This window comes from Scedosporium apiospermum (assembly GCF_000732125.1).
Source record: "Scedosporium apiospermum strain IHEM 14462 chromosome Unknown SEQ_SAPIO_0090, whole genome shotgun sequence".
In the NCBI taxonomy this organism is placed as follows: domain Eukaryota; kingdom Fungi; phylum Ascomycota; class Sordariomycetes; order Microascales; family Microascaceae; genus Scedosporium; species Scedosporium apiospermum.
Genome location: NW_015971791.1, coordinates 972,255 through 1,030,053, shown reverse-complemented (window position 1 = coordinate 1,030,053; position 57,799 = coordinate 972,255). Strand labels below are relative to the sequence as shown.

The window sequence follows — 57,799 nt, the reverse complement described above, 5'->3', positions numbered from 1 at the left end:
TACTTTTTTCTCTATCTCCCACCTGAAGAAATTCATACTCAGCCTATCCGCAGAGCCTCGGGCTATGTCGAAATAAGGAGAGAAATTAGTGGGAATAGGAAACGGCTGAGGACTCCCGCGACGAAAAGACACCCACAATCCTGAGGTCCATCCTCAAATGTGTGTCTGAGTGCCTGTCTAACACCAGAACTGACCGTAGCACCCCTATATACGTACCTATCGACGAAGTGTATGAAAATTGAAGAAAAAACAATAATGAGACAAAAGGAAGAGGAAAAAAAAATCGATGTGCCTTCTTAGAAGACGCATTGGGATTTGAGCCCAATGCGGGGGTCGAACCCGCAGCCTTGAGATTAAGAGTCTCACGCTCTACCGATTGAGCTAACCGGGCAGGCTAGTGTTTGTTAGTGCACATCCCTCGCATCTCGGTCATTCAATTGTGGGTTGGACACGCCCTCCTCTCTCATCGGTCCACTTTCCCAGTAGATCATCGCCGTGGGACACTAAGACCGCTGGGGACATATATCTGAAGAGCCACAGCTCAGGCTGAAATATGCGGGCCCTTGCCCACAATTTGATCAACCACGGAAATGGAGGCGCAAGTGACGCATCATCGATAGCTGACGTGTGTCTTAGTGACCCCCAAATATCAGTGGATCACTAATAATTAATATATATTGGACGGCCAGCACCAAGGGAAGAGCTGTCAGGACGCATCGGTTGTCGGAAGAGGGTCAGGCTTGGTGTTGGCTGTTGTTTTCATTCGGTCGACTTTCACTCGCCATTTCTAAACCTAGCGAATTGAGCCTCATCCCGGGCAGTAAACGTAGGCTGCATTCTGATTAGTTGATCCTTTGGACCCTATGTGCATACGAGGTCGACCGGATTGTTTGAGTCTAAGCGGGTATGGGAATGGTGATTATGTTCCACCTCCCAGACAGGAATCAAGGAATCACTGACATCGACCGTCCCATTGCCATAAATATGGTTTCCCGATATAGCGGCATAAATCCCGCCCCAGTTTTGCTGGGCAGAGAAAATAAAACGTCTCGTGCGTTGGCCAATTTCTCCCATTCTTTGTCGTTTATGCTTCAACTAGATATAGGTAGATCGGGTGGGGGAAGAAAGATGACAAGAATGACATACTTAGAGGAGAGATACAAAGACAAGAGGAGGGGCCGAAGTCAGAATACGGTCCTGTATAATTCTTCTTGCTGCAGTCTAACCGAATGTTGTCTATCCTTTAAGATGTCTATCAAAGTATCAACACCCAATTACCAGTGTAGAATAATCACCTGTAACAGTCCCTCCACCATTGTTTCTCCCACCATCGGCACCCATCTACCACCTCTATCCTTCACAATCACCGTTTTTTGTATCCATCTATCCCCGTCTAATGGATAGCCGCTCTATGTTATGTTAATGCGCCCCGAGAACCCCTCCCGCAGGCTCTGCGCCCTTGGCACTATTCTTCTCCATGTCGGATGGACCAGAATCAACCACGTCGTCTTCGTCATCGCCGGCATATGCATACTTACTCCACTCTCGAATCCTAGCTCCATACTTGAAAAACGCGAACGGGATGGCACAGCAGGCAAGACTGATGAACGCCACGAGAGACGACGCCCACTGATATCCCAACCTGGCATACATTTGCACCGTAAAATGAATGACACCCGCTCCAAAGGACGCCCGTAGACATACCTTGGCCGCGAGGGCGCTGGCAGCTTGGTGTTGATAGCAGTCGACAAGGTAATTGTTGGTAGCGTTATACATGAAGATGAATCCGAATCCTACGGGGAACCCTCCCAACGCTGGGCCAGCCCAAGATAGGTGCGGATAAGAAGTCCAGGCAAAGATGAACAAGCCGACTGGCATGAGCCAGCAGCTGGCCATCATTGGGTAAAGGCGGAACTCTGCCGGGGGACGGCCGGGGTGTTTTCGCGCGACTGAAACGTAATGCTTGTTGACGAGAGGCGCACTAAGACCGGAGGCAAGGACCTAACGAAATGTTAATGGAGACTTGGTAAGGGAGTAGCTGGAAAAGAATGTTGCGACTACGCACCCCAATAGCCAGCGGTATAAACATAAGACCGGTCTTCGATGACGAGTATCCCTTGCCCTTCTGGTAAACAATCGGAAAGGCCACAAAGAACATGTACAACACTCCATAAAGAATTGACATATACAGCGAGAATAAGAAGACGATAACTTCTGTAAAGAGCAACTGGAACGGACGGACTAGGAAGAGACCGAGCCGTTCACTAAGTGGACGCATATCAAGATCATGCTCGGTAACGTATGATTCACCCGTCTCCTTTCGGAGTTTGCGGGCGCGGCGAGCGAGGATTGTAGGCGTGTATGTCTCCGGGACGGTAAACGTGATGAGAATCCACATTACTCCAGCCACTATCAACTGGATCCAGTAGAGCCATCGCCAGCCTTTTGCGTCGGAGAGAAAACCGCCGATGAGGGGGCCAACTAGAAGATGTCACCGTTAAATTAATTCTCCTCCGCCAGAACTAGAGGGGAAGAGTGAAGAAGAAGACGAAGAAATGTGGGATGACTTACATGCTGGGCCCATGAATGGGGCAGCTGAGAAAGCAGACATTGGGACACCGCGCTCTTCCAATCGCCACATATCGGCTAGAGTTCCGCCAACCAATGTCATGGGAGCCGAGAACATGATCCCTGCGATGAAACGACACACCAGGAGTGTTTGGATGTTCTGGGCGACGGCGCAAGGGATAATAAAAATTACGGCGAGAAGGAGTGTTGAAGCACTGTCGGTAAAGTGTTAGGAGAAGTCAAGAAAGGCGTTAACACGAATTTGGACCTACTAAATTAGTCGTCTTCCGTAAATCTCAGAGAGCGGAGCGAATGCCATTGGACCTTTTTATCTTCGTCAACGAGGACATTTAAGTCTCTAAAAAGAATGACAACCTACCCAGTCCGAGCCCAATAACAAAGAATGACATCGTCGCCAAAGCAAGCTGCTCATTGACGTTGAACTCCTCCATCACACCAATCATATCGGCAGACACGTTGCTCGAGGCAAAGGTCACCACAAAGCAGGTCACCGCAACCACCATGGTGCAATACCACTTGAATGCTTTGGACCAATTCTTCGGATTCTCGGGATCGTTGGGTTTGAACGTTGTCAATTGGTAGTGTGTCTCGCCATCACCCATTGGAATCGGTGGACCTGGGATTTCGCCAGCCGTTGTCTCCGTACGATACTCGTTCATGTCGGCATTGTTGCTGAGGGTTCGGTAGGGCAGGTTGATGTCTAGGTCAGGGTCAAGGCTCTCCTTTCTCGACTCCGACGTCTTCTGTCGGCTGAGGTGTGAGCTACAGGAATGGGAGCGGCCCCGGGAATGTCCCAGAGAGCCAAGGACGGGAGCAAAGTGTGTCTTCTCGGGGGCCGCTATGTCGGAGTCTCGCTCGCTGCTTTGATCCATCTCTTGGGTAGACCCTAGCGTACGCTCGCTAGGCTGCTCAGTGCTTGAACGGCCGGAGGGTTGGGGAGCCATGGTGGAGGAATTGGGACTCGCTATCCTTGTACCGCATTTGCACAATAGCACAGCGCAATGCCGGGGGTGTTTACCAGACCAGAAAGGCGAAAGCTGGGAATTCTCTTAGATATATTGCCCTGCTTGACAGTTCGCACCAAGGAGTCAATCCCCTCGCAGGCTCGGAAGCCACCGATAGGCGGCTTACCGGGGTCGGAAGGAAAACTGCAGCACGACATCCTAGCCGCACGCGGCACGAAAATGTTCTTCTCGGTGTTTACGATGTTATTTCGGCGCCACCACGTACAAGATGCCGAATAGCGACGGAGAAGTAATCCGCGGTCCTCGGAGATGCCCCATCCGGATGCGGTGAACCAATAATGTCTAAGATTAGGCCGAAGAACCTTAACTCCTTGGAATCGGCGACAGGAAGACGCACGGGCTCCGCGGAGGAGGGAAATGCAAGGAAATAGCAATTGAAGGAAGAGTTCGGTTTGCGAGATTTCCTAGGTCTGGCACTACCATCAGACTCAAAGCTCCTTCATTCTCGTAAAGCTAAAAGAACCGAAAACAAATGAAACGATGGGCTGATTTGGAAACCATTAGATGGTGTTAGGGCTGCATCGGTGTTATAGGTGCAGATTTGATAGTGATTCGGCTCTGATATTCGTAGGGCAGCAATCCAGAGGAATGGGTGTGCTGGCCACTCCAACCAATTTTTCCGGGTTTCTGATCTGTTGTGTGACCTGCTTTCTGTATACTTGGTAAGAGATCTTGCAAACCCTCCCGGTTGATCTCTGCACAAGCGAGAGATCCGGGTGGTGTGCACCCCCACGACCAGCTTCCACCCGACCGGAGGCGGCTCAGAGGTTAGAGTCTAGACCTACATTCGTTAAACGACGAATAATAACTCACAGTTCCTATTAAGACCTATCTGCGATGTAGATTTTTTGCTTCACTTCGTGGCTTCGACAAGATGAGTCCGAACAGGAATAACAGCCCCGACCCCGGTCCTGTGCTCACCTCCGACCGGCGATAGTTCGGCGTTCATCCTAGATCGAATCATGCAGCAATCCCGGTTCCGCTCCCTTTCCTTGCTTCGGCTTGGAGGCTCTTGGCCAGCCACACCGTGGGAGAAGGCATTAGTTAGAACTGTCTTGGAGGAGATGTAGGAACGGCCAGGGATTAGCAAAAAAAAAAAAAAAAAAAAAAAAAAAAAAAAGGAAAAAAAAGGACACGTCTGCTCCAGCTTTCAGATTTTGACCTTGGTTGTCAGTGTGCGAATTGCGACGATGCGTATAATCGGCGTTTTGGCTATTTTCTAGAGGAGGCATCCTACCATCCCTTTGTGGGATATAAAATAAAAACCGCTCAGCCCTTCACCATAAGTCGTACATCATTCGCGATAGTTCGTAAACGAAAAAGCCTGCCACTTTAAGCCCGGACATAGTCTCTGCATCGTTCGAGCACGCCTGATAACGATACACATTTTCTTCTTTCCTGAAGAGCGAGCATCCTTCCAACAGGTCGGGAAGAGGAAACGCGCAGACTTTGGGGGTGGCGGCCGTTGGTAGTGATGCGATGATCAACCTGCATCACGAACAGTCGCCACCCCACCATATCGCACCGTCCAGGTCGTCTTCTTGTCCTTTGATTGATGGCTTTTCTTCCTTGTAATCTGGGCCCGCGTACGGGTTACCACAGCAGTGAGTATCGACTTCGTCGTTGTCCTAGCGAGGCCATGCCGCCAAGCATATCCCCCATGCGCCAACTCACGAGAACTCCAGTCAAGACTCGTGAAACCAAGGCAAAATGAAATTAACTCGCGGCAACGTAATTAGATGGAAACTCTCGACGATAGAATCTCCGGAGCTTCTCGCAGACATGCCAAATACGCCTCCTATTTGCGAGAATCGCATGCGGTCTCTCCCATAATGACCGTGGTGCCTCACCCGGCTCCGACTGTCTCAGCGCGCCCCAGGATACCTCGAATGCCCAGAGAATGACAGCATATAAATCGACGCCATGAATGCAAGAGTCTCCACACTTTATAATTTCCCGAATCTCGAAGAACCACGGCAGGTGCCTTGCCATCGCGGCAAACCAGAACTCGATGCTATGACGCATGTTTCGGTACAACCATGGCGATGCATGGAGGAGGAGCAAGGCCTCGCGGAGGGCTAGGTGTTGGCAGACGCCCAAGAGCACCTCGAACGGTAAGACAGAGAATGGGTCTTTCTCTGGACGGTTCCTTAGGCCATAGGGTGCGGCACGACTCTTGTAGAGACGTCGGATGCCATACCCGATCTGACGTAGCCGGGGAACGCCGGCCACGGGATCGCCAGGAAGGATACGACGAAATCTCGGATCTTGCAGCACCTCTTTCAGATACTCCATTACCTCGTCGCAAGACATCGGGTCGCAGACAAGCTGTTCAGTTCCAAGTAACGTCCGGAACCGTGAAACGTCAACATCATGATAGAACTCCAGCCCATTGTTTGCGTATGGTAGATTCAAATCCATGGGATGCCACTGGGAGACGGAGTCCGAAATGGATTTGTATAGTCGATCCGGATCTAGTTCCGCATCAAACGAACCCGATGCGCACTTGGAAAATAGGCGATAACACGAGCAGTGGAACGGGTAGCAGACTCTCTTCGTCTCTTGGCGTTCGTTGCTCCGGTAGCATGGAGGGTTGCGATCTGCCTCTGGGATGTTTATGTCGCCATCAGTCCAGTTCCCAAATGTGTTGCCAACGTAGAATCCTTCGCCAGACAGATATGCTCTTCTCTTACGTTAGCTATGCCCGTTATCGTCCGAGACACAATTGCTACTATCGAGTGAACCTACTGCCCAAGCACCGAACTATAACCCACGATCCGTGTCGTCCGGATCCATTCTATTGACTCCCTAGTAACTACTCGCGGGTCGTACGTCCCATTGAGAATCTCTGTCGACGAAGAATATTTGAAGCTGTCCTTGCCCCCTTCCTCGGCCGCCTCTTGAGGGTCAATAGGCCTCACCAGGACGAGAGGGGCCAGGCGGATAGGACTGCGGCAGAAAGCGCACCGCACCTCAGATTCCTGGGACATGAAGTCCAGCGTATCACGGTCCATCATGAAGAAAGTGGATGGGTCTACGGGGTGGTACCGCGGCTGGGTGGAAGGAACCATTGCAGCGATTGTTTTTTCGCTCTTCTCCCTGGCCTGTCACTAAGTCGCAAACGGATGCACGTGACCACTCTACAGAAGTACTTAGGTACCTCGGTTCATAAACCAACTCAAAATATCCAAAAGAAAATTGAAGATTTTCCCTCTCTCACGAAAACTCCTTTCGTGGTCCTTTTTTTCTCCACAATTAGCAGTTGCAGACTTGGGGGCATCTTGATAGAGATGAAAAGAGACCCTCTTCACCCTCCGAATTTTTAGAGCGCAAATAACCCCCCGTGCATTATGATGACCGACGAAAGAGATCGTGATGTTTTATCGAAGGATCTTATGGAGCTTCAGATTGGCCAAATCGACCTTCTGATAGCGATGTACGAGTCAGACAGTGCCATATCACTAGACGCCACCTCGTCCGACTTACTTGACACCCTCCGAGATTGGTGTGAGAGTAATCGAGAAACGGCACCGCAGTTGACCAGCACGTGTATAAACCTGGTGTTGAATCTGGAAGTCGCACACGACTCAGGAGGGTTGGCAAAATCCCTACAACTTACCTTGTCCTTCCCATTGACAGCAGAAGCCAACGCTTCAGAACCTCCCGCCGCCAGGATAAGATTGCAGCAGCCAGACTGGATGAGCAAGAGCGAGGCTTCCCGACTCACCGCGGAATTACCCAATGAAGATGTCTTAACTGTCATCGAACATGCAAAGGAGGCAGCACGCGAATACCTAGCACAATCGACACAGGCGGAGGCATTAGCTTCTCCGTCTAAGGAGGAGACCTCAATGGTCCGTGTTTGGTTTTACTTCCCATCCATCAGTACGCGCGAGAAGCGAGACGACCTGGTCAATTACGCCCCTGCCTATGGCCTGACAGGGTTCCTTCTCTCTGGGAAACCAGGGATCTTGTGTCTAGAGGGAGGTCCTGTCGCAATTGATGAATTTATGAATTTCATTAAGACGGATAGCTGGCGTGACATTCCCCCGCAGCATAAGAAAGTTAGCGAACGGTATCGGGAGGATGCAGATGGTTTGAGACGGGCATTTAATGGCATGCAAGAGATTACGGATATGCTTGGCGAAAGGCGTGGTGAAAGGGCGAATCGTAACGATATGAAAGCTTTGAAAGCATGGCTGGAGAAGAGCGGGCTCGGTGAGGCCTTTGAAAGAGTTTTGATGTAGCGCTAGATGACCACTGGTATATACGATATTAGAGGATGCCAACATTGTAGCCTACTACGAGGACGATCCCGAGACGGTCGTCCGTTTGGCAAGCCTCGTTCCCCTAACTTCCCGTAGGCCATCACAAGCGCGAGAGCGAACCGTTTACACCACCAACATGTCTTGCGTTTGAGAAGGATGGACCATATTACCCTCGATATTTGTGAAAGCCTCATGGAACAGACTCGTTATCATCATGAGGACCTGTACACTTCAAATAGTCCCACCTCAGATTGATTAATTGTGCTACTTGGAAACAACAATGAATAATATATGGCACAACAGGAGACACCTACTCTCCCACAGCTCCATGCCCCCCTTCCCCCGGTCGGCTTCGTCAACTTCGCTGCTGCCCCCACCCTCGCCATGGGTCTCCTCACCTGCCCCGTCCTCTTCCTCCTCATCTTGATCTTCATACTCCCAGTCCAACTCCTCCGAGTCCTTCAGGTCATCTGAGACCCCATCCCGTTCATCAGGTACTTTGCGCGGCATAGGTCGGCCAGGATCGAACACGGTGTCCAAATGCGACGACGATTAGCAAGCCCAAGGTACGGACCGCGCATATAATGGGCCGGGTGGGACACTTCCTCTGCCCAAGACTAGACTTTCGGGAGATCGATTTTGTAGCTGCCGGCTTCTTCTACTTCCTGCACGATCTGCGGCAGCTCGTAGAACCATGCCATGTCCCTCTTCACCCGTGCCCACCATGTTGCGCAGTTGGCTAGAAGAACCCCCTTTACATACGGAGAGGCTTCCCTCAGGTTTATGGCATCACCAATCGGGGGGATATCCAATATTTGGTGGAGGATGTCGTATGGTAGGTAACTGAGTGGTTTGAACGCGTCTCGTAAAGTCGAAAGCCCTAATTCCGATACCTTCTGTTTGAAAGTTTCCCCAGATTTCACCTTTCCCATGTGCTCTATAGACTTGAATGTTGTGGTGAGCTGTGCCACGAAGATTTCTTCACCTGGACTACACACTCAATACTGAATCAATCGGCGGCTCGGGTTGGCCGTAATCGGTGTTAAGGGCGTAAGGCGCCTCTCGATCGCCTTTAAGCTCGCGCATTACATTGAAAACGGTTTGCTTGTGGGGGGGTGGAGATGCGGGCGAGTTACCAGTAGTGCATCTCTCCAGGAGTTGGAGGCACTCCAGGTGGAAGGGAAAGTACACGGGGGGCTTTCAGCAGACAGAGATAGAGTGCGCCTCTAGAACCGAAGTTGGTTTCACGGGGTGAAATTCTGAGTCAATCAAACCTCGACTCGGAGAAGATGCCCCTTCTTTGTATCTAGTCACGAAAATAGGAGAATGCTGGGAATATACCTGAATTATACTATCTGCCGTAATGCTATGAAGCCAGCCATATAGAATGAAATACAATAATTTAGAGATTTAGCGAATAATGGAACTAGTACACGCCGAGCGAGTATCGTTACCGTCTCCTTAAAGCTGGCCTCCGCCGTCTATTATTAGAGGATCATTAGTATATAACTATGCACTGTCGATACATGTCCGCTCCACTTACCGATAACAATCAAAGTGCCAGTGGCGTAATCGGCCTTTGCTGTATACAAATACGCCTCGGCGATATCTTCGGGAGTAGCGGTAAAGCCTACAGGGAGCTGTTTTCCCCTCTCGAAAAGAGCGTCTTGCTGCTCCTTGCTCTGGCCCAGTTTGTCCCACAGCTCCGTCTTGACAAGCCCAGGAACGACCGTATTCACACGGATTCGCTTGTCGCTTAGCTCGCCAGCTAACCCCTTTGTAAGGGTCAAGACACCACCGTTAAGGGCGCCACCGATCGAGGCGCCTTTTCCGGGGCGGAGGGCTGCAGTTCCTGATGTGAGGGTTAGGGAGCCACCGGGTTTCAAGATGTCATACTTTGCGAGCGCTGCGAGGAAAAAGAGTCAGTATAGTGAAAGTGCAGGACTGTGCCTTATATTTTTTTCCCCCTCTTTGGCGAGACGCTTATTACCTTTGCCAACGACCACACTCCCCCAAAACTTGACCCCGAATAGATGTTTTGCCTGGCCAAGGTCGGCCTCGGCTAATGGGCCGCGAATAATCTTGTCAACTCCCGAAAAGACGATGTGATCGAGAGGAGCAAGCTCTTTGAGGAGCGTAGTGAACGCGGCCTCATCGCGCACATCGCCAGCCCTCCCTTCCACGTTGGCGTGATTGAGCCGACTGACAGCATCCGCTACTCGCTCCTCCGACGATGAAATGACGACCACTGATGCCCCAGCGTCAAGGAAAGCCTGGGCGGCACCGAAGCCAATTCTACTCCCGAGTCCGTTAGCTTGGACAGCCTTCAGAGACCGACCCTGTCAATGATAGCAAGATTGCTTCATTCTATTACAACCTACCCAGATGTGCCACCTATCACGGCAATCTTCTTGCCTACGAGCTTCTCGGATGACTTGACCATGGTTGTTAGGATGAGTGAAATTTGAGATGGAGATGATGGGAATTAAGTTGGATGTTAATGTGAAGTTTGATGTCGAAGAGCCGGAGAGATACAGACTGCAATTTACGCCAGATCTATCTAGATGCGGCCGCGCCAAACTTGATATATTCGTGAAATCAATAGAGCGGCATATTAGATGCTCCTCTTGTTCATTACGCGTTTCGATCTATGGATGATGTGCTCTGCCCCGATGACAAATCCACAAGTTAATATCTCAGTCTCCCGCAAGTTTCAAGTTCCAACGCATCATCGCCACTATTCCCTTCTTGAAAGAAGCGCAATGCACACCGCGATCGGAGTGATCATTTGCGGTGTCTACTTTTCCATGCAAGCAATCGTGGTTATCTTCCCAGCCCCGCCCAACGCGACGTGATGGAATCTAAGTAGGAATTCCGCACGAAATATCTCCGAAAAAAAAAAATGGAAACTTTTGCTAGTTATCACTCTTCATTTTAATGGATCGAAGAATTTTCGCAATATTCCCCCCATTCTAGTAAATCGAATTCTATCATCGGTTGATAGGCTAGCGGGTCATGAAGCTCGCCTTATGTTGAGGATGCTCGTTTTGCTACTTTGGCTGTGATTCACTGCGAACATGTCCAATAATCGCACAAGCGACGCAACAAAAGCTCAAGTCGTATAGTGGTTAGTACGCCACGTTGTGGCCGTGGAAACGGAGGTTCGATTCCTCCCTTGGGCAACAATTTTTTCTTTTTTGACTCTTTTCTCTAATTCTGACTTCTTTCTTCTCTGTTTCTTTCTTTTTATTTATTGACGCGGCAGACCAGGTCCCCTCCCTAAACCAGCAAGAAAAATAAGTGAAAACAAGAAGCAGAAACAAGTGATCCTTTCATTGATCTTATGGGCGAATATCTTAGATCCCGTTCTTTGCAACCTCCATCTCGAAATATTCACCAAGCACTCTTCAAACCAAGCTCCTCAAGGAAAATGTCCGCTGCTTTCTCGCCAAGGGCAAAGGCGGTGGCAGCAGTATTTGCGCCAACATTCTTCGGCACAACGCTCAAGTCTGCAATCTTCAGCCCCTTCACCCCATAGACACTCAGGTCATGGTCCACAACACCCAGATTCTCCTTAGCCGCCATCTTGCAAGTACCCATAGAGTGCCAGGTACTCCCCACATTCTTCCGCAGCCATTGCTCGAGAATAGCGTCGTCCTCCGAAGTGTAGACGATATCTTTGACGTCCTTTAATGGCTCGCTCGTGTCAATGGATGCAGCTTCAGACCCAGCGGGGAAGGGCGGATGGCTTGGAGCATATTCGCCTCTGTAGATCTCCATGCGACGGAATAGTTCTCGCTGTTTCTTGTATGCCCATACTGACATTTTGATGTCGACATCCTCGGGATCGGAGAAGAAACCTGTCTTGAAGTCTGGTGGGTCGGAGACCCTGGGTCCTGTGATGTGGATATGGCCACGAGAATAGGGATATAGAGTGAATGTCGAGACTGACATGTACTGACCCGGTTCAACACCAGTTGGATCGCCAGGGAAGCTATTGAAGAAAGGTAAGGGTCTGCACATTGTCCATTGTTTCGATACAGCTTTGGATTGGGCCGGCAAAACTCACCCACTAAGAGAGGTGATAATTGTGAGGGGTTTGTTGGGCTTCTCCTTATAGTCCTTGTTCCAAGCAGCCTGGAATGCCGGTCCGAGGACGGCCACATCCTCGTCGCTGGGTCGGATCTTGCCAGTCACATCTGCAATATTCCACCCAAGAATGGCATCATTCGTACGAATCAATTCGGGAATGTCCCGGCGACCTCCATACACCGCATCGGCTGTCTCGCTGGGAAGAAGGCTTGACTTGTACGGGTAAGTAAGCAGATGGTGATCCAAATAGTTGCGACCCACGCCAGGTACATCCGCGATGGGCTGAACACCGACCGGGGCAAGGATCTCGGGGTCTCCAACACCTGACCTCTCCAGAATAAGGGGCGTGCCCAACGCGCCGCTCGAAACTATGACTAACTTTCTGGCCTTGACAACCTGAGGCGTCGTGGAACTATCACCGTTCTGGGAGAGACTGGGATTGCGCTGGAACTCGACGCCGTTAGCTCTCTTGTTTTCATCGAACAGAACACGAATCACTTGGTTTTCGACGAGGACGTGGAGATTCGGGTGCTCTCCATCTCGTAGACGAGGATGTAGATAGCGATGCGCGGCGTCCTGCCGCAGGCCATCTTTGTTGGCGAAACGTAGGTTGCGGTAGACGGCGTTGTTCGTGTCAAGGTCCATTAAGTCGTTCACTCCCGGCCACCCAAGTTTCCCTGCTGCTTGGATAAAATCGCTCTCAGACCATTCAACGTTGAAAGTACTTTCGGAGACATGGATGGGTCCGAGGTCTCCGTGGGTAGCAGGCGATCCGGGGCCGTGATAGGTTTCGAACTGGATGAAGATGTTAGGTCAATATCAGATTAAGCGCCCGGGAACAGCGAGTTGCCGAACCCTCTTCAAGTATGGAATCATATCATTCGCAGTCCAACCCGGCGTATCCCAAGAGTCAAAATCATCCCTCTGCGGCCGACTATACGTCAGGAGGTTTATCGAGGAACCGCCTCCAAGGGTGCCACCAGAGGGCACGACCACTTCCCTGTCTGCAAGCTGGCTCTCCTTGGATCCTTTGTAGAAGAGGGTATTTTTGCTAGTCGGCATCAAGTGGGTCAGCATAAGAAGCGGATGGATCACAGAGGGATCCTGGTAGCTGTCCGGACCAGCCTCGATGACGAGGATTGAGAGATTCGGGTCAGCATCGGAGAGTCTGCTCGCTACAACACAGGCAGTGGTGCCACCTAGATAAACCGACCGGATGCACCTGCCGTTAGAATATATCTCATTATTTTCTCCGCGGCGTCTTCTGTCACCCAATTTTCTCAAGCAAATTCCATAGGCATCTTCGACTCACCTCCAGCAACAATCACATCCACCTCTTTGAGGTCGCTCGGGAGCTCCGTTTTAGTAGCACCCATGGTCGGTTGTCTTTTTGTCTATTTGTTTTGGCTTTTCTTTTTGTACTCCACTCCAGTGGTGATGAGTGTGGACTGTTGGTGGACCTGCAAAGATGAGATTGAAATTCTCAGCCGGGATATAATCATAATGTATGGTCGTGAAACTACCCCTCTTCGTTGTCGGATCGCAGAATCTGAGACGTCAGATGGAGTGGTTTCAATGGCGTGTGTGATTGGCGCCTCTGCCAGTCAGCAATGATCAAGAGATGTGATCGGCACCTATTAGCCATGATGGCTAAAGAGAGAGTGAGAAGCGTCAATGATCTGATGATTCCTACGCCACTGCGCAGCTTCTGGTCTAAACTAGATTATTTCGCTTGGTTGCCAGCTTGCCACAGAAATAAAATAACCCGACCTCAAGTGCCCACCGTGAACCTTAAATGAAGGGTTCAGCGTAGTTTATTTATTACATCGTTCTGGCTTCCTTGAGCGATCTATCACCAAGGTATCCAAGCTCGCAGCAATATGCGACTTGGGGAACCACGTCACCAACGCCCACCAAACATAGTAAGACGTGCCGGCTTGCCGGAATTATACGTCCGTACGCAACAGGTTCTAGACAAGATATGGCACCGGACAATTCTGACGGTTCACTCAGGACCACGTGCCCCTATTTGATCGTACACCCGCTAACAGGTTCTTTCTGGGCGTCTCGGACACTTAAAATTCTAGCTGTGGGAGAAATAGCGATTTAGTCTTATAAACCATAACGATCTGCTTATTTCGAGAAGGAAAGAGAGATCCCGATCCTGTCGGGACGGTATCGTCCTCGCTAGACGCCGTTACTAGGATGGCGGATATTCCAGTCATTTTTAACGAGACAAGGGGCATGCCATAGGGCTGAGCTACTGTCCTCGAGTTTAGTTTGATACAGCCTTAATTTCCCAAATAGTCTTATGTTAGTGGATCCGCACCACCGAAAACAAATCGTACGCTGCTGATGCCGCACTTGGGACGATCGTCCTGACCGGTAGTGACAGCATGGAATGCAATGGTATGTCATTACTTTGCTCTGAGTAGGGGTTGGATGAGACCCGCTGCATTGTGGTGTAGGACGAGGCGGCAAGGTGTGATGAAATGGGTGCCTTGGTGGGTCACTGGAGATGTCCCGGGTTTGGGAGATGTACAAGATGTTGTGGGCGTCGAGTTGGTCTAGATGAACTGCCCTGTGAATTCGAAAACACCAGAGGGGTTGGAGGATTGCTAGTGGGCCGAGACGTGTTAACGAGAGTAAAATCATTGGTCGCGCCTTTGGTACAACCTCCGTTTTGATGTAATATATACCAAGTTGGAAGTTCCTTGAGCCCAATAAAAGCACCGGGTAACTGCGATTCGTTTGGTGGTCTAGAACAAGATGTGCGTCTGTGGCTACCAGTACGCGTTGGCTGTATATGGTCTAATCCATGGAAACCCGATTCCCTTAGTTCCTTATCTTCTTTTGCTGGTTCTAGAGCACAGCTCTTGAAACTAAGGATGCGTGATATGCCATAAACTATTATATCATAGTAGTTCCCCAGGAACCTAGGATCCCTCCCCCCCAATTCTTTTCTTCCCCAAACGAAAGTCTCTGGGGCGCGGAAACCCAAGTCCATCATCGGTATTTCCGAATTTCGTCCTATATTGATCTTGGGTCAGAAGTTGTTGGAATGGAAGGTATCTATGGAGTTACTGACAAGAGTAATGTAGCTGGGAACCGTAATTAGGTATATGTCTCGTTGTAGCTATCGATCCGTTAGTCGACGAAGTATGTACATGGGATAATCCTAGCTCGGGCTACTTACGCGGACAGAGTAGTCACCTGGACATTTGGATTCCAGTATCTGCGCAAGGTGTGTGCGGTTTACGTTCCGAGCGTGGCACTTGATAGACTTTTGCCCATTCTCATCCGTCTCGATATTGGCTTGTCCTTGACGGCAACTGGCCATACTTGTCGCCATCTTGAGGACTAGCTGGTAGCCTATGGTGGCCTAAGGTTTCAGTACCAGTGCGATTTAAGTAAGACGGCGAGTGGGCGGCTGGAACGATAGTCGTCGGATGTCTAGGGCTGCCAACGCGTGAGGTTCCGTTATTTCGTTATTTCATGAAGGACAGGATAGTCATTGCTTATATAGAACCTCGCGTGACTGACATCGCCCGTAGTGATAAGGTGCAGCATTCACGATGGGAGTAAATAGGAGGCCCACATTTAGGAATATTCTCCGTGCACCGCTTGTGTGCGTGCCCTAGCAAGTGGAATAATCATTTGGCTCGGTTTCATTGGATGCTTTGTTTTCCATCTCCTGACGCCCGTCGGATATTGTCAGCTGTAAAGCTTTGATGAGACGATAGGTTCCACAGGGGCAGTGAGCTTGAGCCTGGCGTCTTCCTCACCGTGTGCAAGGGTGGGCAGGCTCCGAAGTGAGACAAAAGGTTTCGGTCATGGGGCTAGTCCTTGGCCGTAAATTAGAGCGGTCCAGGATGGCAACCTGGGCCTAGTGGGCCTCACCGCCTTCTTTTTGGTCCCATAGAGAAGAAGCCTTCAGGTCTGCCTATGCACTTTTGCGCGTCCAAGCCCCCCGTTTGACATTTCCCTTTCTACACTTCAATAGCCAACAGCCCTATGCCGTCAATATAACAAATGGAAGGGTGCCCATTTTATGGACCTTTCCGCTCTCCATCTTAGTATATTCAACAATTAAAGTTTATCGTTGATGAAGGCCGCTCTATCGATATAAACCCCCCGAACTCCCCCATATCTAGGTCCTCTAGGAAATGGTTCAAGCCGCTTTAAGCTGTCACGGGAAGAAATGAATGTGATCGGTGTATATGTGTATATAGAGTTTATGAGACATCTAGGCATGAAATGTAAAAAGAAAAGGAGACTCAGAGGAAAGCGGCGAGAGGCGGAGCCGTCGAATGAGAGACGATTGAGAGACGATTGACTGGGATATAGATCAAATCAGTGGCGCTTTTCATCCCACACCCGATATGATTGAAGGAATCTGGAATTTTCGGTCGTGCCCCCAAAATTTCCAAGACCGTTCGTTGACTTAGAAAGCACACGCGCGCGCACATATATTTCGAATAACAACTTCCACTGGCTAAGTCCAAAAGGCAGCAGAGTTTGGCTATGATTGAACCCAGCAGTGAACAGGGTCACCTCATCTCTGCGGAACTCTTCCACTTTTTTCTTTCCCGCTTTTCTTTTTTCTCCTTCTTTTTCTTTTTCTTTTTTTTTCTTCTTATTTCTTTGTATCAGAGAACATCCCCCACTAACTGTCCGGCGTCGATCGTGAGGATGCCGCCTGGTAACGACATCGACTACGGCGAGAAGGGCAAGCTTGGCTTGTCAGACAAGAGAGTAGCTATCCTTGAGGATAGAGGAAATGGCGACTATCTTGACGACAAAAGCCATCTCTATACTGGGGAACCTGAGTCGAGCGATATCCAGAGTTGGATCCAACAGAAAGGCACGCCATGCGACAAAATACGTGACGAGCTGGGAGGAGCAGAAGTTCATCTTAATGGGGTGAACTCTGTTAATTTTTTCATTCCGCGATGTACGGCATACCGAATAATGACGCTGCCTAAGGTTCGAGCCGTCATCAAAGAGATTCTACCGGAGAAGACGGAGCCGGACTGTAACACACTCGCGAGGAGCGTGGTCTTTGGCGCTGCCGGGGACGGTCGTGGCAGAGCCGTCATTGTATTGGCAGCTCTCATTCTCAAAGGCAGGGAGTCCTACCTTCAGTCGGTTCTCGATGACGGAATATCGGACGACTGTTTACCGATGAAGCTTCACCCAGACCCAGACCAGAGGAAGACGGCCATCTGCGAAGAACATACCCACATGTTTGATAACGTCCACCTCTGCCGAGACCTCTGTCAAGCATCGCGATTCCTTCTAGCACCTTATTTTAAAGGGATCGGAGGCAAACATAGGCATCTGAAACTGACCGACAAGGATGTCCTTCCCTTTCACTCTCGACGGCCGGTCAACTCTCGACAGCCGGTCAACTCAACGTCGAGCAACGGTCTCCACGATGGGAACGGTGGATTTGGTGTGGTCGAGGTGGTCGAGATTGACAAAGACCACGTAAACTTCAAGGAACTCGGTGTAAGCCCCCTTTCCCCCTGCAGTAGCCTTCATTGGATGAGTCTTGTCCAGACATTGAAACACTTGGAAAATTGCTGACTTTGGCCTCTGCCATGTGGTTAGATCCCAGCGGACATGACGAAATTCGCTCTCAAAAGGTTGAATGAGCCTGACGGGATCGAAGCATTCAACTTAGAACTAGCATCATTGTTACCATTCCGGTCTAACGCCGGATGGAGCTTGATTCAAGTGCTAGCGACTTTCGAGATATTGGAGAACGGAGCAAGATATTATTATTTCCTATTCCCCTACGCGGATGGGACCCTATGGGACTTTTTCAAACGCTTCGATGAACCGAGCAAACCGCCCAGCCATACCGAACGGATGATGTATGACTGCCATGCTCTCGCCGAGGCCCTGACGTTAATTCACAACTCGCGCTTAAAGCAGGTTGGCGGGATACCCGGTATCGCGGACGGAGAAGAAAACGAGCTCTATGGCCGACATGGCGACATCAAAGCAGACAACATCCTCTATTTCTACGCAGAGAATAGCTCCCGGCTTGTCATAACCGATTTTGGCCTAGGGCGACTTCATACAGGCATTTCTAGATCACGTCAGAACCCGAGGAATCTCGACTTTAGTTCCACGTATCGAGCTCCGGAGTTCGATGTCACAGACGGAAAGATTGGTCGGAAGGCGGATGTCTATAGCCTCGGTTGCGTTTTCCTTGAGATGGTGACATGGGATCTCAAAGGCTTCACGGCGGCGAGGGACCTCTTTGCAAAGGCGAGGGCGACGCCCAACGAAATACTGAAAGGCTTTGTGGAGGATACCTTCTTTACTTGTACGAAGACCAGTGGCGAACGGGTGGTAGCCAAGAGGAAGCCAGAAGTCGACAACTGGATCAAAGATCTTCGCACTCATCCGAAAGCGAGTCGGTGTTCTAACGAGTTTCTGGATTTGATCGAGAAGATGCTGGAGCCCGAAGTAAGTGAGAGGTTGACGAGTCAGCAGGTGCTTATAGAGTTGAAGACCAGGTTGAAAGTATGTATAGATCATCCCAAGTATAGTAGGCCGCAAAAGTACTAGCTGATATCTAACGATGCGTGTGAATAGCCTCGTGGAGAATAAAGCGAGACTATGTGCATGACCTCTGTTTTGGCTCAACTGGGCGGGATAAATGCAAATGATATGTATAGGAATGCGCGAATAAATGCACATCCATCGTTCGTACAGATGTGGGCCCGCCCTGACACTCCGGTATTATGCTTTTATCTACAGAAAAGTAAGCCCCATCAACTCTTCTTCTCCCGTAGCGTCCAGTCCGACATATTGCAGAGGCGAGACTGGACGTTAATAGTGCCTAAACACTTTATTTTCAATACAACGTAGTTCACTCTGTGTATTTACACTTGTGAGTCGGATGCGACACTTTTCCAGGCTAAGACCAGCTAGGGTTGTGTAGGTCTTACGTACCTCGGAGATGGTTCCAGGGACGGACAGAACCCAACGATCTCGAGCCACCTACGGTTGAGCTCAAGTTAGCCTCGAGTGCTCTGCCCCGATCGGGAGAAATGGAAGCATACCGTTACTCTGTAGTTTCCCTCGCCATACTTGTCGTCGAGGACGGTTTTCAGCGTCATGGGATCCTTGTATCGCTTCTGGAGCACAAAACTGCCCCAGGCAGGCTGCGTCTCAGGTGGCTGGTGGACTTTATCTGCCGTCATATTATCTCCTATTAATTCAGTTTTGTCCTTCAGCGATGCTGTGTTTTCGCTGCCAGCTCTCAGAAGAGCAAAAAGTCGATGAGATATGAGGGATACGTCTTGGTGACACTTCAAAATTTGCCTTACGGAAAGCCCAAGCTGCAGGATGCGTGGCAGGATATGATACGCCCGCATGTGTGGCGAAGACCTGCCGCGGCTCGCTTTAGACTGCAGGTGGGGTTCCGTCGGGCGAGCCAACTATTGAAGTGTTGATCTATATTAACGGTCTGCTGCAGCTGCAGCCTCAATTTCACCCACCCGCGGAAAGGAGGAATGAAATCAATATAACCCATGCCCCCTGCAGTTTCTTCTCAACGAACGGACTTTCCCCAGTAACCAGCCACACAAGGAAAAGACAGCGTACGGGCCGGTCTTTTAAAGTAGTTATTGATAGATAAGGATGGATTGGGAGCGCCGAGACTATCGGTGGTCCGACGCGGACTACGCGAATTTCGTATATGGTACCGGAGAAAGCACTGTCGTATTGAAACTTGAATCGCATGAAGTCGGTAACCCTACCCCCCCCCCCCCCCCCCCCCCCTCTTCTTCTTTTTTCCCCCCTCCCAGGAAAAAAAAAAGCAAAGGCAGGAGACTGGCCAGAAGAATATCCTTACTGACGGCTTGTCTAGCGACCCATTGTCACCCGGATTCGGTCGACTCCGCAATGGAATGAGTGGTTTGATATAGTGCGCATCCCTCGAATACCATGAGCTGTTGCCTCGATGCTTGCCTCACAAAGTTCCTTGGCTAAACTACGCCTAGACTGAACCCCTCCTTTATGAACAAAGCCAGCCCGGCGCCCTCCTCATGTAAAGATTTCCGATTTTTCAACAGTGGAAAATGTATCAAGCTCATCAGCCGTCTTAATGCCCCCAGTCTATGCAGTCGTGCTAGTCCAATTTTCGAAGAGCCAGCCCCTGTTTCATATCTGCCAATGGAGTTGGCCGTGTTCAAGAAACTGGTTGCAATTTTCGGAATTCACCCCACAATTGGTCGTACTATTCAAAGACAAGTTGCGCATTTCGAGGCTCAAGACATCTACGATGAAGAGCTCACGGACATGAAGATTGGTACGTCGTCTCTGAAACGGCAGAGTCCACGCCCAGAAGCGACAGGAACTAAATCTCAGTCAAAGCATATACTCTACGCATGGCCGCAACTGTGGAGGGTGACCTAGCTCTATCAGCAACGCATTTCACGCGCGGCCCGTTTAACGCCGGTGTGGTCTTTGGGTGCGACGAGGAGCAAAAACTGCACTACATCAAGCGGATGGGCAAGAGCGCGGGATCCTCCGTACATCCAATGTTTCTTCCTGGAATTTTCATTGAGGAGGACCGGGCCCGGCTCTGCAAGGCCATTGACAAAATCCTAGACGTCTTTACTCTCCAGGCCGTACACACAACCTCCAAAGATGGCCTTCTTACGAACATGGACAATTCGAAAATGCTGTCGTTCCTCCAGGTCTCGTTTCAAAGCCAGGACTTGAGCAATACGCTGAAGTCCTCACGGCGACAGATAGTGAAGATGATTGCTGAAACGGGTAGAACGGCGGATCGAGCTCCCCGTCGAAGCCGTTGTGATACCTGCAGGCTGGATATCACTGCTGTCGACAAAGACCAGAAGTTGACGGGGGAGTTAATTAAGTATCGTCTGCGCGAAATATTAGGTGAGTACAGCGACCGGATCAACGAATGTGGCATGGTGGTTAGCAACATGTCCCTTACGATGCAAACTGTGAGGCTTTCAGATTTCCAGTCTTTGTCCCCATGTTGGCCAATACGTTAACCCAGGATTTCTGTTTCCCTCACCCCATTAGATGTGGAATCATTTTGCGCAGGAGGACAACCGTATAAATATTGAAATATCCAACGTCAATACGAACTTGGCCAGGGCCAGCACAAACATGACGTTGGATATGAGAAAAGACAGCTCGCAGATGAGATCCGTCGCCCTCTTGACAATGATATTCCTGCCAATGACTACGGTGGCGGTTCGTTTTCACCTTACCACACCGCTGATTGTGTTTTGTCACTAACCGTGGCCTTTAAGTCCATCTTTTCTGCCGATTTGTTTACTTGGGACCCAGATAAAAGGAAAACTATTGTTTCAGGAACTCTATGGATATTCATCGTCATAGTCGCCTTACTTACGGGAACCACAGTGTTTACCTGGTACTGGTGGACTCATAGGCCATTGATCCGCCGGCGGATGCGTGCTGAGCAGGACCTTGAATTTTCCATGAACTCCAAGGTATGATAAGAATACCGTGACCAATCCCAGAGCCCTAAAATTGTCGAGAGTTGAAGTTTTTCGGGGACTTGTTTCTAGTCTGTTTATTTTGTTGACTCGGAGTTACCCATTAAAACGATATCCAGACAAAAGAAAAAAAAAAGAAAAAATTAAGTGAGGCTGTTCTAAACTTAAAAACCGTAGTTTTAGAGGCAAAGTCCTTGAAGGTCAGTGACGCTTACTCGAATATGTTTGAGGACAAGCCTCCGGCTGCCAGTGTCGTGGGATGTTTGATATATATAGCCCTGAAGTTGGATTCGGGTTCGCCAGCAGTGCACTACGCTCTCAAGTGGACTTTTTCCATCTATTAAAGTCCCTCGTTGGTTTTACTTTATGCTCATTTGCCGAGACGTTCAACAAGAGGGGGGCGGAGCTCCCCCTTGGCCTAACACCGTCTCCTCATACTCCCTCGCTTTCTCTCGTCAGAGCCATCGTTGACTAGCATCCGCGGTTTTCAGCCCCCGTAAACCCGCCACGTTTCCACACATTTCATTGCGTTAATAATTTCCTCTCTGTTGTCTCACGTCTTCACCCGATCTCCCTTCGAATGTAGCCCATATCAGCTTGGAACGATACAGAGGACGCGTTTGAGTGGGTTCACCGGAATATAGAGGAGCTAGGAACAGATCATCAAAGAATTGTAATTGGCGGGGTTTCAGCAGGGGCGCAGCTTGCTGCTTCCCTTGTTCTTCAGAAGAAACTGGGAAAATCCGCCATAACCGTCAAGTACCCGGAGCTCCGTGGCCAAATTCTGATGATACCCTGCGTCGTTAACATGTACTGCTACGAGCCGCAGCTGAAAAAGCTGAAGCACCCATCTACCTCCTCCTACGAGGAATGTAAGAATGCGCCGGTCTTGTCATTGGAGACATGCAAGATTTTCACAGACCTTTTGAAGATTGAGGACCCCCAAGTCGACGACTTGAAACTCAACCCCGGGAATGCCAGCCTGGGGGATGTCAAGGGCCTCCCACCAACTGTGTTTGGTGTGACTGGTCTGGATCCATTGAGAGATGAAGGGCTTCTTTATGCCAAGTTGCTGACGGACGCTGGGTAAGGACTAATACTTCCTCCCACATTACAGCGAGTTCCGGATCAACTAAACTATGATCATGTGTTGTACATAGAGTTCCTACGGACATTAACGTCTTCAAAGGACTGCCTCACGCATTTCGTCGATATGGCTCAAAGCTATCTGCCTCGACTAGATGGGATAAGGTCATTGAGGAAGGCATCAAGTGGGCTCTTTCTAACCCCTCGCCGTCGTACGAATTTGAAGTCAAGGAAGAGTAAGCATCTGGTTTCATGAGTTATTTCATCAATTCCCAGCTGCTGGTTGAATGTTGAGACTTCGTGCGCACTCATTTTATCTCCGTGCCCTTCGCCTGCTACTATTTGTTACCTGTTGCCATGAGGAGTTAAGTAATGGCTCGTATCTGCTGCAAGTCAACAGCGCGGTGAGTCTAGGTCTGCATGGCTGTGAATTGTTCGCGGTGTAGTTGACCAGGGCGACGTCGAGTGACCGAGATAGAATTCTGTAACTATGCGAGCACTTATTATGAAACAAGGCCGGATCGGCAACCTTTTTCACAGACGGTCCCACAGAATGCTACTCTCTGGGTCTTGAGTTTGACCAAATTCCCCAGAATGCTGGGATCACAAATGGACAAAGTGACGTGCGTCACCCGCGCCAATTGGAGCTGATCACTACCATCCGAACCTGGCCGTGGGGGCCGCATTCCAGATATCTAAGTAGTTTATTCGATGGTGGCGGTCTCTGGAACGAAAAAGAAACGTGATTCAAATGTGAAAACAGCCGGAGTGGGTGGGATGCTGTCTTCAAAGACCCGCGGTCCACGATCATCACTTCCTTACCCCATAAGAAGCTTGCCATTGAAACCATGGCCCCGAAATTGCTTTAATATTTCATTAAAGGTTTACATTAATCTTGCCGTTGTCGATACGTTTGGGCAGCTGGGAAAATAGATGAAGCACCAGGAATCAGGCTGAAATATACGGGTGCTTTCCCGGAATTTGGTCAATCACAAGCAGTGGCGCTCCAATCGAAAGTATGGATTAATGATTATCGTACCAGCATCTCAATGTAATTAGTGCCTCAGCTCTAGAAGGACTCCCCGCAATTCACTATTACATGGACCATCGTAAGAGGTAGGTGTATTAGGTGCTTCCGAGAATGGCGCCCCCTCTTTGAACCCGGAAGCCGGGGACCGAGAATTATAAAATAGAGGCTTTTTCTTCGCCATTATTAGCGTAGATCGTTGTTAATTACTTGCCCCCTACATTGTAAATTGAAAGTGTCGTTCCAGCCATGGAAACTTGAGAATCTCTAGCCATCCTCCCGCAACTGCTCGTCACTGGTTCACCACAATGTTTTCCGCCCACTTCGTCGCCAACCTAGCAGGCCTTTCGATCTGCTTCACATCGGCTCAGGCAGCATTTGGCCTGACGACGGCAGGAAATTCATACCAGGTTGATACTAATGCTGGTCTAGTATTTGGCGTCAGCAAGTACTAAATACCCATCCTCATTTCTAGACTGTTCATCAATCCAAGAGCTCATGCTCATTAAAACTGTTCGCAGGTCGACGGGGGACATCACAAGTCTAAAGTACAATGGAGTCGAGTATCAAGGAACAAGCAAAATGACGCATATAAACTCTGGACTGGGCAACTCCCAAGTGGCAGCAGAGACCAAAAATGGCTACGTCAAGATCACGATCAAGGCCGGGTCGGCGCCGCTCACCCAGTATCTCGTGGCCAAGCCAGATGATGCCACGATATACATGGCCACCTATATTACGGGCGAAGTCGATCCGGGAGAGCTCCGGTGGCTAGCTCGTCTCCGTCGCTCAGCTGTCCCAGATGGTTGGCATGGCACGGCGGGTACGCTCGATGGTTGCACGGCTTTTGAGGGGAAAGATACTTTCAAGTGTCCAAATGGCGAGACGCGGTGCAAGATGTACACTGCTGATCGCTTTATCGACGACATCGTTCATGGCGTAACAGGCCCGGTTAGTATTGACCTTGAGATTGCTGCTGATCAGCCTCTAATAGAGTCCTTGCCTTCAGAAAGTAGGAATCTGGATGATTATGCCCGGTGTGGCCTACGAAACTTCGTCTGGCGGGCCTTTTATGAGAGACATTAACACTCAGAGTGGCGACGATCAAGAGCTCTACTGGTACATGAACAGCGGACACGTGCGAACTGAACCCTGGAGATTCGGTCTGATGGGACCATACGCCATGCGTTTCACGTATGCTCAGCTTCTATAAATCAATACTTGCACAGCATCGTTTAGCTAACATTTCATTTTTCAGGACCGGGGAGCAGCCCTCTGGGGATGTCGACACTAGCTTTTTCGAATCTCTCGACATCCAAGGGTACGTCCCAACGAGCGGAAGAGGGCAAGTGAGCGGAGTGGCCGGCGGGGTACCTCAGGGTTTCGAGGCCGTGGTGCACTGGTATAACGAGGCCGCGCAGTACTGGACCAAGGCCACCGTCGAGGGCAATTACACCTCCCCACCGATGAAGCCCGGCACATACAATATGAAGCTCTACCGGGGCGAGTTTCCGATCGCCGAGGACAAAGTCACCATTGTCGCCGGACAGACGGGAACCAAGGACATTATCTCGATCGAAAAGTCACCGCCTGTTATTTTCCGCATCGGTGACTTTGACGGCCAGCCATTCGAGTTGAAGAACGGCGACCGGATTGAGCGGATGCACCCCTCGGACGTTCGTATGACCAGCTGGGGAGGGAACTACGTCGTCGGAAAGTCAAAGCCGGAAGAGTTCCCTATGGCGCTATTCTCTAAGGAGGGTGGAGTGGCTACTGTTACTTTCAACTTGCAGGCCGACCAAGTAACTAATACAGTTTTGCGAGTGAGCACGACGCTCTCGTTTAAAGGCGGACGACCGAATGTGAAAATCAATAGCTGGCAGGGGAAAGACCCCGGTGCCCCCGTATGTCCCATCCACGTATCCTCCGATTCTGGCACTTCAGAGTATATGATGAATCGCTAACTCTTTGATCAGAAACTCATCGATTCCCGGGGAGTTACTCGCGGGGCCTATCGAGGCTACGGAGAGCAGTATACATGGGATGTTCCCGCGTCAGCTTTGAAGACTGGAGAGAATACTCTGACGCTCGGGGTGTTCGGATCGGGGGACCAGGGATTCCTGAGCGCCAACTACATCGTTGATGCGATTGAGCTTCAGGGGCCAATCGGGCCTGATAGTCCGGCCGCCTACGTGTATTGACATGGACATACAGGCTATCGCTTGGCTGAATATGAACAACAGCCATCGCCGTGAGAACCCGACAACGCGACGGGATGTTAATCGTAAACCAACTCTAATCCTAAAACAACTCAGTGAACGCGGAAATGAGAAATGAAATAATGGATAAGTCGGCTTGCGGCTCAGCGGAAAATGCTAGAACATGTTGTGAGCACAAGGCCCTCCGTCAACTCGGGGGGGTCAAGCACGGGTTTCGGTCCCTTCGTATGCCAGACGGCAAGAATTGAGACACTGCAAACTCTGCGGTAGCCAGAGATTGAAGCGGAGCACTCCCGGACGCCATAAAATTGTTGGAGAAGCTAAAGTGGTTAATTAACATTCCGGATCCAGGCTGTTTAGGGCTAGATAGGAAGACCCGTCGCCAACAACCCACAACAGAACCCAGAATGGGAACAAGGGCCGATGGTCTAGTGGTATGATTCTCGCTTAGGGTAACACCCTCTGCTTAGTTGCGAGAGGTCCCGGGTTCAATCCCCGGTTGGCCCCCAATTCATTCCCGTTTCTGAGTTTCTGTATTTTTTTTTTCTCTCTTTTCCATTGATTTTCTTTTTCTTATAATTGTCTTTTCCTATCTCTTCTTGTCTTTAATACCCCTTCTTCCTTCCCTCTCGTTCTCCTCTCGTTCTCTGCTCTTATGAATTTGTCGATTATCCATTATCCCAATACTCTTGGCCATCCCTGGGGATATCCTCGCATTACTCTCCACTCCTCACACTCCTTCCTGGCGGTCGTCACAATCTTGTTCCTCCAACCACCCTCGGTATCCGTAGCACTGACCATTCGCCCGTAATCCCATGACAGCAGCCCTTCGGCCCTCGCTCCGCTTGGATGATCCAGCAAACCCACCGCAAAATCGGCCACGTGCGGACGGCGACCAACCGCATAGAACACAGTGGCGGCGCATCGAGAGCAGAAATACCTTTGCACGTCCGGAGAGGTCTGGTAAAACGTCAACGTCCCAAGGCGTGAGTCTTTATTCGAGGAGGACACGGCTTCTTTGAGCTCGGAGACACTGGCGGGGAATGGCTGGGATGCACCAGTCGAGTCTGAAGATGTGTCGCTAGGTGGAAATTCGATGTGCGCTAAGTCGGCGAATGCCCAGTTCGGCACGTCAACTCCGCTTGAGCTGCGACACCAATCACAGACACAGGTGAGCGCTAGGTATCTGTACGTCTTGGGGTCGACGAACGGAGGGAGATCCTCCTTGGGACGATGATCCATGTCTCTGGCACTCCTGACCAGGAAGTTGACGCCCCGACAGTGGCAATAAAATGGTGTCGTACCCGGCTCGACCAACTTTGAGTGGGACAAGGGGTCAGGTAGTCCGGGCCAATCCATCGGAAGCTCCTTGCTACCCGCAACACGAGCATCATGCCAAGTGTCCCATCGTGGGAGAGGTTTCCCGTCTTTCCAACTGGTTCGAAGCCACATCGAGGCCCCTCCGTCTCGGGTATCACCGACGAAGATGTGGTTTGCGTACTCGACCAGGTTAGGAACATCGTTGTTCAGAGTGCCTGTGGAGACGTCGGGTTTGGCTCCAGGAGTATTTCGTTTGAAAAACATGAAGGTGAAGCAGGTACCGCAGAAATATTTAAAGAGAGTTTCCGAAAACTGGTATTTTTTGAGACTGGACAAGTCCTCGTCGGCATTCGGCCACTCCACTCCCGGATAGTATAGTTGGCCCGTTGAGTGCCTGCATGAGTTGCAGTGGCATGGCGTGCATTGCAAGGGAAGAGCAGACTCGGCGACTTGCGTAGTGAATACTTGAGCCCTGCAGTGGCACCGGGAAGTTATCGTGATCACTCCGTCGCTCATCTTGGGAATCTGTATGTGCTTGGATGGAGAGAATGAGGCTGATATTCTGGCACACTACCGGGCAATGTTCGATTGATGCTAAAAAGGACGAGGTATTAATGAATCTACCAAGGCGGGGTTAGAGAGGGCGCAAGTGACATTACCGTCGCATTTAATCCGCCCTGTGGCCTCTGTCTCCCACTTTAAAGCCGTGGGGACCCGAATGCGCCTGGACGAAGAACATTTCAGCCAGTAATACGGGCAAACCTTAGTCCTGTGCTGACATCTGAGTTCTTCCCATCTTCTTCTTCAACACCGAGAAGCCCAAGCTCAACAACCTAGCCTTGCCGTGTAACGCTTCACTAGATAGGGAGATGGACGCTTTTCGGCCCAAATTTGACCCATCGATCGCCAGACTTCAACTTTTTAGACCGGGGTGCTCCTCATCGAGGACCTTTGCAAGGCCGGTTGTGCCCACCTAATCATCATTGTGGCATTGCCCAGGATCTAAGAGCGCGGCGAACATTGTCAGGGCCGACTTGGGGGGCTTTCTTTCACAAGGTACCTCTGCGATCCATAAACGAGACTCCTTGTAGATCATGCGGGTTTCTCCCTGGGCCACGGTCAGACCGGCTCTTGAACGCCACTGGTCGCTGGACGTTCCCATATTTATACCCACTAGAACGCGTGGCACTTTCGCGAGGAGAAAGCTGTAAAACACTGTCCGCATGCCCACAAGTACTCCAGATCATCGGGGAGACGGTCGTACAGGGACTCTGCGTACTGTCCCTCTCCTCGAATTTGTCTCGATTTCCGTAATCACGGAGGATAGTAAAGTCGTAGATATCCACCCATCTCGGGTGGGAGTGCATTTGTCGCACCACGGGCATAAATCCATATCTCATTCCGCAGAGTCAAACTTACGTATATCACCTTACACTTCGCCTGGTACTCGGTATTCCATGGTGGGGTAATTCCGGTAATTCGCAGGTCGTGGGAACATCAGTCGAGTAGGCATCAGAGCTAGGTCGCACCGACCTCATATTAGCTGTGGTGAGAGTGGTGGAGCAGAGACCGTCTCTGCTAGCCAAGGCGAAGAAACTTCGCACCTGATGGGAGAGAACACTCCTACGACGGGAAAGGCAAATTTCGTACCTTTTATTCTTTTTGATTGTGTGGGAAGGTGTCAAAGGTGAAATGAGCGGCACACATTACAGAGGATGCTGTACTTCAACATTTCATCACTGTGTCTGTATAGACGTCAGAGAAACTTGAAGCGCATGTCATCCTCAAATTTCAGTAGATCCCTTTTGCGAAACCACCCAGATATCTGCTGGAAACTGACAATGAGACGCGATCGAACGCCGTCAGGTTTTGGCCGATGAGAAGAAGTACCTCGACTCGGAGGGCTTCCAGGGAGCCTTGCTGCGTCTTTTCAGGTTCATTCTGAGCCGGTGTTACGAAACACTCTGGAGTGCGGTACGAATATACTGCTTGGATAACGGAAACGGAATTAATGAAAGAAGCCGCATGGGGAGTTCGAACATGGCGAGTCAGCTCCAGAATCTGAGGTGTTCTGAGAGGGCAGCGGCGGGTTATTGTCAAAGTTACTGGAGACTTTATCCTTTAGGGACACTTTACTCCACACTTGTATCTTGGTTCGATCTTCGTCTGAGATCCCATTGAACAACCCAGCCATAAAACTGTCCGCCCTTTCCTCGTCAGCAACTCTGACGTTGCGAATGCTCCCAACTCACGCCAGTGGTAGTCCCGATAATGAAGGCACGTGATGACTCACAGCAAGACATGAAAGCGCCAAGTCACTTGGCCAATTCAATGACAATTGGATCTATGCTCGAAGGTGAAAAATTGCAGTTGGCTCACTGACCACTGTCATGTCCAAGGGTGATGGCATTGATCTCAGTTGAGCTCGGCCCTTGCATAGACCACAGACAGTACATCTAGGTGTTACATAAATTGATGGTAGCATTCGAGAAACGCAGCGACCGACATTGGGATCCACGTACGAAGTGCATGCACACCGACCACAAAGGGCTCACTTAGCCCCGAGACTGGGAAGTCGCCAAAGAGCACTGCGAACTGTACAAGGACGACGAACACTTAGACCTTCCAGGAGGTGGGCCGACAGCAGATACCAAGAAGTAGAAGAGATCAACTTCTGCATCCCAAATTCCCTTTGATCCTCGTCCATTGTGTCATAGAAGACGAGTGTACATTTGAGCAGAACTGTACTTCCCACGACCTATACCTACCCACTTCATTGTAAGAGGTTCAATCATCAGGGAAGGCATGGTCTATTGTCCTCCTGCCACCGAATCAACATTTCCTTCGATGTGTCCAGGCTATCGTCAGGTCGAGATCATTTTGCCCAATTGGGATGCGGGCCGTCAAATGCTGTGTGGCTGATTGGCTGGCGGAAAGATGACGGATGGACATTGTCTCACACTCCATGGAATGCGGAAAGAACGCCGGATTTGGGTGGTGTCTATCCATCATGAAATGTCTATTATGAGTTCTTCCATTCCCAAGGTTTTCCATTTCATTCAATATTACCACAAGCATTCGTTTCTAGTTACTTCTCCAATTCCAATATATTATTAAAAAGATTAATACACATGGAGGTCTAGGATGGTTTCGTGTTGGGGCTAAGGCACAACTCTCTGTCTTTAGGGATGATGGGATGGCTTGGTTGGAAGGTGTACGAGGCAGCTTGGCTACTAGAGAAGCGAGACGAGGAAAAGGCACTCTATATATTGAGAGCCCTGATATTCGGCACATGTATTTACTTGCCTCCGATTCTTACTCACTAAGCATGCCAAGGTTATCGAGAATCATGTGCTTTCATGGATAACGGCAAGACACTTGAAACAGTCTGTCTAACAGCCGAAGCTCGCGTAATAGCGTGCAGATTCTTAGTTATGACCTCCTGTTGTCTCAAACTGCTTGCCATTGCCTCTGGTTTTTGGTCGCTGAGGTGGTCTTGTTGGATCTATCGGCTAGTGGCCTTGAAGGCAGCAGCCTTGCAATGGTGGAAGAGTATTTTCCAAACTTACCAAGATGAGAACCTTGGCGTCCAGTGGCTGAACTTCATTTCTTAGGCGGAACAACGCATCAGATCATGAGCTGGAGAACCTATTTTAACTTACCTCACTACTTCCCGTTTCCTTTCGACACACCCTCTCGTTTCTGGAAAGCATACTTGTCTGCTATTACAAATAATTAACTGTATTCTGCGCGTGATGCGACCCTGGGTATACGTGAGACAGCCTCCCACTTCCTTTACCGCCTTGATTCGTAGCGGAGAGAGAAATGGCCCCAAGCCAGCTACCCCAGTTCGGGATAATGTAAGCTATGTGCAGTGCCTTCACCATGGTTACAACTACGGGTTACGATCCAGTGTTCGCCAAGCGTTAAGGCCACCGAAGAAGAGATCATGAGTGTCGGCGGGGAGGACTGGCCACTGGAGCGATCAGAGAGGAAGATAAATTTATGCTGAGCAGGCCATCTTTATTGAGTAAAACCTGCAACTAGGAGAAGAAAGACAGCAGCGGCTTGCAACAGGACATAGAAAGTGGAGGCTCCAAACCGTCCTTTCCCACAAACTCGAGTGTCTGAAATTACACATGTTCCTGCCAGCATATCACGGTCCGAGACAAGATCAACGAGTCTAAACGCTGATCTCGGTAACCGTACCATTCTCAACAACACGGCCGCCATTCACAGTCTTTCCCGACTCCCGAACTGCAGATACCACCTGGTCGAAGGAGACCTCCGCCGCCGCACGAACTGTCAGTTTTTGCTCCTCAAGAGATGTCTCGATAGACTGAACGTTTTTTATGTTCGCAACCGCCTTTTGAACCGTCGAAGCGCATCCTTTACGAGACACCCGTTAACCTGAATTGTCTATATTACTAGTTCTGGCATCATAAAGATACCTTACCACTGCAACTCATCTTGACGTCAAACTCGTAGGTCACCATATCTGAGAGATTGGTAGGGAATCGTAGTAAAGTTATTGGAATGATTCCTTTTTTAAGTAAGGCGATGATAGGAGGTGTAAAGTGCTCTGCTAGGATAGTTGATATGAGGAGAGTAAGTTGTAAATAGATATCTGAGGCAGGTTGCGAGCATCCTATTTATATACAACACTAGGGGAGATACCTGCGCCTTGAAGAGCAGGTCTCCGCCCACTTGGATCGTCTACCACTACGGTAATGCCGGCTGTTCTTGGTGCCGGAAGAGGTCGTGGCCAGGCAAGGACCGAACAGGCACAATTCGCTTTCAGGGTGACTTTGTAATGTAAAGTGCCTTTCTCCGGCGGCCGGCGGTCTCTTACTAGTAGGTATGAAGCATGTTCCTCGACGCACAAAGGCCTCAAGCTGCCCTTTGACACATCAGCCCTTCCGCATTTCCTTCGATAGCGAAGTTACGGCGGAAATTTGCCCAATCGCAATTTCCCCTCAGAGGCATGGATTAGTGAATAGTGATCTATCGGACGCAAAAAGTTCGCATGAACGAAAGCTGGTGATTTAGAATACGACGTACTGAGGCAGAATCAGCCAGCAGGCATGACAAATGCGCATTTGTTTCATCAAGCTTCTACAGCAGAGCATTGCCTATTGAATACACAGGTACTAAAAGTTGTCGATTGTTAATTGGCTGGTCCTATTGAATTCATCGCACCTTCGTATTCGAATGCAAAGCGAAATATTATGGCCTTGGCTAATTTCATCGGCCAGTTCGCACTAAAAATCACGATGCGTAGACATGGGTTGACCGTCGTCCCTGTGGGCATACACTTCAATCACGAGGAGGCAGCTCGCTGCTTTTTGAGCACAGATGCCCATCGAATAAGCCCACAGAGGGTTGACAACCTTTAGCTTGCGCTTACACTAATTCCATGAGGGGAATTTCTGAGGACTCCTGACCCTAACGTACGGGACGTTCACTACTGTTGCAGAAGCCCTGCTAGACGGCGAGCTTGAGTATTGACAGGGGAGCTATACCGTAGTCCTCGAGAGCTTGAAACTTGCAGTAATGCGTGATGGTGCTCTCGTATACGCAGAGCGGTAGGCTAGAATGGTGCTAATATGACACGCCTACGCGGCGCTTCTTCTGGACGGCTGTTGCCTGAATGAAATTTGCAACAAAGGGGCCTACGAGAGGTTGCACATATCATAACCGTTTCACTATTTCACTATTGATGTGTATGTATGTAGTATGCTGATGTTAGATTTTGGCTCGTTCTATAAACAGTCTCATCTCTTGACGCCGTTCAGGCTTAATATCTCCCATTACTGTACTCTATGCTGCTCAGTCTCTCGGGAATAGACGGCGGGATTCCATTTCAATTTACTGACTGGCTTGGCTACGGGCCGCTAAAACAAAAAGCGTAGAAAACGAGCCACGCTATTCGGGCCCTATGCTGCAAGTTCCATTTAATGAGGCCTTTGTGCTTCCAGTTAGGAGGAGTGAATGTCAGTCACATTTGTGGGACCTACACTGTGACTCGGCCCTTCGGACTTGGCGATAGAGTATGGACTGGTTATTTACCTGTTTGTTTTAATTTTCGGGGTATAATAACGGAATCCGGAACCTATCTCCTTACTAAAATTTCCTTCTCTAACTCGCGAGCCACTCCAAGAAGCTGTCGCCGCCTTCGCTAGTTTCGCGTGAGACAGTGATTGCCTAACCACCAGCCTTCATATCGAACTACTTTTTCAATATACTACTTTTCACAAAGTACACGAAAACATGGCCACCAAGGTCAAGACGTTAGGAATTCTCGGACTCGGTCGCAGTACCCTTCCGAGTGCCATTCAGGGGACTTCGCGGTCTATAGCGACTACGGCTCGGCTCTTACCATGGCATTAAACCGCCTGTTCCAGTCAATTCAAACCCTGCACTCCTCACGACAAAACAGCCCGATGTTAGCAGCTTGCCCAGCAGCTCGAAAGGAGATTCCTTTAAGGCGAGCCAGAACGCCGACTTCCGCCGGAGAGAGACACACTGCTCAAGCGAAAGTAAACTCGATGCCCCCATCACCTCATCTGCATCAGCCTGGTCACTTCAATTCTGGACGTCGGGCGCGATATGACGACGCGCTGCGATCAATACTTTTCGGTGTCTGGTTGGGTGCACGACGGGTGAGTCCTCAGCAATGTGGTATTTACAGGTATTTCACCTGGATATCGGTATGGGAACCATTATGGGTCTAACAAGTAAGTCGGAATGGGCACGGATAGGAATCTCTCTAAATTGCCTCTGGAGCATACTTACTGACTATTTTTCTCTTCCCAATGGCTAGCGACCTAATTACATCGATGATCCTCGAAACGACCCTCCTTCGCCCGGCCGCGACCGTCTGCCTTGGCCCGCAGCCGCCAAAACCGCCGCGGGAATGAGCCTCATCTCGATGCTTACCATGAAGGCGGCGCAGAACATGGTGGATTATCACTTGACGGGCGGAATGGTGGCTCTCGACTCTCCTGTGTTTTGGGCTGCCGCTGCGGCTTCCGTCCCTGTCTGGTTTCTCTCGCCACTTCCTCTCGCCACTTCCTTACAACTACATGCGGCTAAAGACATATGGAAAGGCGTGTCATTAGAGGTGATGGAGGTGATGGCTTTTACGAGTCGGGCCTTTCATTGTAGGGCATTAAGGGTGTACGATAGTATTACTTTAAAAGCTGGGCTGGGCGTTCTGATGAAAGGCGCAGATAGAATCAATAGACCGAGTATTGACAGACTCGGATCTCCATAGATAGTAGATAGTACGATGTCGAGTTCAGACCAAGTCTTTGAAATTGAAGTCGTATTATTCTTCGGATCGTTCGACGCTCCATCAACACTCCGTAAATTTCACATCAACAGTGCTTTGCCTATTTCCCCCACAACCTCATTTACCATTGCGAAGCCGCCCCGAAGGATATTACGAATTGTGACCTCGCAAAAACAGCGCAAAAAGTCGACAGGCTCTGGATTTGACTAATTAGCGTTTTTGCGTATGTTGTACAGTGTACGAAGTACCAGAAGCATTACAAATCCAGCCTGATGTTTTTCTTGGGCTGGTCTGATCCAATGTCAATCATTCATTGTCCTCGATGGTGGGCAATGATGGGGTAGGATTAAACTCCACTCGTCAGCAACGCACAACTCCCGCACGCTAGAGCTGAATTGGGGCATGGTAGGCACAAATGCCGCGCTAGTCAGGGGTTGGAGGCTGCCGGATCTGGCCGGGGTAGTCGTGGACCCGGACATTCAGGTCCGGGTCCGAGCAGTTTGTGCGTCCGCAGACACGGCGACGTTCCCGGTTCTCAATCTTGCTTGCTCGTTCTAGATACTTCTTTTATTTGAAGACCAGTATCCCGGCACCCTCAAAATTCTTTATAAACTCTACAGTTGCGTCTCTAGATCTCAAAACTTGTCACAACCTCAACCCGCAACATTCACAATACTGGGCAGCTGATTCTTACAACACAAATCACCAACATGGCCGATAAAAACAAAACAACCACGGTCTTGAAGACCACATTTTTAATCCCAAGCATTCACTGTCCCACATGCGCCTCATTCCTAGATGATTTTCTCTTCTCCCTTCGTCCCCAACCCATCGCTGTCGAAACCTCAATCGTTTCGCACACCCTTACATTCCAACACCCATCTGCGCTTAGCGCTCGTTCCATCGCCAAAATTCTCGCGGAAGCCGGCTACGAAGTCGACACAATCCTCAAGGAGCCCGCCGCCGGAGAAGTGCCCAGAGATATTCCGCGCGGCACAGCCGACGACGACCTTCCCTTCAAATGGTTATCATCAGCGAAAGCCTGGTTCCTCGGAAATCCGCAAACGTTGTCGGATCGCGATGCGCTGAGACGACGCCACGCGGAGCACTGCGAGCAATGTCGTCGGCAGAACCGTGAGGCCAAGCCGTCTGTTGGAACGGACGCACCTTCCTCGGATGACAAAACACAGGAAGTCAACTCTCTCGTCGTCATCGACTCGGCACCGATCAAGACATACAGAGCCTCACTCACTATTGGCGGCATGACCTGCAGCTCTTGCGTCGGCAAAATCTCTTCCGCTCTTCGCGATATAATTTGGGTGAGGTCCGCTGACGTATCCCTGCTCACTCAGAGTGCTGTTGTGGAGTATGATGGTGAGCACGACGCGTCCGACTTGATCCAGGCAATCAAAGATTGCGGCTACGAAGCAGACATCGAAAAGGTTGAACAAGTATCGACCTCGCCGGCGCTACAATCAGGAACTCCACTCTGGAAACTCTCTCTGGCTCTCGGGGGGATGACTTGCAGCTCTTGCGTAGGCTCCATCACCTCTGCCCTCGAGGCTCTGCCTTTCACGAGAGATGTCGACGTCAACCTTGTTACTAGCAGCGCCACAGTTGTGATCGAAAAAAAAGATGGCTCTAACCAAGTCATTGAAACGATCCAAAGCCTCGGCTATGAGGCGGCACTCGACACAATTGGGGAACTAGGAGGGGCCCCCGTTCAAGGTACCCGAAGGACAGTGATGATTCGACTGGACGAAGTGTACTGCGAGCATTGCCCCGCCCGGATCCGCGAAGCTCTCAACGCCTTTGGCGACCGAGTGACCATAGAAAAGCTGTCGTCAACAAAAGACCCCATCACAACCGTCTCTTACGTCCCCGACGCTCCCAACTTTACGATCCGTCAGATCCTTGCCACAATCTCGTCCGCCGACCCTGCTTTCCATCCAGTTATCCATCATCCACCTACAGTAGAGGAGCGTGCGAGAGAGATGCATCGCCGCATCCAGCAGCGAATCTTGTTCCGAGTGATCCTGTCCGTCATTGTCGCCATCCCTTCCTTCATCATCGGTATTGTCTACATGTCACTCGTCCCCAGGAGCAACGCTGGTCGACGGTACCTCATGCAACGACTTCACGGTGTCACCCGGGCAGAGTGGTCCCTCCTTGTCATGGCGACCCCCGTCTACTTTTTCGCCGCCGATATATTCCACCGCCGCATGGCTAAGGAGATTTACTCTCTATGGAGACCTGGCAGCCCCGTGCCCTTCTTCCGTCGCTTCTACAAATTCGGTAGCATGGACATGCTCATGTCGTTCGGAACCTCAATCGCCTATTTTGGTTCAATTGCCGAACTCAGCATCGCCGCTACCCAACTGGACAATGACCACAAGATGCAGAAAAACATGACATACTTCGACTCTGTCGTCTTTCTTACCATGTTTCTCCTAATCGGACGGCTCCTGGAGGCGTGGAGTAAAGCTAAGACTGGCGAAGCTGTTTCCGAACTAGGAAACCTTAGACCGAAGGAGACGTTGCTGTTGACCTCAGCGGCCGGCCCTAATTCTGAAGAGCAATATGAAATTGTTGGTATCGATATGGTGGAAACCGGAGACGTGGTCAAGGTTGTTCATGGTGGATCGCCTCCCTGGGACGGGGTCATTCTTAGCAAAGAAGGAGAGTTCTCGGAAGCCAGCTTGACGGGCGAGTCAAGACCAATCCTCAAAGCCACTGGAGATCCCATCTACGCCGGCACCGTAAACAAAGGTGGGCCGATATCGATGACCATCACCGGCGCCTCGGGAAACTCAATGCTAGATCAAATCATCAAGGTCGTCCGCGAGGGTCAAGCCCGCCGGGCTCCCATCGAAAGGGTAGCCGATATCCTCACGGGGTTCTTTGTGCCCTTTGTCACTGCCATCGCCATCGCCACTTGGCTTATTTGGCTCGGGCTCGGACTTTCGGGGAGACTGCCCCAGGACTATCTTGACGCCCCAGTCGGCGGATGGCCATTCTGGTCCCTGCAATTTGCGATTGCTGTTTTCATCATTGCATGCCCCTGTGGAATTGGCCTTGCAGCACCTACTGCTCTGTTCGTAGGTGGTGGACTGGCTGCAAAGCACGGTATCCTTGCCAAGGGCGGCGGCGAAGCGTTCCAGGAGGCTAGCAAGATCGATATCATCGTCTTTGACAAAACCGGTACGCTCACCGAAGGAGGGGAGCCGAAGCTCACTGACCACGAATTCCTTGCTGGCTCAGAGCAAGATGGGTGGGAAGAAAAGACGATTCTGGCTTGCCTCAGAGAAATCGAGTCCAACAGTAGCCACCCAATTGCCAAAGCCGTCGTAGCTTTTTGCGATGAGCAAGGAGTGCAGGGCGTTAAATCATCCCGCATCGAAGAGGTCCCCGGAAAGGGTATGAAGGCAACCTTTTCGTTAGAATCCGCATCGTCATCGGTCGAGCTTCTTGTTGGCAATGAAAAATTGATGGAAGATTCCGCCGTTTCCATCGCGCCCGCAGCCCTGGCAACTCTAGACACCTGGAAAGACCAAGCCAAATCGGTCGTTTTAGTAGCAGGGAGATCCGTTTCTGCCAACTCTGACGCGCATTGGGGGATGCTTGCCATTTTTGCCACCTCGGATCCTCTTAGACCAGAGACCCAGTCCGTCATCGCCGGGCTCCGCCGACAGGGTAAAGAGGTCTGGATGCTATCCGGTGACAACCAAAAGACTGCAAGCGCTGTCGGCGCCCTCGCGGGGATCGACGCAGACCACATCATAGCAGGCGTCCTTCCGGAGCAAAAGGCCGACAAGATTAGCTACCTCCAGAAGAGCCAGGCAAAGCGCCCCTCCCGACACTCGCTATTCGGCAAGCAAATAGAACGTTCTCGGGCCATTGTGGCGATGGTTGGCGATGGAGTTAACGATTCTCCTGCTTTGACAGTTGCGGATGTGGGAATCGCCATTGGGTCTGGATCTGATGTTGCCATTTCGGCGGCAGAGTTTGTGCTTGTCAATGCCAACCTCAATACACTCCTAGTTCTTACGAGTCTTAGTCGAGCTGTTTTTCGACGAGTCAAGTTCAACTTTGCTTGGGCTCTCGTGTACAACGTGGTGGCTTTGCCAATCGCGGCCGGGGTGCTCTACCCCGTGGTCGTGAATGGAAAGCATACAAGGCTGGATCCTGTATGGGCTAGTCTGGCCATGGCACTCAGCAGCGTCAGCGTGATCTGCAGTAGTTTGCTCTTGAAGAGTAAGTTACCGCAGGTTGGGTTTCGGGTTAAGCAAAAGGCGTCGGACGCCACTATCTGAAGGACACATTTCTTAAAAACTATGATCTTTTACTACTTACATACCGCTCATTTCTTACTGTGCCCCTGACAATCTCTCAGAGCCGAGGAGGCATCATTTGGTCCTCTAAGGTCATCGGCTCTTCACGGCGGACAGATTCTTATGTACTTTTCAAGCATCTGTTGTCTGTTGCGTGGGCTTGGAGGAACGTGTTTCCTAACAGGTTTCATTTCATATTAGCAGGTTCCACCATGGTTGAAAAGGTCCTTAATAGGAAAGAAAAAAAAATCCGCATTCTAAATAACATATGTCTTAATCGCCGGTGCTACCACGGAATATAAATAAGACCTTGCCTTATTTAAAAAGCTATCTATATATCTTTAAGCAGAAGTAGAAAACTACTTACTAGTTAATTTTAATTTTGTAGAGGAGCTTATCTTAAGTTAAAGCCCCCCTGTTACAATCCTAACACTCTGCCAACGATAGATCAGGCGGATACAGCTGGTGCAAGGGTCGAGGGTGCCTGTTATGAAATAAGTGAGGCAGTCAAGCAGTATTCACGATAACTATATAAGAAGTGCGTATTCAAGTGTAGGGGTGTAGTGATACTTGAATTGACTACTGGAGAGTCTTGAAAGGCAAACTAGATACATGGTAGAACCCATAGTTGATATAGACGTTTTCCTCCAGGGTGATCAGGGTTCCTTCTTAAGCAATCAGAACCGATCACTTGACAATCGGTGTAATCACGGGAGTGATCGCCACCGATCATTTCCTGTGCCTCCGATCACCCATCGGGCGGCCGCGAGCAGCCGTCCCGCCAATGTAATTCTACCGTGTCTTACTGCTCTAGGCCTGCATAAAGGTCAGCCCGTGACAATAACTATAGATATAGCTATTGTAGGAGTATATTGCTATAGATAGTATAAACTTATAGGTTTACCTGATTTCTAGGTATTTCTACTTGAAAACCCTTTTCTTTTCTAATTAGGGAGGAACTAATATAGACGCACCTTTTTTTTACCCCTTTTTAGCCCTCAGTTTCTACTGAAAGCTGTGCTCTGCTTCTCATTGTTGGTGTCAGCTTAGCCAGTGACATAAGCAGAGATTTGATGATCACCGCCAGCAATCAATGCCGCGTGATGCGGCCTGCCGTGGTCAACTCGTCAATCACCCAACATCATCGCCAACATTTCTACAAGCTGGACCAAGTGTCTTCCCGGTTCTGCACTCTGCTTTCCTATTCTCCCCAACAATCATCCCGCTAATTAAATGTAACAACCTGCATCATGACTAACACGGCCGGGAACCGGGACTTTCTTGCAGAGCTCGTTTCGGCGGCGGAGGCAAACGACGTCGATCGAATCCGTGAGACTTTCCAGGCCTGGGAAGATGCGGGAGCAACATCGCCACTCAAGGGAAAGCACAATTATCCCCTGATTCATTTCACACCGGCATTGAATGCGGCTCTCAAATTGGGAAACATCGAGGCTGCAGGCGAATTTTTTGATCGAGGGCTTCCTCCGGCCATGGACCAGTTTGGATCAGGTCAGTGCCTTGTGTTCAACCGTATTCTCCATCTACCACACATCTGACGAACTCTTTCTAACCGCTCCCAGCTAGACTCTTGGGTGGCTCTGAACCAAGGTAGCACGGAGGCGAATAACTGGAATATCAGAACTTTTGATTTCTTGATATCGCGTGGATGGGATGTCAACTACTGCTGGAGTCACCTCGGAGACATACTCGCGTCAGTGAATTGTCGGGTCTAGCTCCAAAACTCAGTCGTACTGACACAGAAACAGCCAGGCGGCCTGCATGAGCAAGATACCTCTGGTGAAGTACCTTTTGTCAAAAGGCGCAGACCCTAATCTCAACGCCAAAGCCGACTCTTACAGTCCACTCGAGTGCGCTGCTCTTTGGGGAGATTCTGAAACTTTATCTCTGTTGCTCGGACGCAGCCCCGTAGAGGAGATTAGGTGTAGCAGTGCGCTCTTGAACGCAGCCCAGGTGGGGGACATCAAAAAGATCGACATTCTTCTGGCCGCCCGGGCAGACGTCAACGGGATTCCCGACAACTGGAGACTGTCCCAGTCCGCTCTAAAGGACGAAAAATGGGGGACCGCCTTGCACGTTTCTGTGGCGCACAATCAGGTTGCATGCGTTGCTCATCTCCTGGGGATGGGCGCACGCAAGGATGTGAAGAATCCTGCGGGTTTGACGCCGAAGGAAGTGGCAGAGAAACTGGGACACAAGGAGGTCATGGAATTACTGAAGTGAGGGAAATCATTAGATGGAACGAGTGTTAACTACAACTGCTCTAGCCCGGGGGAGTCGAGGTGTCGTATGACTTGAATAATGATATCGCAAGAGATCATGACATCTAAAATGAGGGAGAGGGAGAGGGGAGAGAGGGAAAAAAAAAAATAAATAATACAAAAAGGAAGAATTGATACAAAAGAACATATGAGACGGGCAACAAAAAGACTTCTTATGCACTAGCCCGGAATCGAACCGGGGGCTAGTCGAAGCTGCGCGTCGGGTGGCAACGACCAATTTTACCACTAAACCACTAGTGCTATTATCTGGTTGACGATCGTCGTCCGCTTGACTTTCATGAGGACTCGTTCGAATAGAGACTCGCCTAGACTCTGTCAGCGTTGTTACGGCCAGTGACATCGCCGCCGTGCCCGTGGATTATCGAATGGAACCGGCCGAAGTGCGCACAAGTCCACTTGGTGCATCAATGCGCCATAAAACAGCAACTCGACTAACAACGTCAAGGATCTGATCATGGAAGCCAAACGTGGCCGCGCAATGAAGGTGCCCAAGCCATCCCGGGGGGTCTGGAGGGATTAAATTGAAAGTCCTTCCCCCTCTTCCTTTTGTTAGGGTTACCGACCGCTAAAATCGGTTGAGACTCGCCTTCCCAGTCATTATCTTGTGCCGCTATCACGATTCCGTAGGTGCACCAGCAAAATCCCAGTTTCGCCAGCCAGCCATCGGCCTGGTTGGACCACGTTGGGCCATTCCCAACACCATCGAGGATTCTCTTGTTTTTGTGCATGTGTATGTTAAGACCGGCAGACGGAGATGTAAAAATAGTCTCCGTTCTCTCTTCTCTCATTCTTGTTTTGAATGCATTATCTTCCTCTTCTCCTTCTCTTTTTGTGCGCGGTCGAGAACACAATCTCCAAACAATCCTTCAACCACAGAACTTAATTAGTTCTTGAACATCCTTGCATGTCCTCGTACCTATCGCGCGGTGCCGGGTTTCATACGAGTACAGTTTTGGCACCAATTCGGAGAACAGCTTTAAGATTTGCCTATGATCAAATTCGCGTTTATAGAACAGGGTACAAAACGGAATAGTTACACTGCCACTACCTGGTGGTTCTGATCGGTATCGCCGATGTGTCTGCCCTTTAAAGGAGTGCATTGCAGCGTTAGAGCATTGGAAACGACGTGACATGGTAAGTTCAAGGAATTCGGAAGCTCCACTGGCTCGCGGTCGCCAATCCGTAAGACCCGGTACCGAAAGACGATATGGGTCGCCCAAATCAAGATCCCTACGTGCGATGCTCTGGCGTATCAAGAGTGTCAACCGATATTTCCCGGGCAAGCTGAGTTGTTGAAACCCTATGAATGCCATCCTTCCCAGAGCCGGGGGGGACTTACAGGACCATCACCGCCATGACCCAGCTCGCGAACACGCACCGACACGGCGTGAAGCTAGGATGGTCGACGCATACCTCAAGCTTGTTCGGGCGGATAACGTATGTTGTCTGCAACCCGACAGCTACGGCCCATAAAGAAGCGGCAAAACCGTGCCATGGGAAAAATACTCTGAGCAGAGTGCTTTCGGCGGTTAAGAGCTCGCTCTTCCCCTCGCTTCCGGAGCGTACAGCATCGGCTTGGGCGGACTGGACGACTACGAGGAAAGAGTCGACGAACCAGCCAAGCGATGCCTAAGACCAATTAGCCAAAGAAGAAGAAAAGAAAAAAAGTGAATAAAATGGAATAAAAGCCAAACGCATCTGTCGTATCGAACTGAGTCGTAGTCCCTCACAGAGTGGATAAGTTCAAGGTAGCTTGGAGACACCAACCATTGCGATCTCCAAGCGCTGGACATGGAGCCCCAGCTCCGAAAAAACCAGCTTGAGGCCCGGTTCGTAGTCTGTCTCCGTGAGCCCGTAAGCTATAGCACCGGCGATAATTAACCCAATGTCGAGGATCCACAAGATGACATATAGCCAAGTTCCCGCCCTTTGGCTCCTGGGGAGGTTGGCGGGCACGGCCTCCCGCAAGTCTGGGCTCGGTCCATGATCGTCGTTGTTGGGCATGAGGTACAAAGACGGACTCGGCGAAACAGAAAGCGGGATGTATACTGCTGGGCAACGAGGATAGTCAGTGCGCATGAATTCACGCGCGCTAATGACGAGGCTGTCCCCAGCGACACTCGACAGGGTCGGTCTTAGGAAACAGTGGTGGGCACAGAGGTTAGTTGCGGCGTACGTCATAGACCCGGACGTAAAACCAAGGAGAAAGGAAAGCCCGATTGGGCGAAAGTGCTCTGTTCTGTTCCTCACCAATGACATTAGTTCTGGTGGGCATACTCCTTATCATTTGCTTATCATTGCCAACTGTTAATACGATTCGTTCACACTCAAGGTCAGCCCGGCCGTTAAGCCCAGGCTTTCCGCCACGTAATAATATATCTTAGTGCAGCGCCACCCGTTGCATATGCATCGAATCAAAAATGGCATCCCGCTTGCGGGAAATGTTCCTTGATATGTAATGGGATTGCCACACGGATTCGAGGTTTCCCTCTTCCATTGGGCAGTTTTCGCCAACCCACAATGAGCGAGCTTACTCCCGGATATCCTCTTGCAGCAGATATCCCTGTCGCAACAAATCGCAACAAATAATACCCTATGTCAACCACAAAGAGCTAGTGCACGCCCTGTCATAGGGAATATAAGAAAGAAGCTGATGCCGACGTGCCGGAGCCCCGCAACTGAACCATAAAATGTTCCGCAGAATACCCAAATTTTCTAGAATTCCAACCCCTACACGCCTTAACCGATGGCTGAGGCTTTGGGCATCGTGGCAAGTATCATTGCCATTGTTGAACTGTCTGCGAAATCTTGCCACTCAATCAAAGGGCGCATAGACTCTGTTCAAAACGCACCACAGTTGCTCCGTTCCATCCGGAATACGGCCTCCTCGGTGGAGGCCCTGCTGAATGACATGAGAAGTCTAGGCAATGAGCGATTAGCAGCGTCCGAGTCCCTGAAGAAAGCACTAGCCATCCCCAATGGCGATGTAGAGGCATGCAAGCGCGAGCTCGAGGGTTTGGACACGCTCCTTGAGACGTACATTGACAATGCTGGCCCTTCAGCGTCAGGGAAACGTCGCAAATGGATGGCCAAGATCATCACGTGGCCGCGGACGGAAGAGAAGGCCAAGAAGCATCTCCAAGAAATAGAGCAATACCGCAAGAATATCCACATGGCACTCCAGATCGAGCGAAGGTGTGTTTCCTAGCCTAATGATACCTCGGATTTTTCTTTTTTAGTGGTGAGACTAAAGTAACGACTTACCCGGCAGGACTGTGAGAGGATATCGAGAACGTCGTGAAGAGGTGTTCAAATGGCTCGCTCCCAAGAATTACGAGGTAGATCAGATATCAACAATCAACCGGAGATCAGATGGGACGGGCAAATGGCTGTTGGACTCGCCAGAATATCGCGGATGGCTAGGAGCTGAAAAAGCTACGCTTTTCTGTAGCGGAATCCCTGGGGCCGGCAAAACCTTCATCACGGCGACCGTCATCAAGGACCTTTATAGTAGGTTTCCACAGGAAAGTGGACCGAAAGTTGGCGTCGCATATCTCTATTTGAACTACCAACAGGAGCAATCAGACCACGAGCCCGAGTGTCTGCTCAAGAATCTTCTCGGGCAGCTAATCCTAAGCCTTCCGCATACGGATGAAGCCCTCGAAACTTTCCAGTTTGCTCGCAAACTATACGAGTCATACGGCCAACGGGGCGATGGCACGCGGTCCACTCAACAAACCTTCTCTGAAGTTTTTCGCCGCGTAGGAAATTGGTACGACAAAGTCTTCGTCGTCATTGACGCGTTAGATGAGTGCGGATCGTCAGCTCAGTGCCATGCGTTCGTATCGCAGATCGTCAGTCTACAATCCGAGACCGACATGTGCATCTTTGCTACTTCTAGGGTTAGAGAAGACGCTCTGCTCTTCGGGGAATACATGTGCTTTTCGCTGGACATTAGGGCCAGCGACGAAGATGTGCAGAACTACCTAGACGGTAGGATGGCTGAATTTGGAGACAAGTTTAAGAAAAATCTAGCCCTAAAGGAGGAAATCAAGGCTGAGATTACTAGGAAAGCCGATGGGTGGCAAGTAGAGCCCTTGACGATCTTCGTATACCTGTCGGATGTAATGAGCTGACAGCGTGCTAGCTTCCTCCTCGCTCGTATTTATAGGGATGCGTTGAAGGATCTGTCGACAGAGTGGGAGGTCCGACAACAGCTTCTCAATTTCCAACAAGGCAAGGATCTCTCCGAAACGCTGGCACTTGCGTATGAGAGAATTCTCGAGAGAATTAACCACCAAGCCGAAAGCCCAAAGAAATTGGCTAGGAAGGCACTTACGTGGGTTACCTTCGCCACACCCCCGTTAACTGAAGTGGAACTCCGGCAGGCGCTCGCTGTGGACGTAACGATGTCCCAATTTGAGGAAAGCAACGTCGCAACCGTGGACAGGATCAACAGGGTATGCTGCGGGCTACTGAGGATCGACGAAGGCCACATCGTCCAATTAGCCCACTATTCGACAAAAGAATACCTGGTAAAGGAAAGGGATAAGTGGTTACCAGATGCTCACGGGATGATTGCCGAAATTTGCATCACGTATCTCTCCTTCCAGGAATTCTCCAGGGGGCCCTTCCCAAATGTCGAATGGTTTGGGTCTGGGGATTTAGATGCATTGGCCAAAAGCAAGCCGCTATTCAGGTATGCTTCGTCTAACTGGGCACATCATTTGTCTCATGCCGGCGAAGAAGAGATACGAAGGTTGCTTCCCAAGTTCGCCGACCGGTCAGACAACATGCGTTTGTCCTTCCAGGCGCATTTAGTGGGGTCACGCCGGCACTTTCCGGACGGCATCGAGAATACCCACATCGTCAGCTACCTGGGCAGCCCTGGATTTGTCCGTGCTTTCGCCCAGAAAGGCCTGCTGCGACGGGGTGAAAGAGATAGCCGGCAACAGACGGCCGTGCACTGGGCCGTGTCTAGGAAGGACGCCGGAGCTCGAGAAATGGTTGAGACATTGCTGAGCCTCGGCTTCGACGTTAATGTAGTTGACGCCCACGGGCTCAGCCCCCTTCACATCGCCGTCAGATCGGGCGACCTCGAGATTGTGCAGCTTCTGCTAGACAAAGGAGCAAACACGGAGATTGGTAACCAGTCAGTTACACCATTAATCGACGCATGCTGCGGCGGCCACGACAAAATAGTTCGCGTGTTGCTTGACAAAGGCGCAAATGTCAATGTAGTAAGTAAACTGGGGCCACCCTTGGCAGCCGCAATATTGGGACGATCCGAGAAATGTGTCGCCGAGATTCTCAAGGACAGGCGACTCAAGAAGTACCAGCGCAACTATCAATATGGCACTGCTCTCAACGACGCCGCGTTTCACGGTCTCCCAGGAATCGTGAAGAAGCTGCTCAAGGCGGGGTTTGACCCGAACAAGACAGTGGGTGGTCCCGATACTGCCTTGCAAGTCGCCGCTGCCGCTGCCAACAAGTTCGCTCACCCAAAAGAGAGTGAGGAAGTGGTGACGATTCTCTTGGGAAGTGGTGCCAACGTAAATGCGCCAGGGGGCCAATTCGGTACTGCCCTGGAAGCTGCACAGTCCAACGAGAATAAGGAACTGGAACAGTTGTTGAGAAGCCACGGTGCCGTGGAGGTAAATACGTGCGAACTACTGCGCCAAAACTCCGTCCTGATGACTGGTCTAGATTATGGACAGTCTTCACTGGTGCCGAAGATACTAAAGGGCCAGCTGCGCCATTTCACGATCGCTGTCATGATGAACAACGAAGCGGTATTAGAAGACTACACAAATATCACAGTCATCGCATTCAAGGAGGCGATCCGAGAAAGGAAAATCAAGGACATCGAGTTACTAGCACAGCTCGCGCTAATGGCGTTTGAGCAGCTCGTAGCGTTGGCGAGAAATGACATGGGTGACGGCGATGTGAGCGAAGGAAGCGGCGGCGGGTCTGGAAACTCCTCTGACCCCGGGTTCTACCATCTTCTGCTGATGCCGCTTGTCAGGTCCACCGCAAAGGCCTCAGAATTTATCAGTTTTATCCTGGGCAATCATGGTGCGAAACGCGAGACACCTGGCGTTGCCCTTCACGCGGCGAATACAGCCAGCTCCAAGTTGGAAGTGCTTACAAAGAGCGCAGTAGCCATCCTGACCCTGGCAATCGAGCTGGGAGATGAAGATATTGTGCGGCTGCTAGCTGAGCGTTGGGCGAGTGCTCTCCGACACATTTCCTTCCCGGGAAAAGCCAGCGATCGGATGATGGAAGTTCTGGTGACCTGCCGGGTGGAGGAATTCGAGGCTTCTTCCGCAAAAATCAGATGGTGGAGGCGAAGGTTCGAGCGAAACTGGGGGTAGAGCTGCTGGCCGCCGCCATCAAAGGGCGTAGGGCAGATGCACGGCTGGCACAGTTATCCTTAAATCTAGCAAAGATCTGGTCCCTCGCCTTGCGCAACGTCGTCGACAACGGTTACGTGAGTTACGAGCAACTGGAGATGTTTATGAGAGAGCTGCAGGATGATATTACAACTGGGGTCGACTTGGGCAGCCTGCGAAATATCGAGAGATTCGGGACGGCGTGTATAGAGATCCTGGTTGCCATGGTAGCGGACGAGAACCCTCGCACTGCGCATATAATGGCCCGAATGGTCGTAGAAGGCTGGCAACACATCATCAACCACGGCGGCGGCCCGCTAATCGACAAGACGCACATCACGGACATAGCAGAGGAGATGTGGAATCTTATCAAAGATAAGGAAAAGAAGAGCGAGGAGGGGAACACATGCAGGGCGTGGAACCTAGGCTGCGGGGCGATCAAAGCCCTACACGTGGCTGTGCGATACGGATTTCCTGACGTGATTGTCCGGCTTTCTGACAGAATCGTCTATTATCTAGAACAGGCCAGTAAGCTTAGAGAGGCTGCTGCCGCCCAAGCCGCCCACGATCAGATGCTGAAGTGGATCCCCCAACTCTGCGAAGTGGACCCGTCACCAGTTTACTATTTCGAAGTCATCCTTGCCCTCTTCATCTACGCAGCTCGGGGGAAATACTTGAGGGCCAAGAGGGCAATCAGTCGGGGAATTTCTAGCATCATTAGAGAGCCATCAGCCGAGCGGACGCTGTTAGTGGGGCATATCAGAAGCGTTATCTCAAGTACGGAAAGACCAGATGATGCCGCAAGGCTTAGAGTGGCCATCAAGGCGCTGCAGGGAATGATAGAGAAATTTCCAGCACTTGAAGAGATAATAGGAGAGCCGAGCGACGAGGCTCCGCTTGGCGAGCATCTGAACTCGAAGGTTAAGTCAGAGGACCCCCTTTTAGGACACCTCCACATTTAGGACACCGCACTTCTGTAAGGAGTGCTGCCAGAGAGGACTTGGAATGGACTCGAAGGCCAGTTCTGCAACTACTGAAAGGCACTGTAGGAAGTATCGTAGGGAAGTTTAGTAAGAACTCCAAACTAACTACAACTAGACTAAAAGTATCATTAGCTTTAGAGGAAGAAGTAATAAAAGTAATCAGCCTAGCTAAAAGCTAGGGTAGAGTAATTATATAATTTAAAAGTAGGCTATAGATAGCTAAAGAAATAATAAAGCTTTTAGGGAATAAAGAAGGAAGCTTAGGAATAAATAGAGTTTATTCTCTAAGCTAAAATCTTACTAACAATTTTATAATTAAAATCTATTACCTCTATAACTAGACTTTAAATAACCTTTTAACTTATAACTATATAAAGAAGCCTATCTCTAATTAAGTTTTTTTATTATCTATAAATAATTTTATTATAATTTTTTAATTTCTATTTTAGTAAAAATATCTTTTTTATTTTAAAAATAACTAGTATATATATTATTTAAAAAAATAGTTATCTTTAATATTATTTAAAATTTCTAATTTATAAAGTTTATATTTATTATAGAAAATATCTTTATTTTTTAAAAAAGCTCTTTACTTTTTTATAAATTTATTTTTACTATAAAAGCTTATATAAGACTTTTTTAATAAATTAATAAACTTAAATAAGCTTAACTTATTAAAAGACTATTTACTTTAGATCTTAGCTAACTTATTTAATATAAAACTTTAAAATACTATATTAAAAAGTTAAAGAAAAATATTATTTAAAATAAAGTTTTTAATTAATATTAAACTATTAAAGATAAAAATAATATTTTTTTAAATAATATATCTAAAAAGCTTAAAGTTTAATAAGTTTTATTTAAGATTAATATAAAGCTTTAAAAATTATAAAAATAATATATTATTATATTTTTAAATATTATATTAGAAAATCTCCTTACTTTTATTAAATATAATTATTAATTTCTTAAATTATAATAATAAAAGATATATTAAATATTTAATAACTTTAAATAGAAGAATTAGATTTTAAATAAACTTTATAAAAAATAATATAATTTTAAATCTTATCTAAATAAAGTACTACTAATTAAAAATAATAAAGTTATTATTTAAGATTTTTTTTAGTAATTTAATAAAAAATTATAAGAAAAATTTAAAAAGAAAAATATAAAAATCTAAAATTATTAAAAGGTTTTTATTAAAGCTAGCTATTAATAAGCTTTTATATTTTATAAATAAAAATATAAAGATTAGAAAAGAAAGTAAAATAAAATCTATAGCTAAAATAAGAAATATTATTAGAACTTTAACTAGCTTAAAAATAAAAATTATTTTAAAAAATTATAAAATTAATTTAAAAGTTAAAATTAAAATATTAAGTAATTTTAATATTAATCTTCTTTTTTTAAACTTAGAAAATAGGTTTTATATTAAAGTAAATATTATTATATAAACTTTAGCTAGATTTAAAATTAATAAAATACTAGTATATTAAGAAGTAAAGCTTACTATTTTAAATATAGTAAGATAAGCTATTTTAAATATAAATATTTAATTAATTTAGATATTAAATCTAATATCTTAAATATAAATTAAATTAAAAATATTTCTTTAAATAAATACTATATTAAAAAACTTAATATTAATTATAAATTAGAAAAAGAATAAAGATAATCTTTAAAAAGATTTTAAAAACTATTTATATTTTCTTAGTAAAGTTTTTATATATTTTTATTTTTTATAGTAAAATAAAATTTTAAATTAATTTTAAATAGATTTTAAAATCTCTTAATTTTAATATTATTATAAAAACTAATTTTATTATTATTACTTTTATTAACTAATATTAATTAACTTTAAAATTTAGATATTATTTTCTACTTTTAAATAATATAATAATATTCTACTAGAATATTAATATATATACTAAATAAAATTTTAGATAAAAAATAATAATAAATAAAAGTATTATTATATTAAATTATTTTAAAAAATATTTTACTTTAAAAGAATTTCTAATTTCCTATTTAGATAGCTAAATATATAAAACTTAAATCTCTAAATTAATTACTTTATAAAAATTTAAACTTATTCCCTTATTATTTTAAAAAACTTAAAATATTTTATTAAATACTAGAAAAATAGTAAACTAATATATATTCTAATTTTATTATTAAATTCTAAAAGTAAAAAAAAAGATATTATAATTATTATTAATAAAAATATAGATCTTTTTTTAGAACTTTAATAATTTATAAATATTTTCTTTATATAAATAATAAAAAAATTCCTTATATTTAATAATATAAAATATATAATTAAATTAAAACTTAGAAAATAACTTTTTTAAAAACTAATTTACTTTTTATTTTATAATTAGTAATTAGAGCTTTAATATTATTTAAAGAAAATATTAGAAAGTAATTAGATTAGGGGATTAAAGAGCTTTATTAATATATTTATTTTTTTTATATTTAAATTAAATAGGACTTTAAGATTTTATATAGATTATTAAAGATTAAATTATATTACTATTAAAAATTAATATTTACTTTCTCTAATCTCTAAATTATTATTATAGATAAGTAATATTTAATATTTCTTAAAGATTAATTTAAAAAATATTTATTATTAAATTTATATTAAAAAGTCTAATTAGTAAAAAATAGTTTTCTATATTAAATATAGCTACTTTAAATATATTATTATATTATTTAAACTAATAAATACTTTTATAATATTTTAAATATATATATACTATATATTTACTAGATTATTAGATTATTACTATATTATATACTTTAATAATATTTTAATCTTTTTAAAAACTTAAAAAGATTATTAAAAATACCTAGTAAAAGTTTTAAAATATTTATATATTATAAAACTTTATATAAATATTAAAAAATATAGTTTTTTCTAAAATAAAATAATTTTCTTAGATTATATTATTAGAAAAGATAAAGTTTAAATAGACCCTATTTAAATTTAATTAATCTAAGACTAGCTAGAATTAAAATTATTTAGAAATATTTAGGTTTTTTTTAAATTTATAAATTTTTATTAGAAATTTATTTTTAAATATTTTATAATAACTTACCTAATTACTTTTTTATTAAAAAGAAGTTAAAATAAAATTAAAAAAGGAAAGTTTATATAAACTAAAGAGGTTATAATAGCTTTTTATTAACTAAAATAAGCTTTTATATAAGTTTTAATATTATAATATTAGGATATTAATTAAAAAACCTAAGTAGAAATTAATATTTCTATCTATATAATCTTTAATATCTTTTTTTAATTATCTAATAAATAATAATATCTAGTTACTTTCTAGTTTTATAAACTTATAAAAACTAAAAGAAGATAAGCTACTAGCTAATAAAAGATTTTAACTATTATTAAAAACTTAAAAAACTAATATTATTATTTTAGTAAGATATCTTTATTTAAAGTTTTTATAAATTATTAAATATTATAAAATATAGTAAATACTTTAGTAAAAGATCTTAAAGGAAAGCTATTATAATAAATTATAGACTTTATAGTTTTTAATTTTAAAATAGAATATTATCTTAAAAAAATAAATCTTATAGATTTATTATTAAGAAAATCTAATTATATAAGAAAAGAATTAGATTACTAAAAGGTTACTAAAAAGTTAATAAAAAAGCTTTAATTACTATTAGATAGTAGAAAGCTAACTTAAATAAATTATTTAAACTTAATCTTAATTTTTAAAAAAAAGAGGTAGAATCTAGCTAAATAAGAAAAGAAAAACTATTTAAAATAAATTAGATATTAGTAATCTTAGCTTAAAATATATTTTATTAGAAAATAGGAGAAAACTAATTAAAAAAAGTTTCTAGAAAAGTTTATCTTAATTATAATTAGATTAGTAAGATATAGGAAGATTAAATAGACTTTAATCTTTAATAAAATTAAGTAATAGGAGAAAAAGCTTCCTTTTATAAATAAATATTAAATAAAGAAGAGTAAGACCTTTTTATTTATTAAACCTATATTATTAAAAGCTTTAGTATAAAGATAAGTTACTTTTTAATATAAAGCTAAAGAAATTATAAAATTAAAATATATTTTAATAAGTAATTTAACTAAAAAGTTTAGTTTAAAAGTTAAAGATCTATAAAAAGTAAATTTATATTATTAAAAGATTATAAACTAGATTTAAAATATATTTAAAGATAATATTTCTTTTTATAAAAATAGTAGTTTATTATTTTATAAAAACTAGCTTATTATTTTTAATTAAAGAGCTTTAAAAGTAGAATTATTAGAGAAATATTATAATAACTTTTATATTAATTATATAAAGATCTTTAAGATTTTAAAGCTTTTAAAATAAAAGTTTTATTAAGAAAACTTAAAAGTAGATATTTATTCTTATATTAAAATATATTTAAAGTATTAAAGAATATAATATCTAAAATATAAGCTTTATAGCTTATTTAAATTATTTTTTCTACTAAAGTATTTATTTTAGGAAATTAATTTAAATTTTATTATAAGGCTACTAAAAAATTAGATTTTAAGTAAAGAGATAGTAAATATAATCTTTATTATTATAGATAAATATATAAAAATTACCTAGTTTATTACTATTAAAAAATCTCTATAGGTATTAGATCTAGCTTATATTCTCTATAAAAAAGTTAAATATTATTTTAAAATATTTACTAATATTATTAATAATTATAATACTCTTTTTATAAATAAGTTTTAAATAAAATTCTATAAGATAAAAGAGATTATTTAAAGACTATCTATAGTTTAATATCTATAAATAGATAACTAAATAGAGAAAATAAACTAAATTTTAATTAACTATTTAAAAAAAGTATATATAGATAAATCTAATTACTAGATTAAAGTATTATCTAAAATAGAGTTTATATATAATAATTTTTTAAACTAGATTATTAAAATATTTTCTTTTAAAATATTATATAGATATTATTTATATTATATTAAGCTAGTAATTTAATTAGAATAAATATAAATTAAGAAAATAAAAGAAAAAATAAAGTATTTTTAGAAGATATAAAGATAGATAGTAAAATAATAGGAGTTTACTATAAAAAATTAATAATAATATTATAATAAATATTATATAGATATAGAATTTAAATTTAAATAATATATTATATTATTAATATAAAATTTCCTTTTTAAAATAATAGAAAAGAAATTTATATTAATATATATTTATATACTAATCCTTAAAAAGATAAATAGGAATATATATTATATTTATCTATTAGAGAAGTATTAGAGATTATATAATATATTCTATATATTACTTTTAGAGCTTTAGAAGGACTAGGAGGGAATAGATTTAATTTATAAGCTACTAGATTTAGAAGATAACCTAGAAAAATAGAAAGTTAAAAAAGTTATAGATTATTAAGATAAAGGTAATAATTACTTTTATTTAATAAAGTAAGTAGAATTTCTTATAAAGTAAAGTAGCTAGAAACCTATAAATAAGTTAGAGAATATTTAATAAGCTATTATTAAATATAAAAAAAAGGTAAAAGCTATAGTATAAAAGAATAAGTAATATATAATATTTTATTAGATTACTAAAGATAAGTATTATTTTTATATAAGTATTTTTAATTTAAATTATATATATATATTTTATAACTTTAATCTAAATCTTATAGAATTTTATATAAATTTAAAAATTCCTAAACTAATTTTTCTATAAAAATATCTTTTAAATATTAAACTTTAAACTATTTTTAATAACTTTTAATTTTTATAGCTATTTTTACTTTCCTTTATATTTAATAAAAACTAGGTATTATTATTTTTACTATAATAGTATTTATAAGAAAATTAAATACTAGAGCTTATTTTATTTATACTATAAGTAATATTAAAAAGATAAGTTTAATAAGCTATTAAAGAAAAACTATTATAATAAAAATAAAATTAAAAAATAAATAAAATAAAAAAGATTTTACTATTAAAATTAAAATTACTATAAGTATATATAGTTTAATTAGAGAAGTATTTAAAAGGATATAAGATAGTAGATTAGGAAGCTATACTTATAAAGTAATAAAAAATTTACTTAATTAATATATTAAGATTAGTAGGAGAAAGGGTATCTAATAAATCTAATATAGTTATAAACTAGGTAATAATAGCTAAAGAATTAGTAAAAACTATAGAAATAATAGTAGTCTTTATTTATATATTTAAGTTAGTAGGAAATAGAAAAATTAAAATAATATTATTTACTAGGAAAAGTAGTTAATAAACTAAAGATAGTATAAAGATACTAGTATTAGTATAAGCTTAAGTAACTATAGTATTAAAAGCTTATTAGACTTCTTTTTAAGCTAATAAGAGATAGATAAGTAAAGTACTTATATATATATTTAAAGTAAAAAGTAAAGTATTTAAAGTTAGAATAGAAATAGTAAAATATATTATAGCCTTACTAAGAGAGCTTAGTAGAGTACTAGATAAAGAAATAGCTAGAGCTTGCTTAGTAGTAGGTAGAATTAGTATATAAGGATATATATATATACTAGTTTAGGGTATAGGGAGAGTATTAGCTATAATAGGGGGTATAAGAAAAGTATTATTACTATTACTATTTAGGAGAAGTTTAATAAGCTTAAAAGCTATTAAAAAAGTAATAAGAGTATATATTTCTTAAAGATAAAAGTTTTAGTAAATAAATATTTATATTTTATTTTAGTAATAGATCTAATAAGTATAAAAGTAGATTATCTAATCTATAATTATATTTTTTAAATAACTAGTAATAATATAGTTTATAAACTTTTAAGATATATTAATTATAGTATATAAAAGTAAAGTATATTTAAAAAAAGTTAGTAGAGTATTTTCTCTATTATTTTTAATATCTTTAAATATAAGCTTATAATTTTAATATTATTTAAAGAGTTTAATATTATAATATATTTTAGTAAACTTTAGGTTATAGCTCTATATATTTAATATTTCCTAATTTTAAGTTTAAATATTAGAGATTATAAGGTAATTATTAGTAATACTTTCTTTAATAGTCTATATTTAATAATTTAATTAGTAAAAAACCTTTATTTAAGCTTCTAAGAGCTAAACCTCTTTAATAAAGTAAAAGTATAGTTACTTTTATATTAAAATTATTATTAAAATTTATATATAATAAATATTAGTTAAAGTTAATAGGAAGTTTAAAAGAAGAATACTTATAATATAAAATATAATTAGAAAAATTAGTAAATAGTAAATAGTTTAATAGTTTTAGTAATCTTATTTTTCTATATTCTTTTTATAATAGATTAAAGCTAATAGCTATATTTTAATTATATAGTAAAGAATATTTAAAAAAATTAACTTTATAATATAATAAAAATAAAAATATCTTTATATTTAAATAGTATTAATAAAATAGTAAATAAGATTAATAATATATTAAATAATTATTTATAATAAACTTTTTATATTATTAAAGATCTATTATTATTTAAAGATTAGTAAAAAATTAAAGAGGAAGTAAATAAGGAGAACTTATAGTTTAATAGCTTTTCTATTTAATTTAGTAAGTAGTATAAGATTTTAAACCTATTACTAAGTAGATAATAAAAAAGTCTTTATAGATTAAAAGTATATAATAGAAATATAGCTCTAAACTAAGACCTAGGAGCTAACTATACTTAAGGTTAAAGAAAAAACTAATATTAATCTATATTATATAAAGAAGATAGTATACTTTTTTAAAAAGCTTAAATATTATTATAATAATAGAAATTATAATAAATTAAAAGAAATAAAAATTATAATAAGATAAAGAGAGTTTTATTATTAAAGAAAATTATTAAAAGTAAAATAAAATAATAAAAAGAAATAGAAAATATTTATAATTATAAAAGATATAATATTATTAATTATAAGGAGTATTACTAAAGAGGACCTGGAATGAACTTAAAGGCTAGTCCTGCAACTGCTGAAAGGCACTGTAGGAAGTATTGTAGGGAAGTTTGGTGAGAACTCTGAACTAACTGTAACTAGACTAAAAGCATTATTAGCTTTAGAGGAAGAAGTAATAAAAGCGATTAGCCTAGCTGGGAGCTAGGGTGGGGTATTTGTGTAATCTGAGAGTAGGCTGTAGATAGCTGAAGGAATAGTAAAGCTTTTAGGGAATAAAGAAGGAAGCTTAGGAATAATTAGAGTTTGTTCTCTAAGCTGAAGTCTTACTAGTAATTCTGCGATTGGAATCTATTGCCTCTGCAACTAGACTCTGAATAACCTTTGACTTGTGATTGTGTGGAGAAGCCTGTCTCTGTCTAAGTTCTCCTATTACCTATAAGTAATATTATTATATTAATATAAAAAGATATATATATTTAAAAGATAAATAAAATATTTGGAAGGAATACTTTCTTTAATTTAATATTTTAAATAGTCTAGTAATTAAAAAAAAGATTTATAATCTTAATAAATAATTTAAAGATATAAAGATATATTTTAAAAAAATAATTTCTAATATAAAAATTTTTTTAGTATTTTATTATAAAGGATTTTAAAAGAGGAAATATATATATAATTATATATAGGGAGACTTAATATAAAGAAAGCTATTAAAAACTAAAGAAATCTAAGTAGAAATTTTACTTAAAGAATATTAAAAAAAATTTTTATAATATAAAGTCTAAGAAAATAGATATTTTAATTAAGTTAGTAAAAGATTTAGTTATAAAGAAAATATTATTAGTAGTAAATATTAAAGCTAGCTTTATATATAGCTCTTTAAACTACTCCTATAATAGTAAACTTTTTAAAGATAAATTAGAAAATTTATATTATATAATTTTTCCTTTAATAACTAAAAATAGATTAAAAAGAGGTTTTTATAAAAAAAAAACTAGAATTTTTCTTAGACTACTTAGAAGATAAGTAAAGATAAGTTTTTATAAAGTTTAAAAAATAAAATTACTTTAATAATATTACTTTTTTTCTTAATTACTAAAATAATAAAAGTTTTTTACTAAAGATATTAAAAACTACTTTAAATAAACTAAAAATAAATATTATAATAAAAACCTTTTAAATAAGAGATTATTTAAGATTTTAAGAAAGTAATATAAAAAATATTACTAAAGAAAACTTAAAATAAACTTAAAAGCTAGTTTTATAACTACTAAAAGGTATTATAGTAAGTATTATAAGGAAGTTTAGTAAAAACTTTAAATTAACTATAACTAAATTAAAAGTATTATTAGCTTTAAAAGAAAAAGTAATAAAAGTAATTAGCTTAGCTAGAAGCTAAAGTAAAGTAATTATATAACTTAAGAGTAGGCTATAGATAGC

The 57,799-nt window shown here is 44.7% G+C and overlaps 9 protein-coding genes and 3 pseudogenes across 9 annotated transcripts; 7 read left to right on the top strand and 5 right to left on the bottom strand.

The window, feature by feature from the left end:
• Window positions 1-1,419: 1,419 nt before the first annotated feature.
• Window positions 1,420-3,533, bottom strand: SAPIO_CDS4128 (uncharacterized protein; the record flags this gene model as incomplete). Its single annotated transcript, XM_016786759.1, has 5 exons — window positions 1,420-2,001; window positions 2,066-2,481; window positions 2,572-2,783; window positions 2,841-2,892; window positions 2,948-3,533. 5 exons carry the CDS (start codon window positions 3,531-3,533, stop codon window positions 1,420-1,422), a joined length of 1,848 nt encoding a protein of 615 aa, XP_016643735.1.
• A 1,797-nt stretch (window positions 3,534-5,330) lies between these two features.
• SAPIO_CDS4127 (uncharacterized protein) lies at window positions 5,331-6,685 on the bottom strand (the record flags this gene model as incomplete). Its single annotated transcript, XM_016786758.1, has 2 exons — window positions 5,331-6,297; window positions 6,447-6,685. 2 exons carry the CDS (start codon window positions 6,683-6,685, stop codon window positions 5,331-5,333), a joined length of 1,206 nt encoding a protein of 401 aa, XP_016643734.1.
• Window positions 6,686-6,964: 279 nt separating this feature from the next.
• On the top strand, window positions 6,965-7,861 carry SAPIO_CDS4126 (annotated as a pseudogene; the record flags this gene model as incomplete).
• A 1,482-nt stretch (window positions 7,862-9,343) lies between these two features.
• SAPIO_CDS4125 (uncharacterized protein) lies at window positions 9,344-10,325 on the bottom strand (the record flags this gene model as incomplete). Its single annotated transcript, XM_016786757.1, has 4 exons — window positions 9,344-9,363; window positions 9,426-9,788; window positions 9,873-10,177; window positions 10,264-10,325. 4 exons carry the CDS (start codon window positions 10,323-10,325, stop codon window positions 9,344-9,346), a joined length of 750 nt encoding a protein of 249 aa, XP_016643733.1.
• A 950-nt stretch (window positions 10,326-11,275) lies between these two features.
• Window positions 11,276-13,350, bottom strand: SAPIO_CDS4124 (uncharacterized protein; the record flags this gene model as incomplete). Its single annotated transcript, XM_016786756.1, has 5 exons — window positions 11,276-11,771; window positions 11,835-11,876; window positions 11,952-12,769; window positions 12,830-13,173; window positions 13,287-13,350. 5 exons carry the CDS (start codon window positions 13,348-13,350, stop codon window positions 11,276-11,278), a joined length of 1,764 nt encoding a protein of 587 aa, XP_016643732.1.
• Window positions 13,351-16,666: 3,316 nt separating this feature from the next.
• SAPIO_CDS4123 (uncharacterized protein) lies at window positions 16,667-18,598 on the top strand (the record flags this gene model as incomplete). The annotated part of the gene is made up of 3 exons (XM_016786755.1): window positions 16,667-17,485; window positions 17,588-18,454; window positions 18,584-18,598. 3 exons carry the CDS (start codon window positions 16,667-16,669, stop codon window positions 18,596-18,598), a joined length of 1,701 nt encoding a protein of 566 aa, XP_016643731.1.
• Window positions 18,599-20,167: 1,569 nt separating this feature from the next.
• Window positions 20,168-22,815, top strand: SAPIO_CDS4122 (uncharacterized protein; the record flags this gene model as incomplete). The annotated part of the gene is made up of 5 exons (XM_016786754.1): window positions 20,168-20,303; window positions 20,363-20,899; window positions 21,395-21,483; window positions 22,217-22,575; window positions 22,650-22,815. 5 exons carry the CDS (start codon window positions 20,168-20,170, stop codon window positions 22,813-22,815), a joined length of 1,287 nt encoding a protein of 428 aa, XP_016643730.1.
• A 1,369-nt stretch (window positions 22,816-24,184) lies between these two features.
• SAPIO_CDS4121 (Rhamnogalacturonate lyase A) lies at window positions 24,185-25,803 on the top strand (the record flags this gene model as incomplete). The annotated part of the gene is made up of 4 exons (XM_016786753.1): window positions 24,185-24,553; window positions 24,612-24,796; window positions 24,861-25,506; window positions 25,579-25,803. 4 exons carry the CDS (start codon window positions 24,185-24,187, stop codon window positions 25,801-25,803), a joined length of 1,425 nt encoding a protein of 474 aa, XP_016643729.1.
• Window positions 25,804-26,496: 693 nt separating this feature from the next.
• On the bottom strand, window positions 26,497-27,405 carry SAPIO_CDS4120 (annotated as a pseudogene; the record flags this gene model as incomplete).
• Window positions 27,406-35,145: 7,740 nt separating this feature from the next.
• Window positions 35,146-38,748, top strand: SAPIO_CDS4119 (annotated as a pseudogene; the record flags this gene model as incomplete).
• Window positions 38,749-40,016: 1,268 nt separating this feature from the next.
• SAPIO_CDS4118 (uncharacterized protein) lies at window positions 40,017-41,007 on the top strand (the record flags this gene model as incomplete). The annotated part of the gene is made up of 3 exons (XM_016786752.1): window positions 40,017-40,275; window positions 40,347-40,374; window positions 40,533-41,007. 3 exons carry the CDS (start codon window positions 40,017-40,019, stop codon window positions 41,005-41,007), a joined length of 762 nt encoding a protein of 253 aa, XP_016643728.1.
• A 2,805-nt stretch (window positions 41,008-43,812) lies between these two features.
• Window positions 43,813-48,420, top strand: SAPIO_CDS4117 (uncharacterized protein; the record flags this gene model as incomplete). Its single annotated transcript, XM_016786751.1, has 4 exons — window positions 43,813-44,261; window positions 44,338-45,154; window positions 45,206-47,356; window positions 47,404-48,420. 4 exons carry the CDS (start codon window positions 43,813-43,815, stop codon window positions 48,418-48,420), a joined length of 4,434 nt encoding a protein of 1,477 aa, XP_016643727.1.
• Window positions 48,421-57,799: the final 9,379 nt, after the last annotated feature.